The sequence below is a fragment of the Mugil cephalus genome, chromosome 1 (assembly GCF_022458985.1).
Source record: "Mugil cephalus isolate CIBA_MC_2020 chromosome 1, CIBA_Mcephalus_1.1, whole genome shotgun sequence".
NCBI lineage: Eukaryota > Metazoa > Chordata > Actinopteri > Mugiliformes > Mugilidae > Mugil > Mugil cephalus.
The window spans coordinates 30,617,914-30,689,431 of NC_061770.1; the positions used below are offsets into that span (position 1 = coordinate 30,617,914).

Consider the following 71,518-nt stretch of genomic DNA (forward strand, 5'->3'; position numbering starts at 1 on the left):
ACTTTAACTTCCTACACCATGTAATCCACAGGTTCAGTTCAAATCATTTACACATGGGTGTCCATACTACTTGTATTCAGTTGTTATGCTCATTCTTTATTCAAACTAATCATTGGATGTTAAGTGAAGCCTGGTGGTTTTTAGCTTAGCTTAGCTTAGCATGAATACTGAGGAACACAAGCTAAAAATGACATAAAGTAAACGACATTAAGCTGATATGTTTCAGCTGACTGTTTCTCTCTGTCAGATAAAGATGGAGCGTCACCCATTTATTACGCTTTGGGCCAGAGTGGTGCTCCACAGCCAGGTCAGAATTAAAATCATTCATAACATTGTTCATCCCAATATTTGTACATGATATAATGTTCTAACAAAGACACACGTGTAGTAAAGAGTAATACATTTGTCTTTAAAGCAGCACAGTCCAGCGTTCCCTCAGTGTCCCCCGTTGACAGTGACGTCCACTATTCTACAATTCTTCATGTAAGTCAGATACATTCTTTAATCTTCTTGTAGTTACACAGTTGTCCTTCTATCAGACGGTTCTTGCTGTCCACTCATAGTCGAGCTCCTTGTCTTCTGTCAGTGCAGCGCCTACACATCCTATCAAAACTTTGATTAGGATTGTCCTGTCTCCAAGCTCTGATTCTAGTGTTATGTAAACCTCTAACATGGTGTCATTTAAGTGATCAAGGGGTTCAGAATATTTCCCGTTAAAGTAGTATGGTTATAGAGATTTTAAGTCATATGCTTTGTGTGTTGCAGGTTGCTAAGTGCTGACTGAAAAGAGGCGGTTCTACATGGAAACCAGGAAGTAACTCAGTTACAGCCAGTATTGTACAAACAAAAAAAAGAAGAAGGTTGTCCGGTTTATTAAGCTTGACAGTCCGTGCACTTTGACAAACGTATCAGAGAGGTTTTGGTTTATTTTCGTCAGCCAGTTTAACTAACTCGTTCCATCAGCCTCATCTGTTCACACAGTTTCTCCCCAGAAGAACTCTGCTGCTGCTTCTAAACGTGTTGCGGTTCTCTATGTATCTGAATGGGTTGTATTGCTTTTTTAGGCTGTGGTCAGCAACGAGACAGACAGTGTCTGTCAGAGAATAAAAGTTATGTGTTGAACGTCAGAGCGTCTGTTTGAGTTTGTTCCATGGTACAAAATGTTTTCTCACGTGTGTCATGATAACTATAACGATAGCAAAAAGTTCCTCTGCTTCGTACTTACACACTGACAGTGGTCTTGAGGGTTGTGTCTTTTGAAAACTCAGTGATTTGATCTTCCCACACTCTGACAGGACATTCAGAGACGGATCCATTACTCAAATTTTTTTTCTGATTACTGATTTCTGATTACACAAGTTTTCATTCAGTTATTTTGTTTCCGCCCCTTCTCCCTTGTGACGAATGAATGTGACAACCTTAGTAGCAACTGAAATGCTCTTACCAGTGTAACACAGAATTGCTGTGCCATTCATTCACTTTCTGGAAACGATTGTCCTCTGCAGTGTCATGAGGGACCTGGAGCCTTTCCCAGCTGTCGAGCCTGGACAGGTCTCCAGTCTAGGGCTAATGCAGAGAAACAGACAAACCATTTAAACTCACACCTAAGGCCAGTTTAGAATCACCAATGAACCTGTTTTCGGACGAGCGGAGTAAGCCGGACATTTGGTGGCATGAAGTCAGGTTTCAGGGCTAGTTGGTGAAGAGAGGAACTCACTCCTGACATGGTCTCCCATATTGTATGATAAAAACGGGAACATAGCTTTCGAAGAGGACGAAAATTAACCAACATCACAACAAGGGCATATAATCGTATAAAATGATTTATCATTTGTCTAATATATATCAAATTTGGGACGTCCCTGTCAGAGTTACACCTGAGTTCATAGAGGATCTAGAATTGTCACAATTTTGGTTTGGTCTGTGTTTTTCATATTCTGAGTTTCCTATTTTATTTTGTAAAGTTTCTTGGTTTCCTGTTTTGTGTTACTTCCTGTGTTTTCCTTTGATTGAGTATTGGTTTCTCCGTGCGTGCTCCACCTTCATTAGCTTCACCTGTGTCTTATCTGCCAGGTTTTTTCATGGCCTGTTACTCCCGTGAAGCCCCTGCTCCCGACTTCCACTGGGAAAGAGAATGTTCTCTACCTGGCTTGCAAGCAATGCTGATTGGCTGCATTTGAATCTGTAAGGTGTTTCTTCCAAAGAGTTGTGTGGTGGAGAAACATTGAGGAAGGCCAAGCCATTGAAGCTGTTGGCTTTTTTCTCCAGTTTCAGGATGGTTGTCCAGGTGATGTTACACAGTTTCAGAGGCCAAATAAGGTGTTGGATGCAATCTGGTAACAACAGACCTTGAATTTCCCTGGTAGGAGAGACTGGTTGATTTTGTGCAAACCGTGTTGGAGTTGAGTTGCGACCAGTGGGGCCATGTTCTTGTCTGTGTAGAGTCTGCCTAAGCTTCTCATTGGGTCTTCTACCATGAGAGGGATTTTTTCACAATGTCTTGTCGTCCCTCAACCCCTTTTGGTTCAACAGGCTGTGAGAGTTTGTGAGTTATGATCTTCAAATGGGCCCATGCTAGAAGCTCCTCCATTTGTTTGAGGAGAAGGGTAGTCACATCATCCATATAGGCCTGTGTGTCAGGGAGACTTGGGCCTATCTACGATCTTATCCCTTGGGCCATCTGTTTTCCACCCATCAGGATTACCTTGAACAATGCTGTGAAGAGGATGGGCAAGGCAGAGCAACCCATTGCTATACCCTTCTCAAGCCATAGGAGATATACAGGTTGTTGAGGTACTTTCCCACTAAGTTTAAAAAAAGACCCATGTGGGTCACCCACCAGTAGCCAGTCTCCCTTTCAAGAGGGAATAAACCGATTTGCCACAATTTTGATACCTTTGCTTGTCCAAATAGATATATGGGCCTAGTTCTATTCATAATCTGCATTTTAAATTGATTGTTTTTACGTTTCACCTTTAGCACATCTAGTGCATTATTTTATGATGTCTTTCCTCTCAGCCTCAACTGTATGTTAGACTAGTATACTGCAATGCTAATAAATCATAAACTAACATTGAAGACATTAAGCAAACATCAGAGTTGCATTGAATATAGATTCAGTCTGCCTTCACTGTTGGCACCACCCACTGACATTTAACTAGAACAATGAGGCTATGTGCACCACGTAGGCCTTTCAACAGTCACACAGGAAGAGACCACTTCTCACTTTACACTTTCAGTCAGTCAGTTGCTGTCAAGCTGCTTTCTATGCTGCTAGTCCCAGGGTTAGACACTGTGACTGTATCAGGAAATAAGCGTCTTGCTGAGAAACTTCTGTAACATGTCTGCAAATGTGGTTTTTAAACCATTCGCTCTGGCCATAACTAGCCTGACAAATGATGTTCAAAATAACCACAACGTCTGAGCACTTCTATTAATTGATGTTGGTTTGTAGAAACATGTGAGCTCTGACAGTGTGTCGCCACCATCTGTTGTCTTCATCTGTTTACAAATTTGTAAAATATAAAGTAAAAATAAACTTAGGAATGTATTGTCAACACACTACTCTTTAATGTGTCTGTTTTTGTTTTCTTCCCAATTTTCTTTTTTACAGTATGAAAAAAAAAGTTTTTAAATTGAATGTTGCACAGCAGATGACAGAGTAAGGCAGAAGTGAGGGAAAGACAGATAGAGAGAGATAGATATGCCTTTATTGTCCCATGAGGGAAATTTGTTTTCACACTCTGTCACAAGCAACATCTAAAACAACATGTAGACATCACCCACATTGAACCACATGGATACACAGGGAAAGGCAGAAAAAAAGGGGGGATATCAGAGAAAATGAGATTCATGATTAATTTGACCCTGTTATTTCAGAAGATGCTTTCATAGATGAATTTGGATTGAAGATAGAAGTCTGACAAGTCTCCATTACTGGAGAGACACACATTAACATGTGTTATTATATTTATGCAAAGACCTTCAGTTTTTACGAATTTTGGCAACAAGCCCTTTGATTTATAAAATGCACGTATGTCAACAGTCTCCAAGATGTATTGCCAGGAGCTTGTAAGGATGGAAATTATTTGCATGAGTATAATGCGTATCTCCATTGTTCACATATGTCTCTGCAGCAATGGAGACTCGTCTACAATCTGCATTTTGGAACACTGACCAGTTGTAACAGGAAGTACACACATGAAGAGACCAGGAGTGATGTGGAAACCAGAGACTCATAATATTAATGAAGTTCAGTTAAGAAAAGGACATATTACTTTTATACTTTTAATTGTTGTAGACATCATCCATCAGTTCACAGGAGTAAATGTCTAAACTGAATTTCTCTGTTTTTCTTTGTCTCAGATGCAGCTTTTCTTCGTATTTCTCCAAACAGACTGCAGTTCTTTGAATATGAGTTGGTCACTTTTTACTATGATGGAGTCTTTTACTGTGATGTTGAGTGTAAATTGATTTGGGTGAAACCATCATGTTGCAACACTGATTACAGAACATTTAGAGGACCTAACTGCACCATTAAAAGTGTTTATCAAGATGACCCTGGAAAGTACTGGTCTCAACAGGATTTCAAGATAAGTTAAATATGATTGTGTTCTTCAGCTCATGGTGAATCTCAAGAAGAGACAAGATAAGAGAAACTGAGCTGTTTAGTGGTTGGCCCCCAGAGGAGTTGCATTAGGCACAGAAAAGTGATCCAGACATTGCACCTATCCTTACATGGATTGAGACTGGTGGAGAGCGTCCTCTATGGGAAACAGTTTCACCATACAGTCCAGCCATGAAGACATACTGGAGCCAGTGGAAGCGACTCCACCTCTGTGATGGAATATTGGTGAGATGGTTCTACTCTGGATGACACCTAGTATTACCCACAAATAGTGCTACCTTGTGCCCTCAGGCCTGAAGTCATGAGACAGATGCACGACGGGCAGGTTGGTGGACACTTTGAGGTGGAGCGCACCGTTGCTTTGTTGCACACCTGATACTTCTATGAGGTGGTATGAGGGAGGATGTTGCCCTGTGGTGTGGTACCTGTACCAGCTGTGCATCCAAAGCCCGGCCATGTAAGACCCCATAAGCCCCCATGGGTACTATTCAAGTGGGAGCCCCTATGGAACATGTTGCTTTGGACATTATCTCATCTCATCTTCCATACCGCTTAATCCTGCACTAGGGTTCCGGTTGCTGGAGTCTATCCCAGCTGGCATCGGGCGAGCGGCAGGGTACACCCTGGACAGGTCTCCAGCCTATCGCAGGGCTAACACTGAGACACACAACCATTCGCACACACACGCACACCTAGGGTCAATTTAGAATCACCAATTAGCCTAACGAGCATGTCTTTGGAGGTGGGAGGAAACCGGAGTAACCGGAGAGAACCCACGCAAACACAGGGAGAACATGCAAACTCCACCCAGAAAGGCCCGAGCCCGAACCCGGACCTTCTTGGTGAGAAGCATCAGCACTAACCACCGAGCCACTGTGTAGCCCTGCTTTGGACATTATGGGACCACTAAATGAAACGGAGTACCAAAACCAGCATGTGCTTGTGATACAGGACTATTTCACAAAATCAGTGGAAGCCTGTCCAATGATAAGACGGGGACTGTAGCTGAAGTGCTCACCTTGGAGTGGGTGTTTCGTTATGGGGCACCACAAACAACAGGTGTTTCAGGAAATGTGCAAGTTATTTGGAATTCATAAAGCACACACCAAACCTTTCCAACCTCAGTCAGATGGTCATGTTGAGCAATTTAATGCCACCTTGCAAAAGATTCTGGCCACCACAGCTGAGCGCTGCCACTGGGACTGGGATCTGATGATTCCCTAGGCATACAAAGCGACCAGGCACAGTGCAAGTGGTTTCACTCCCAACTTCATGCTGGCCGAGAAGTGACTGAAAAGAGGCGGTTCTACATGGAAACCAGGAAGTAACAGGCCTGCCCAATGACCTGCAGACATACAGGTTGTCGGGTTTATCACGTTTGACAGCGTGTGCGCTTTAACCAACGTATAAGAGAGGTTTCGATTTATTTTCGTCAGGCAGTTTAACCAACTTGTTCCATCAGCCTCATCTGTTCACACAGTTTCTCCCCAGATGAGAAATGCTGCTGCTTCTAAACATGCTGTGGTTATCAACGTATCTGAAGGGGTTGTATTGCTTTTTTAGGTTGTGGTCAGTGACAAGACGAGAGTTTATTGTGAGAGTTTCTTGTGAAATAAACATCATGTGTTAAACGTCAGAGTGTCTGTGTGAGTTTGTTCCGTGGTTAGCGTTTTGTCTCATGATAATTATAACTATAGCAGAATGTTCATCGGGTTTAAGAGTGAGACATTCAGAGATGGAGATGATCCATTAGTCAGATTTTTTTTTCTTGGGTCATCTGTAGTTTGAAGACGCTCCAGCCTCAGCCAATGAAAAGTTCAGTTTTATTTCTGCTGGTTTTACTTTACCACCAAAACACCTCACCTGTGTCAACTCTTCTTCCTTGTCTGTGGTTTGCTTGCTTCTCTGTTATTACTTTCACTTGTCTCTCATTACTCTGTGTATGTATATACAATGTATTATCCCTTGTCACCATGTCTGTCCAGTTACTGTGGAGGTAGAAGATGTGCTTTCTGGAACTGCAATGAAAATTTTTCCAATTTCACTTCCACTTCTGTGTTCGCACATCCGCATCCGCAGTGAGAGGTTGAAGTAAATTGGCTCATAACTGCTCTTTGTACTGCTTTAAAAGTGTGATACACTCACGAGAGGTGACCAGAATTTCAAACAGTTTTGATTTTCATCTGACCATACGATTGCCGATCGGGAGGTGATCGTGAGAGGTTAATCGTTACACCATGTATACTACACGATGCGGGATGCATTTCCTTTGATTGCTTAATGGTTTCTCCGGGGTGCTCCGCCTTAATTACCTTCACCTGTGCCTCCTCCACCAGGTCTTGGCCGGCTTCCTTTTGTGGCCTGTTACTCCAGAGAAGCCCCTGCAGCCGACTTCCACTCGGAAAGAGAATGTTCTCTTCCTGGCTTGCAAGCAATGCTGATTGGCTGTATTGGAAGCTGTAAGGTGTTTTTCCCATAGAGCGCTGTTGTGGAGAAGCATCAAGAAAGGCCAAGTCATTTCCATATGAAGCTGTTGGCTTTTGTCTCAGTTTCAGGTTGGTTGTCCAGGTGATGTCACACAGTTTCAGAGGCCACATAAGGTGTTGGTGTCATGTAAACTGGCAACAACACACCGTGAATTTCCCTGGTAGGAGGGACTGGTTGATCTTGTGCAGACTCTTTGAGTTGGGTTATGGCCAGTTGGGCCATGCTCTTGGCCGTGTAGAGTCTGCCTAAGCTTCTCATTGGGTCTTCTACCAGTAGAGGGATTCTTTTGCCATGTCAAGTGAAGAGGGTCTTGTCGTCCCTCAACCGCTTTCAGTTTGACCGACTGTGAGACTTTGTGGGTTTGGATCTTCATACAGGCCCATGCTAGAAGCTCCTTCCAGAAGTTTGAGGTGTCTGGATGTACAGACTGCTGTCTGGAGAAGGGTAGTCACATCATCCATATAGGCCCACATGGCAGGGAGCCTTGGGCCTTTCTATGATCTTATCCCTCGGGCCATCTGTTTTCCACCTATCAGGATTACCTTGAATGAGGCTGTGAAGAGGATGGGACAGATGGAGCAACCCATTGCAATATCTTTCTCAAGCTGGTGCCAGTCAGTAGAGACATCACAGGTTGGTAGTTTTCAACTAGGTTTAAATAAAACCCACATGGGTCACACCAGTTGCTTGAGCAAGGATCTCACTGAACCATAGGTGGAACCCATCAGGCTTACAAGTGGCCAGAGTGGCCCAACCTGCGAATGCCCACATGGTGCATAAGTATAAGTGGGGCCTAATTGATTTTCAGATGAGATGCATTAAAGTCCCAACCTGTGCGCTGAGGTATTTGTGTCCTTGGACTGAGCTTTCACAGAAACTCAGCTCCTCTTTTAGCGTTCAACCCATTTACAGTCAAGATCCACTGGTGTCAGGCACGAGCAGCCTCCTTCCTGATATATGTTGATGACAGTTTACGTTTTTCTCGCCTGACCTCCATTTAGGTATCATTATGTGTAGGTTATAGCTTAGCCCATTTTTTCACCAAACCAGGAAAAGTGTTTTTAAACTCCTCCAATGTTCTTAATGTTTTTTCAAAGATCACTCAGAAATTCTTTCTGCCTTAACTCTTTGCACCACCCACTGATATTTAACTAAAACTCAGAGGCTATTTCTATCACCTCCGCTTCTCAACAGTCACACAGGAAGCGATCACTTCTCACTTTACACTTCAGTCTGTCAGCGTCAAGACAACATGGAGGTCAGAGCTTTCTGCATCAAACTGTGTGAGTACTGACTCCTTTCCAGATTAAAGCTTACTTTATTTACAATTAAAAAGCTCATGCACATAAAGGTCTTTGGACATTATTTAGTGAGTGAAAGTAAATTTAACACTTTTAAGTAAAGTATTACCCTTCACCAGCTACAATGTTTAATTAGGAAATATGCTGAACATTGTGAGCAGCTGAAGGAGCTGACAAAACTTTTATTGATTCATCTATTTTCTTTGCCTCAACAGTGACTGTGACAATCCTCCTGTCCTGTGCACAGGATCATGATGTTGGTGAGCAGAATTCATGTTGGGCTGTTGGAGTAGAGTGGCATAATGTGTCTAAATTAAATTTCTCTGTTTTTCTTGGTCTCAGATGCAGCTTTTCTTCGTATCTCTCCAAACAGACTGCAGTTCTTTGAATATGAGATGGTCACTGTTTACTGTGATGGAGTCTTTTACTGTGATGTTGAACATAAATCGATTAGGGAGAAGCCCTCGTGTTGCACCACTACTAACAGACTATCAAGAGGACCTAACTGCACCACTAAAAACATTTATCAAGATGACTCTGGAAAGTACTGGTGTGAAAGAGGAATAGAGAGAAGTAACATCATCAACATCAATGTCACTTGTATGTTTACAGTGAGGTAGTGATATTTTGTGATTATCTCAACATGATTTGCAAGATAATTAAATATGACTGTGTTCTTCAGCTGGTTCTGTAATCCTGGATAGTCCTGCTCTTCCTGTGATAGAGGGAGAAGATGTGACTCTGAGCTGCAGAACAAAAGAATCTTCCTGCAACACCACAGTTGATTTCTATAAAGATGGAGTCCTCAAAGGGAGAAGCTCCACAGGATCAGATTGATCATCAGAAATGTCTCTGTCTGATCAAGGATTCTACAAATGTAACATCTCTGGAGTTGGAGAATCACCACAGAGCTGGCTGACTGTTAGAGGTGAGACACGTCAATTTTAAGATTTTAGGTGGAATAAAGTCCATACATGTGATGTCATTGTGTTTTTCAATCTAGTCCTCAACTACACCATCATACAGTCCATATTGTCATGAAGAAATAAATCTTACCTCCTCAAACTTAATCTGAACTACTCTAATTGTTAAATCACTGAACAAATAACCTGGGAACCATCCTATAGGATACAAGGCCCTTTGAGAGATGAAATAGATTGCTCTTTATTTCTTTTACTTATATGTAGACACAACCACTTTAATAACCACCATGTCTCATACTGTATTTACTCTCTGCAGAAACTCTCACAGAACATCGTCCCTCCCCAGATCACAGCTGTCACATTTACTCAATCCTAAGGACTGTGTTCACCATCATCATGGTGGTGCCGTTGCTGCTGCTGCTTGGATGTCTTCACTGTGTATTAGACAGACGTATAAAACATGACTCGGCTTCAACAGAATAGAGCTGTTCTGTTAAAGAAAAACATGGATTAGATAACAACCAACTAGTGAACAAAATCTATTTAATGTAGCAGAGATCATGAAGTTAATATTTCATCATATCTACTCTCACATTTCACCCAGAATTAAGGTTGTTACTGTCAAGCTACTTTCTATGCTTCTGGTCCCAGAGCTAGACACTGTGACTGTATCAGGAAATGATTGTGTTGCTGAGAAACTTGTTTAACATGTCTGCAAATGTGGTTTTTAAACCATTCGCTCTGGCCATACCGAGCCTGACGTATGATGTTCAAACTAACCACGACATCTGAGCACTTCTATTAATTGATGTTGGTTTGTAGAAACATGTGAACGCTGACAGTGTGTCACCACCATCAGGTATCTTCATCTGTTTGCAATTTTGTAAAAATAAAGAAAAAATAAACTTAGAAATGTACTGTTAGCACGCTAGTGTTTGCTGTGGTGGTTTTTATTTACAGTATTTACAAAAAAAAAGTTTTTAAAGTGAATCGTGCACAGAAGGTGACAGAGCAATGTAGAAGTGAGGGAAAGGCAGATGTAAAAAGGAGGAAAGTAAGAGAAAATGAAAATCATTATCAATTTGACTCATTTATTTCAACAGAAGATTTTATAGATAAGTCAGGACAGAAGACAGAAGTCTAACAAGTTTCCATTACTGCAGAATTTGATCATGTATAGGATAAATAAAATGATCAAAGGTTGAATCATGTGTACATGGCCTCCTGTAGTGAGGATCAGTAGGATTTTGTAGCCAGATTCCCTTTCAAGAGGCAAAACCCCAATGTGGCACACCTGTGGTACCTTTGCTTTGGCCTTTGGACTTCTATGTGTGTTTTATGGTATTTCTATAAACTCTCAGTCGAGTTCTAGTCAAGGGGTTGCTCACTGAGAAAGCAATGAAAATGTTGTCTTTTTAGGTGACTTTCACCTCCAGCACAATAGAGACTCAGTGGTTGGTGTGCATTGTTTTTAACATGTCTTTCCTCTCTCTCTCAGGTGTACATTAGACCTTGTGCTAATAAGTATTATGCAATACCAATAAACCACAAACCAACATGGAGGACATTAGCAAATGTCATTGAATGCAGATTCTCTCTGCCTTCACTATTTGCACCACCCACTAATACTAAAACACTGAGGCAACTTCCACCACCTCTGCTTCTCAACAGTCACACAGAAAGAGATCACGTCTCACTTTACACTTTTTACTTTCAGTCAGTGTCAAGACAACATGGAGGTCAGAGCTTTCTGCATCACACTGTGTGAGTACTGGCTCCTTTCCTGATTAAAACTTAATGATAAAGACTTTATTTATAATTAAAAAGCTCATGCATTTGGAAGTCTTTCGGCATTGTTTACGAAGTGAACTGAAATATTCTTATTCAACAGCTACAACATTTAATAGAAAATAAACATATTGAGCAGCTGTAGCAGACAACAAAAGTTACTGATTCTTCTATTTTCTTTCTTCAGTGACTGTGATGATCCTGCTGTGTGCACAGACACGTGAGTAGATTTTTGTGGGGTTGTAGTAGAAAAGAGGCAAACATGTCTTGAGATGCTAGTGTTTAATCATCACAGGAGTTCCTCTATTACTTTTCTACTTTCAAGTGTTGTAGACGTCATCCATCAGTTCACATGAGTAAATGTCTAAACTGAATCTCTCTGTTTTTCTTTGTCTCAGATGAAGCTTTTCTTCATATCTCTCCAAACAGACTGCAGTTCTTTGAATATGAGTCCGTCACTTTTTACTGTGATGGAGTCGTTTACTGTGATGTAGTATCGAATGAGGAGAAGCCCTCATGTTGCACCACTACTGACAGAACATCAAAAGAACCTACCTGCACAGTTAAAAATACTTACCGAGATGACTCTGGAAAGTACTGGTGTGCGGAAGGAGGAGAGAGAAAAAAATATCATCAACATCAATGTAACTTGTATGTTTGCAGTGAGGAAGTGATATTCTGTGATTATCTCAACATGATTTCAAGATAAATTAAATATGATTTGTGTTCTTCAGATGGTTCTGAGATCCGGGAGAGTCCTGCTCTTCCTGTGATGGACGGAGAAGATGTGACTCTGAGCTGCAGAACCAAAACACCTTCCTCCAACATCTCTGTTGATTTTTATAAAAGATGGAGTCCTCAAGTTAAGAAGCTCCACAGGAAATCTGAGCCTCAAAACAGTCTCCATGTCTGATCAAGGATTCTACAAATGTCACATCTCTGGAGTTGGAGAATCACTACACAGCTGGCTGTCTGTTAGAGGTGAGCCATGTCAATTTTAATTTCAAAGTTAAGTGCATACATGTGATGTAAGTTCCTGTTATTTTTTTCTTTAAGTCTAGCTTTGCTGTCCTCATCAACACCATATTTTCAAGAAGAGCTGAATCTTACCTCCTCCTGCAAGTGTAATGGTAAGGAGACTTTATCTGAAGTATGATGTAATTGTTAACTCACTAAACAAACAATCTGAGAACCATACAAAGCCTTTTGAGAGATGAAATGAATTGCTCTTTGCTTCTTTCACTCATATTTAGTCACAACCATTTCACTATCCACTGTGTCTCATAATGTCTTTTCTCTCTACAAAAACTCTCTCAGATCACGTTCCCTCCCCAGATCACAGCTGTCACATTTACTCCATCCTAAGGACTGTGTTCACCATCATCATGGTGGTGGTTGTGGTGGTACTGCTCGGATGTCTTCACTGTGCTTTTGTTAGAGATATAAAACATGACTGATCAGTCAGAATAGAGGGCTATCTGTTATATTAAAGAAAAAGATGGTCTGGATGATGACCAAAAGGTGAATAAAAGGTAGTTCAGTAGCTGAGATCATGAAGTTGATATTTCATGTAGGATTAAGCCCATTGCTATCAAGGTGTTTTCTATGCTTCTAGTCCCATGGTTAGACACTGTGACTATATCAGGAAATGAGTGCCTTTCTGAGAAACTTGTGTAACGTGTCTGCGAATGTGCTTTCGCTGTTGCCATAACTAGCCTGACATATGTTGTTCAAAATAAACACAATGTCTGAGCACTTCTATTAATTGATGCTGGTTTGTAGAAACGTGTGAACTCTGACAGTGTGTCACCACCACTTGGTGTCTTCATCTGTTTACAATTTTATAAAATATTAAGAAAAATAAACTTAGAAATGTACTGTCAAAACGCTACTTTGGTGGTTTTTATTTTCTTTCCAATTTCTTTTTTGAATATCACCAACAGTTGCATGAGATTGATGGTGGTGGAAAATCCTCAAACTCCTGCTGAGGTTGTTCAGGGCAGATATGGCTGTAGTGATGAAGCTCTTGGCAAACCATATCAGAAACTGGAGGGGAGGAGTGGTTCCCGGGTTGACCCTTTCCCAGTGATCAACCTAGGTTTTTATCAGCTCTGTTTCAATGTGAACAGGAATGCTGCGTCGTCCTGCTAATTTACACGACAACGTTACCTGCTGTGTTTGAGGTGCGAACATCACAAAAAATTAATTAATTGGGACCAAATTGATTTTCAGATAAGATGCATTAAAGTCCCAACCTGTGCGCTGAGGTATTTGTGTCCTTGGACTGAGCTTTCACAGAAACTAATTAACTAAATCATTAATGTAAGCGTGAATTATCCCTGCGCACCGTTCAGGGAATTCATGTGCAACTGTGTTTACATACAGCTTGTATAGCTATATGGCACACTTTTTATTGATCGTGACAGGGCACAATCATGGCAAGGACGAGGCTGTGAGATCTACAAGCTGTGGCAGATATTGGGCACTGCGTGGGATTTAATGGAATATCACCAGCCTTTTGAAAAAACTGGTCCATCCTTCAGGTCATCAACAAACTGAAAGCATTAAAAAAATACCTCCTGATAAACGACAGGATGAGCAAGAGGCATGGGATGCACCATGCTGTCACACACACACACACACACACACACACACACACACAAACTTTTAAACCCTCTGGTTCACACATCATGTACACAGGAAAAATACATTCAGTCATACATTACAGGTCCTAACAACCCTGTGCCCAAACAATAAACAATAACTGTAAATTTCCCTGGCCATAACATCATGTGCAAATATTGGGAGAAAACAGCATGTGGATGGAACCCACTCCCACCAGGTACAAACCAGCGGATCACTACATCCCTATAAGGTTGCATCCCAGGGATAACACAGCAGGGGTCATGCTGGAGGTCTCGTGCACTGCTGTGTTGATAGCCAACTGGAACTCAGGCAACCACTGGTTCCCCACGTACCAGGCGATCATCGTCTTACGTAAGGTTAGTCTGCATCACACCCCATGCATCACACAAATCTAACAACAGTCGGCTGGTGAACTGAGGTCTTCGGTCTGACACCAGGTAAAAAGGGACCCCCCAGTGGGTGAAAATGTCGTTCTGGAGGATCTGGCAGACCTGTGGTGTCTTGGTTTCCCATAGCGCAAATAGCTCGACTCACTTGGTCTGATAGTCCACTACCACCATCAGAACTGAATTCGACCAGCTAATAATTAAACCCACCATGCCTCGATACAACACCCCTTGCTCTTGCTGAAAATGTATGTGCCACAGACTATGCCGGCTGTCTGACTGTTCTAGCTCTTGGCATAGGACATCAGACTGCTGCGCCTTCTCAATGTCCTGAAGAGAGGGGGGGAAACTGGCCCAGTAGGTCTTCGTGACCGCCACACAAACACTGCCCTCCTCAACTGGTCGTGCCTGGGACAGGGCACCTGGAACAACGCTGCAGCAGCTCTTCTGATAATGCACTCGGAAGGTGAACACCTGTAGCCTCAGGGTTCAACTTGTAAGATGGGAAGAGGTCTCAGGAGAGTTGAAGCCCCAAGCCAAAGTGCTATGGTCAGTATAGACATCAAAGATTTCTCCCTCTAGATAACGGCGCCACTTTTCTGCAGCCCAGGCCACCTCCAGGCACTCCATCTCTGAAGTCAAGTAGCTCAGGACTATGAAGAGCCCGTGAAGCCTCACCATCCTCCGTTTGAGCCAGGACCCACGTTGCTCGAGTCACAGTGCACCTGAAATCCCAGGTGCGGTTGTGGCTGAGCTAAGACAGGTGGCGAGTGCGGCAGAACTTTGAGATGCTCATGCAGCTCATGAAACATCACCTCCAGGTCCTGCAGATGCTACTCCTGCGCCCTGGAGAAGAAGATAATGTTGTCTATATAGACTCCCCCTCCTCCATCAAACACTGGAAGGTGGCATGCTTCAGCCCAAACGGCATGACCTTAAACAGGAAGACGTCCATATGAGTAATCATAGCCACTGGTCCCCTTAGCCTCTGTCCAAACAATAGACAACTTCTGCACCACCTCTAGCAGACGTTCCAAGAGTGGGACGGGCTTTGGCATCTTGGGTGGAACCTCCATTTCGACTACGTAGAAATGGATGTAGAAATGGACTCCTGTCTGACAATCTCCTCCTCAACCATGTCTGGTCTCCATTTCAGGCAGAGCGCCCTGTGGTCATAAGCAAAGTCGCGTAGACATTGTGAGGGTGCTTGGACTCTTCTATTTCTGACTGGTAGCCTGTGGGGAGGAAAGCTTCCAGGAAGGCCCTTTTAAATGTTGTGTTTTCAGTGATTGTGATGATCCTGCTGTGTGCACGGGATCATGAAGTTGGTGAGTAGATTCTTTTTCTTTGCCAGTTGTAAGATTGTTAAAAAAAAAAAGAAAGAAAAAAACACATATATATGTTGAGATTGGTGTGTTTAATTATCACAGGAGTTCCTCTATTACTTTAAGTGTTGTAGACGTCATCCATCCATTCACAGAAGTAAATGTCTAAACTGAATTTCTCTGTTTTATTTTTTCGTCTCGGATGCCACTTTTCTTCATATCTCTCCAAACAGACTGCAGTTCTTTGAATATGAGCTGGTCATTTGGAGTCTTCTATTGTGATGTTGAATATAAATTGATTGAAGTGAAGCCCCCCACCACTGATAACAGAACATCAAGAGGACCTAACTGCACCATTAAAATATTCATCGAGATGACTCTGGAAAGTACTGGTGTGAGGAAAGAGGACAGAGAAAAAACATCATCAACATCAATGTCACTTGTATGTTTGCAGAAAGGCAGTGATATGTCTAGACTGACATATGGTGGTCAAAATAACCACATTGTCTGAGCGCTTCTATTAATTGATGTTGGTTTCTAGAAATGTGTTAGCTCTGACAGTGTGTCACCACCATTTAGTCTTTATCTGTTTGCAATTTTATAATATATAAAGGAAAATATCAGGAATATACTATCAACACGCTACTCCTAATGTGGTCATTTTCATTTTCTTCACATTTTCTTTTGTAGAGTTTTTTTTTTTTAATTTTTTTTTTTAAATGTAGTGAACATAGTAGTGACTCTGAACGCTACCCCAGTAGCCAACCCCACCACCCTTCGCTCCTCCCCCTGGCCTGTTACTATAAAAGGCCTCAAAATGGCTTCCTCAGTCTCTTGCCGGTCCTGGTTCCTGGTGGTGAGCATTTATCCTTTTCTTTAATTGCTTTTGCTGTAGTTTGTTGCCATTACTAATTCATCCCTTTTGTGTTTGAAGCACCCTGTTTTGTTTTGTTTCTTAGTTTTGCCTGGGTTTTTTGTTTATTTTCCTCTAATCTCAGTTGGGTAGTTTTTGGTTAACTTTTTGTTTTGTGTTTGTTTTGTTTCAGGAAGTTCTTTTGTTGTTCCTGTCTTTGATTTATGGTACGGCCTGGGCGTTCTCAGGTGTGAAGATCTCACTCCCGTTGCATGCGAGTAGGCAATGGGGCACCATTAGTGCATGTTTAGTAATGTTTTTGAGTTGTGTTGCACCCCAGGCCTGTGGAATAGTGACGTACATAGGAGCCTGCCTCCCACTGAGGCCCCAGCCCACTGACTGTAGTTCTTCTGTGATCATTAGAGTTTTAGTATTTTTCATAGCCGACCTTCCCTTAGGTTCATTTTTGATTATCATAATAAAAATATTTAACTTGCTGCCTCTGCTTCCTCTGTCTCTCAAACCTCGCCTTATAAAGCACCACTTGCCACAAAAAGAAGAATTTTTAAACAGAATGGTACACAGAAGATGACAGAGTAAGGCAGAAGTGAGGGAAAGGCAAATGTAAAAAAAAAAAAAAAAAAAAAAAGGAATGTAAGTGGGGAAAAAAAAACTGATGAATTTGACCCTTTTATTTCAACAGAAGATTTTATGAATAAATCAGGACAGAAGACAGAAGTCTGACAAGTCTCCATTACTGTAAAATTTGATCATGTACAGGGTAAATAAAATTACCAAAGGTTGAATCATGTGTACATGGCCTCCTGTAGTGAGGCTCAGGATTTTGTAGCCAAAGTGCCTTTCAAGAGGCAAAAGCCCAATGTGGCACAATTGGTGTGGACGAGAATCTTTTTAGAATGTCTAGACTGTGAGCTTTATGGTGTTTCTATAAACTCTCCAGTTCTAGTCAGAGTTGCTGAATGAGTTAAAAATTTTCTAAAAAGAAAAAAATATATATTACATTTTGTTTCTTGGTGAGTTTCACATCCTGCTCGATAGAGACACAGTGGTTGGTGTGCATTGTTTTTCATTAGGGCCACGCCTGAGTCACTATTGTCATACTGTGCGTTTTGTCTGTTTCCTCTTCCGTTTTTTTTTTTTTTTTTTTTTTTTTTTTGTATCCCCTTACATACTGTTCGGGTCAAATTTGACCCGTTTTGACTTTTGACAGCAGTAAAAATACCCTAAACATCCTTTTAGCCTAAAATTTGATGACTTTTGCTGAAGTGTCCCAAAATACATACAAATAAAAATATTTTGTTAATTTATGCTTTTATGTAGGTGCTACAAATTTTTGCACACTGAGGCTGTTACGGATCAGATTTGACCCGTATCTATTCAGATGGATTGTAGGTCTACCAGTGTGGGTCAAATAAGGGAAAATTGTGGTTTTATGGAATCTAATTGTGAGAATGCACATGTCATGTTTGTGTGCATTTTATATGTGAAAGAGGTGAGAATTCAAGGGAAGGGGACCTCACCACAGTCACGAGAACTGTCTGTGTTCCCGAACATTTGTCCAGGTTCCCGCAGACACAGACACCTGCTGGTCTTTGTGGGGGCAGGGGAATCCCAAAATATTGAAATACCAACAAACAACATGGGAGTGATCATATATGGGAACAGAAGAGAACAGAAGTCATCCAGAGGTCAGACGGTGCCTTCACACAGACACAAGATGTGCACCTGCACCTGCGATGTAATAAAATGATGTAGAAAGTAACAAATTAGAATCTGGGAATCTTTGGTTGGGAGGGAGGTGGTGGGGGTCACAACATTATAAAGGTAGGTATGGGCTGCCATTGTAGTGATGGACATCATGGCAGCAAGACTGAATGTCCAACAGACCCTGGATCTGCTCTTCCAAGATGAGTGTGATTCTGATTTAGAGGACGTGTCAGAGCAGGAAGACAGCGTAGAAGAAAATTCATCATCCCTCTGATGAAGATGACTCTGATGAAGAGGTGCAGACAGCAGGGCAGTCAAAAAAAACAGTGCTATCTGTTGGTTGTCACTTCCACATCCTGTTGCAGGCAGGATGGCAGCAGAAAATGTCATTCGAAAGACTCCAGGACCCTCGAGACAGACCATCTGCCATGCAGATGACATTTTGTCAACATTTCAGCTCTTGCTTTTCTCCAGACATTGGGGGAAAAAAATCACCATTGAAATGACAAACCTGGAGGGGGTTCATTATGTCCATGAATGGAAGACCATGGATGTAATTGACCTACATGCCTACATGGGGCTTCTTATGCTGGCTGGAGTGTACAGATCAGGAGGTGAGGCTGCTTCCAGTCTCTGGAATGCCAAGGCATGAAGACTGATTTTTTTGAGTGGTAAACACATGAGCAAGATCCACACATGGAAAGTGTCCCACCTCTGCTTTGAATGCAGAGACTAGTTCAGGATAAGCACTTTATCTCATGATATAGCAGTGAGGATGGTGTTCAGTGGTTATATTATGAAGTTCCAGAATGTTCATGTAATTTTCAGGGTCAATAAAATATATTCAGTATATAATATATTCATTATAGTTTTTATATTTTTTACTTCTTACATATATTACATGACATTATACTGTGTCATAGATAATTTTCACCAAAAACGAGTGGTGTAAAACTTAAAAAAATACACTTTCTCTGCTCTTTGAAACATTTATGAAGGTTTAATCATTAATTTTTTAAGTGGGATAAGCTATTTAAACATTCTGAATAGGTTTGTAGTTGAATATTTTGTAGAAATACTTGCTAGAATGGAATTATTGGTCCGGGTCAATTTTGACCCGGACCATACTATGAAGGTACAGAATATGAACAGTATATAAGGCTTAACTTGTCCTACTGTTTGGCGAGTTATATATCAAAATATGCGGTTTGGTTGTGATCGGTGTGCTATCACTTTTCTTTACGAAATAGGAATTTCTTGCGACTTACATTGCAAAACACTGCAACAAATTTTCTATTGAAATTAATGGGACGGGCGAAACAAATGGCAAAAAAGAGTTTTTCAACGGTCTTCTGCTCAGGCATACTTTCACCTAGAGACTTTATTTCAACTTTAAAATGTAGGCACGAGTGTTGTATATAGGTCTATGAATCCATGTTTTGATAAGTCTTCGATGTGAGTTTCTGATCAATCACTGTTCAATGACCATGATGATTTTTGTACAAATTCTCACTTTATAATGGATGTTTATGCACAGAATATTCGTGCCACAGTGGGTGATCAGTAAGAGTGGAGGAGCGTGTCTGAAATTGCCTGAAACTTGTCTCTTTCCACGTTCTTCCTGTCCACAATTTACAAACTAGACACATGATTTTTTTTTCCACAGTTGTAGACGAACTTATTCTGTCTCTCACAGAGTGTTCGTCAAAAGCAGTGAGACGTACAGAATTTAAACTCCAAGCCTCTGTTCGCGGTCACATCCCTCTGTGTTCACCATTGACTGTAATGCAAAGATTTTGGGACAGAAGCAGAAGGGACCCTTGTTTTAAACTTGCTCATCTCCAAAATATTTACTGTAGAAAGACAAAAAATCATATCAAAGTCTTCAGGAAGGTTTTAAGACGCCCACGGTCTGCATGTTTTTTTTTTTTTTGGATAGGACCGTTGTATCACATTAAGCCCAAATGTGAGACCAGCAAAGAGGAAGAAAATCAGCTTATTTCTCCATGTCTCTCGGTGTCCGGCTCCGCGTGGTTCTGTCGTCATTCAAGACCACCTTTGGTTGCCATGGCAACCCCTGAGCCACAGTAGAGACCAATTCATTAATCAGGGACTCGTCTGTTGTTTCAGCTGTTAATAGTGCTGATCCCTCTCTCCCATACATTTATGTTACAACAACACACACCAGCACACACTCCTCCCCCACAGACAGGTAACTTTATATTATTACAGTTAAAGATACACACATGAAGAGTTGTAGAATGCACATACATGCATGTGTATGTGCGCATTACTCTCTCACACACACGCTAACTGTGCTAACCATATGCTAACTCTGCTAAATGTAGGCTAATCATGCTAAATGTAGCTGTAACTGTAAGTGAAATGTAACTGTGCTAAATGTGGGTTAACTGTGCTAACTGTATGCTACTCTGCTAAAAGTAGGCCAACTGTCCTAAACGTGCTAAATATGGGTTAACTGTGCTAAATGTAGGCTTAGTGTGCTAACGTCCATGTTGACAGAGACGATATCCCTGGCAGTAGGCCTTTCAAACTTTCCCAAAGGGAATCTTCTAGTATATCTTTCCTCTCTCGGGTGCGCGTTAGACCTAATAAGTTCACTGCAGTAAAAAATAAACCACAAACCAGCAGGAGGACATTTGAAAATGTCATCGAATGCACTGAATGCAGATTCACTCTGCCTTCACTGTTTTCACCACCCACTGATACTTAACTAAAACACTGAGGCAATTTCCACCACCTCTGCTTGTCAACAGGCTCACAGGAAGAGACCGCTTCTCACTTTCCGCTTTATACTTTCAGTCAGTCAGCGTCAAGACAACATGGAGGTCAGAGCTTTTTGCATCACACTGTGTGAGTACCGACTCCTTTCCTGATTAAAATGTAATTAAAACAACATTTAGGAGAAAATAAACATAATAAGCAGCTGTAGCAGTCAACAAAAGATACTGATTTGTGTATTTTCTTTAATTCTTTAGTGACTGTGATGATCTTGCTGTGTGTACAAGATCAGGAAGTTGGTGAGTTCATTTTTGTTGGGTTGTAATAGAAAAGAGGCAAAAAATGTCTTGAGATTCTAGTGTTTAAACATCACAGGAGTTCCTCTATGACTTTTCTACTTTCAAATATGGTAGACATGGTCTACCATATGTAGATAATTCACATGAGTAGATGTCCAAACTGAATTTCTCTTTTTCTTTGTCTCAGATGCAGCTTTTCTTCGTATCTCTCCAAACAAACTGCAGTTCTTTGAATATGAGTCGGTCACTTTGTACTGTGATGGAGTCTTTTACTGTGATGTTGAACATAAATTGATTTGGGAGAAGCCCTCTTGTTGCACCATTAATAACAGAACATCACCTAACTGCACCATTAAAAATGTTTATCGGGATGACTCTGGAAAGTACTGGTGTGAGGAAGGAGGAGAGAAAAGTAACATCATCAACATCAATGTTACTTGTATGTTTGCAGTGAGACAGTGATATTTGGTAATTGTCTCAACATGATTTCAAGTAAAAATATGATCATGTTCTTCAGCTGGTTCTGTGATCCTGGAGAGTCCTGCTCTTTCTGTGATGGAGGGACAAGATGTGACTCTGAGCTGCAGAGCCAAAATATCTTCCTCCAACATCCAAGCTGATTTCTATAAAGATGGAGTCCTCAAGTTGAGAAGCTCCACAGGAAATCTGAACCTCAAAACAGTCTACATGTTTGATCAAGGATTCTACAAATGTCACATCACTGGAGTTGGAGAATCACCACAGAGCTGGCTGTTTGTTAGAGGTGAGACGCATTGTCTTTCAAAAATAAGAATAATGAAGTGCTGATCTCGTATCTATTTACACTCTCCATTGATACAGAACCTCACAATGACTCTAATCCTGCCACCACAAGTACACCGTGGATCATCATTGCTGTCTTGTTGATGCTTCTCTTGTTGGTCGTGGGACTATGTCGCTTTGGCAGATTTGCCTGTAGCAGAGGTGAAGAACATTACATAAACTTTGGTCAGTGCCCTCACTGGTTTTTCTTTGCTGCATCGTGATTGTTTCATGTACACACAAGTCATACTGGAGTTCTTCAAGGTTCTGTACTTGGGCCGAAGCTTTTCACATTCTAAATGCTTCTGTTGAGTAATAATTTTGGGAAACACTGCACAATTTTCCAAATTCAATGAACGTTGTCGAGTTACTTTAGTGCCATCATCATATTCGGCATACTTTTTTCTTCTTTTTTTTCCCCCAGTGTCTGTACAGACCATTGCACCTGCAGCAAGCCAACCAGTGTATGTTAATGTAACAAGGAACAAGAAGAACGGTATTTCCTCTAACCTCATAAACTTCAATTAGCAGTTAGCTACTCAGCATTATCATTGTTTGATATGATGGTGCTGGTAATAAAAATCTTGATGCTGGTATCAACTTTAGCTTCCTGCACGATGTAATCCACAAGTTCAGCTCGAACATGTTACACATGGGTGTCCGTACAACTTGAGACTTGTATTCAGTTTAAGTTTCTGTGTCAGTTTATTTATTTATTTTTATTAGTATTTGAAACTTGCGTTATTTTATCTCAAGCACAGGCTATTGACCCAAATCAACAACTGATCCGATTACAAAATGTGGAACAAGCCAAAGTTCCAAAGACACTTGGTGATACTTGTTCAAACCAATAAGTGGATGTTAACTGAAGCCTGGTGGTGGTTAGCTTAGTATAAATACTGAGGGACGTAAGCTTAAAATGACAAGTAAAATGCATTAAGTTGATATTTTTCAGCTGACTGTTTCTATAATCTAGAAGTTGCAATGAAATTTGTGTTCTCTATGCTGTGTTGCAGGTTGCTAAACACTGACTGAAAGGAGGAGCTTCGTGATCTACGTAAAAACCAGGAAGCAACACAGTTAAAGTCACAATTGTTGTTAATGTACAAGCTAAAGGGGGAAAAAAATTTGACCCCACATCTGTTTGCTGTGAATAGTTTCTGCGCAAAAACCAATGCGTGGAGCTTGACAGTGTGTGCACTTTAACCAACGTATCAGAGAGGTTTCGGTTTATTTTCGTCAGGCAGTTTAACCAACTTGTTCCATCAGCCTCATCTGTTCACACAGTTTCTCCCCAGATGAACTCTGTTGCTGCTTCTAAATGTGCTGCGGTTCTCTATGTATCTGAAGGGGTTGTATTGCATTTTAAGGCTGTGGTCAGCAACAAGACAAAGGTTTCATGTGAGAGAATAAAAGTCTTGTGCTAAACTTCAGAGCTTCTGTTTGAGTTTGTTCCGTGGTACAAAATGTTGTCTCATGTGTGTCATGATAATTATATCTATAGCAGAATGTTTCTCTGCTTCGTACAGTCACTTTCACATTGACAAAATTACCATTTTTAATTAAAAATTTTAGACAAAATTGTTTTTAATCAGGTAAACTATTTCTTGATTAGAAACAATATTCTAGAGAAATTTCAATCTGGTCTTAGGATGAACCACAGTACCGAGACAGCCCTTTTAAAGATTTTAAATGATATCGGGTGTAACATGGACTCACAAATGTTCACAGTCCTGGTCTTACTGGATCTTAGTGCCACATTTGATTCAGTAGACTATCACATTTTATTAAACAGACTCAGAAACCTGGTCGGCATCTCTTGTACTGTTTTTAACTGGTTCAACTCCTATCTCACAGATGAACATTTCTTTGTAAGTATGGATACCTGTTCCTCAAGAACACAAAATTAAGTGTGGGGTGCCCCAAGGTTCAATTTTAGGGCCAACTGTTTAATCTGTACATGCTTCCTCTTGGGGACTTCATTAGGAGGCACGGCATCAACTTTCATAGTTACATTGATGATGCGCAGCTGTATATCGCTGTCTCCTGATGACACAGGGCCTAGACTCTGATCTAACTTTTATTCTGCACATCAAAAATGTAACAAAGATAGGTTTTTACCATCTTAAGAATATAGCCAGAGTCCGCCTGTTTCTCTCTCAGGCTAACACGGAGGTGCTGATACACGCTTTTATCTCTTGTCGTCTGGATTATTGTAATGCTCTGCTCTCTGGTCTTCCTAAAAAGAGCGTTCACAATTTACAATTATTACAGAATTCAGCTGCTCGTGTGCTGACAAGGACCAGAGGGCTAGAGCACATTACACCAGTTTTAAAATCGCTGCATTGGCTCCCCGTGAGTTTCAGGATCGATTTTAAGGTTCTTTTAGTAGTTTTAAAATGTCTTAACGGTCTTGGGCCTTCTTATCTGTCTGACTTGTTTTTACCGTATCAACCCTCACGAACCTTCATGACCCCTGAGGTCCACCGGCACCGGCCTTTTAACAATACCACAAGTTAGATCTAGGACACCCGGGGAGGCGGCATTCAGTTATTATGGCCCCTGACTGTGGAACAGTTGGAGAACCTCAGGGCCACAGAGACTGTTGATACTTTTAAAAAGAGGCTCAAAACTCATCTCTTTAATCAGGCTTTTACATGATTTAATTTAATTTATTTATTTACTAGTGTTTTTCATGCATTTTAATACTTTTTACTCCACTTCTTAGTACTTACTTGTTTACTTTTATAATATATTGGTATTACTTACTTGTTTATTTCATTCCATTTACTTATTTTATTTATTTACTAATTCTTTCCCTACTGCATCTTAGTGTGTTAGTCTTTTAATTCTCCAGCATTTCCTCGTGGGGGCCTGCCACACTTGGGGTGCCATCTTGTGGGTCCCTTCGGCCCTTTCGGCCTGGGTGGTTGGATACCCCACACTTAGGTGTGGGGCCCACCTCTCTGCCTGGGTTTGGGTGAACTTTGCAGCGGCACCCCCTTGGTTGCATGGATGGGCCCCCCTAAAGGTAGTGTCCTCCTTGTCTTAAGCCTCAGTGCCCTGCCATGTCTCAACAGCTCTTACATTGTATATGGGTGTGAGTGTGTGTGTCTGTGTCATGTGTGTGTGTTTTTATTTTATGTTCATTTTATGTTTTTATTTGTGAAGCACTTTGTGTTGCATTTTCTGTATTGCATGAAAGGTACTATATAAATAAAGTTTGATTTGATTTCAATGGTCTTCAGGGTTGTGTCTTGTGAAAGTTCAGTGATTTGATCTTCCCACGTTCTGACAGGACATTCAGAGACACATCTATAACTCACATTTTTTTTTTTTTTTTTTTTTTTGTTCTGATTACTGATTTCTGATGACAACAATTTTCATTCAGTTATTTTGTTTATGCCCCTTCTCCCTTGTGACCAATGATGAATGTGACAACCTTACTAGCAACTGAAATATTCTTACCAGTGAGCTCCCCCTCATGGTGAGGAATGGTGTAACACAGACTGGCTGGGCCATTCTTTCACTTTCTGGAACTGATTGTCCTCTGGAGTGTCGTGAGGGACCTGGAGCCTATCCTAACCTTTCCAGCCTGGACAGGTCTCCAGTCTATCTCAGGACTAACGCAGAGAAACAGACAACCATTCAAACTCACACTTAAGGCCATTTAGAATCACCAATGAACCTGTCTTTGGACGGGGGGAGGAAGCCGGACATTTGGTGGCATGAAGTCAGGTTTCAGGGCTAGTTGGTGAAGAGAGGAACTCACTCCTGACATGGTCTTCCATATTGTATGATAAAAACTGTAACATAACTTTCGAAGAGGATGAAAATGAACCAACAAAACAAAGACATATAATCTTATCACATTAATTATGATTAGTCTAATACATTTCAAATTTGAATCCCTGTCAGTGTTACACCTGAGTTCACAGAGGAACTGGAGTTGTCACAACTTTGATTTTGTCTGTTCTTCCACACTCATGTTAAGTTTCTTGGTTTCCTGTTTTGTGTTAGTCCCTGTGTTTCTCTTTAAATTAAGTATTGGTTTCTCTGTGTGTGCCTCGTCCACATTTGCTTCACCTGTGCCTAATATGCCAGGCCTTGCTGCTTCATTTTGTGGCCTGTTACTCCAGTGAAGCCCCTGTACCCGACTTCCACCGGGAGAGTCAATGCTCTCCATCCGGCTTGCAAACACCAGTCGACAGTTTTTTCCACCTCTTCTTTCTCTCTTTTGTGCAGCCTGTACCTCTTCTTCTCATGTAACATGAGGTTCTACCATGATGACTGTTCTGACAGGAACAGACCAGAGGACAGTGTCTGGGGGGAGGGATGCCATTGTGATCTGTGAAGGGAATTTCAGTAGGTGGACGAGGTTGGCCACTAACATCTTGTGAATCTCTCAGTTTGGTGGTATGGTGTTTCTCCCAAAGAGTTTTGTGGTGGAGAAACATTGAGGAAGGCCAAGCCATTTCCATATGGAGCTGTTGGCTTTTGTCTCCAGTTTTAGGATGGTTGTCCAGGTGATGTCACACTGTTTCAGAGGTCACATAATGTGTTGGTGTAATGTAAACTGGTAACAACAGACCTTGATTTTCCCTGGTAGGAGCGACTGGTTGATCTTCTGCAGACCGCCTTGAAGTTGGGTTTATGACCAGTTGGGCCATGCTCTTGTCTAACAGGTCGACCGTGTAGAGTCTGCCTAAGCTTCTCATTGGGTCTTCTGCCAGTAGGGGGATTCTTTCTCCATCTCATCTCTCAACCCCTTTCTTCTCAACCGGCTGCAAGACTTTGTGGGTTTTGGTCTTCATACCGGCCCATGCTAGAAGCTCCTTTATTTGTTTGAGGTGTCTGGATGTACAGGCTGCTGTCTGGAGAAGGGTAGTCACATCATCCATATAGGCCCGTCTTGGGCCTGTCTATGATCTCTCTTCCAACCATCAGGATTACCTTGAATGAAGCTGTGGAGAGGATGGGATAGATGGAACAACCCATTGCTATGCCTTTGTCAAGCAGGTGCCAGTCAGTATAGATATCGCAAATTGTGTAGTAGACATACAGGTTGTTGAAGTACTTTACCATTAGGTTTGAAATAAGACCCACATGGGTCACACCAGTAGCGTGAGCAAGGATCTCACTGGACATTAGCTTGAAATGACTGGTTTACATGTGGCCAGAGTGGCTCAACCTGTGAATGCCCATATGGTGCATAAGTGGGATGTAAATGGTTGTCAGGTGAGGCTTATCCATTATTTATTTATTTATTTAGTTTTTCCCATATCAGGCCATGAAAGTGCCTGAAGTATTTGGGTCCTTTCACATGTAACCCCTTTACCAACAACTTGTGTATTAAGAAACTCACCTTATGCGTTAAAATGAAGCCTTAACCCTCATTAAATATCTTATGGTTAAACAGACAAATATTGACAAAACTGTCAAGGGTAATATATGATTCTCACTTTCACTACTAACTGTGTTGAGGCTATGGAGAATAGAGCTTGACCTGTAAATGCTCATCTAGGGTAGAATGTTATCTTTCAATGATAAAACACAACTCAGTAATACAAACACAGAATATCAGTTTTAGGAACTGTATTAAAGATGTGCAGGAGAAACCGCAGTCACCTTTCTGTATGGAAAAATAACAACTAGTAACCCTGGGTAGTGATAGTTTTCTTCCCTCAAACTGTCTAATTTTGAGCGCAGTGTTTTAGTTGGAGCTCATGATGGAAACCTTTTATAACAGTACCTCCTGTGTCAGTAAAGTCAGTAGAACCACACCGTAGGTGAGAAGCTGCTTCATCGTAGCGACAGCAACCACCTCCGAAGGCGGCAGCTTGCTGCAACGAGCCTCCGTCTCCCCCAGCAACAGTAAAACGTCCTCCATTCTGTCGAGTGGAGTACACCCTCAATGAAGACCATGGCACTAGCCTAGCTCCTGCTGGCTAACAATGTTAGCGCTGCTGGCCTGGCTCCTGCTAGCTAACTTAATCAACTTGCTTTGTGTCCACACAAACCACTTAATTGTGGTGAAGAGTCTGACTCAAACTCTCAACTGATGGAAGGAGAGATAGCGAGATGCTGTGATCTCACGAGATGGGTGAGGTTTTGAATCGTTACATGGCGGTATAATGCTGCACAATTAAACCGATTAAATCAAGACTTTGTAGGATAACATCAACACAATCAAAAAGGCTAAATTAAAACATTGAAATACCGCCAGAGTGGAGGCCCAAGAAAACTTTATCGATGAGTACTACCTGCGGTGCGTCATGGAGCATTCTTACAATCCGGCCAAGAGAAAGAAAGCTGACTCCTCTACGGACACAAGTGATCTAATAACAGCTGAGGTATCAGTATTTGAGTCTATTAATAAAAAAGTAGATCTGCTAAGCCTTATGCACCAGGAGATCAAGGATCTCAAGTCAAGCTTAGAGTTTTCTTACGATCAGATCGCTAATCTTCAAAGAGATAACGCCGAGCTGCGAGCAGATATCACTTCCATTTCAGTGGAAGTAAACTAGGTCAAAAAAGAAAATAAACAACTGAAAGAGACTGTCCTGGACATACAATCAAGGAGAATGTGGGACAACCTAATTTTCTCAGGGATCTCAGAGAGCTCCCTGGACAATCCAGAGGCCCAGATTAAAAAATTCATGACCACCGCTCTCAAACTGCCAACGGAGACGGTGAATAACGTCTCCTTTCACTGCGTCCACCGGCTCGGAGCCCGAGGAGGAAACCGTCCGCGTCCCATCATTGCAAAATTTGAACATTTTCAACAAGAGCAAAGGACGCGACTCAACAGCACCTCTTTCGAAATTAATGACCAAAAGAAATCAACGAGAGGCATAAAGTGCTGTACCTGATCCTCAAGGATCATCGGCAGAGAGGAAAGAGGGCCGCACTTACAGTGGACAAACTTTACATCGACAGTCAGCTGTTCCGGGATGCAAACATCACCCCTTGGCTCTACTGATGGATAAGTATTAAGAAAAATAAGCCATGTATATTTGTTATTTGTATGTATATCATAAAGGTGTACATTTGTATATATAAATATAAATATTTAGAATAGAAAAATAATGAAAAGAAAAACCTCACAAAACGTTAATGTATGTCACTCCTCTTAACTTCTCACTCACCTCATACATCCCCCCGTGCTATTCTTCTTTTTTCCTTCTCCTTCTGTCCATGTCTACCTGCCCTCCACACTTACCTCCACTCACCCCTTCACCCCCCAAAATATCTCCGACACAATAATTTCCTTTCTCGTGGTGCTAATGTTATTACGTTAACAATCCATTTTCCAGGAACTGATGCTATTGTTGATATGTCTGTATGACATTGTTTGTACCAGGTATAATCAAGTATTCCAACACTCACCTCCTGATTTTTCTCCATTGTCTGTAAATCCTTTCATGCTGCAGCAGACGACCCCGTAAAGACATACAAAATCCTCTACCAACACAACATACAAAGAAGGACTGAATGCTTTCAATCTCAATGTCGCAGTTAAGTGTCATCTCTTGGAATGTGCATGGCATAAGCTCGCAGGTAAAAAAAAAAAATATGGATTATATCTCCAAATTACAAGCCAATATCTTACTCATTCAAGAAACTAAGCTACAAGATTCAGAAATTCTTTCTTTCACAAAGTCTTTTGGCAATTATCTGACATAGCCGTCACACCCATTAAAATCATTGGAGGGGACTTTAACACAGTCCTGAATCCCTCTCTGGATCGGTCCCATAACTCGACGCACATAAAAAAAATCACAATCAGACAAAGTCCTTCGGAGAATCAAAAACCTGACAAGAGGGAATACACTTTCGATAACACTTTCTATGAAGGTTGTATTTATAATGCCCTATGAATGCACTCATAATATTTTACAAGGTGTCTATCAAGCATCATAATGTTCATTATTACCATCTATACATATCACAAGTCATCATAACCAACTTCATGATGCATTAAGACAACTGGTTATGAATGATTATAATTTTAATCTGAACAGTGCATTTTAAATATGTCAATATCTGCCTAGTCACTTGTTCATTTTATGATGCATCATAACTACTTTGCTTTGCTAAATGTGCATAGTGATGCATAATGAGTTTTGACTTCGCCTATAGTGCTTTATATCTGTAGTTATAAGTATATGTAATAAAGTTATAATAATGTATACATCTCCCTACAGCACACTGTTATAAACAGCTATGCACTATCATAAGTGCTATTTGTCAGCTCTAAGTAAAGTGACAAGAATATTACACTATTATTAACAGATATAAGTTACTATGAGTAATTAAAAGGTGCGATGAACTAAGTCCTGAGTCTGGCATCTTTACCCCATATGCACAATGTTAATATCATAGGTGTTATTTGTCAGCTTTAGGTAAATTAGTGCAAATGAGGTGTTGTGGATATAAAACTATTATAAACAAATATGAGGCACAATGAAATGAGAGCCTGGATAGTAAAGACAAAAGGAATGCATTTAGATCACTTTATTTTAATTTAAACCAACAAACATAATCAGAATGATTATCAATGTTCTGAGCACATTACACAAACACATGAAACACGTGAAACGTGTGGTCCTAGAGATGTGGCTCTTAAAAGTGCCTTTGGGTTGGTGAGGTGATTCAGGGTCAGAGGTCAGGAGATGGTTTGACAGCAACTACAAGAAGAACAGAGGCAAATCTTTAGTGCTCTAGCTGGGTTTGTTTTTATGCAGAAAGGTTTGATTGAAAACACATAAGCAGATCACGTGTTTATGTTTAAAGCAGCCTAATGAGACATTGTGTTACCGCATATCATGCAGGCACCGCAGATTACTCGTAGGTGGCTTAAGCTAGCTACACGAAAGTTACCAGACACGGCTAGTTTTAACTCACAAGTTAGATCGTTTTCATATTCTTGCGTTTAATGATTGAAACCATTCGAAATCATTGCTTTAATATGTAAACGATGTGCTTCATGTAAGCAAAGTAAGGCATTAGCTCACAAAACACTAGCAGGACAGAGAGACAACCTACCTGTCCTGGAGAGGACTCAGCGAGAAAAGGAAAGAAAAGCCGCTTTACGACTAGTACATACAGTCAATGCTTTACAACAGTGGGAGGAGCTGGGGACTGAGGTGGGTGGGTGGGGTCAGAGGTCAGGGGTCATGGACTAAAGAATGACATTTCTACAACAATAATAATATAAATAAAAACGATATTTAAATAATATCTGATGGCATTCAATAAATGCAGACATTTCTAGCGATCTTGTATAAAGAAGCGGTTAAATGCCAACCCGGTCTCACAGTGGATGTGAAACTGTCATGAAAATTAATCTATTGTTTGGTGCCTGCCAATTTTTCTCAAATATTCATGCCGCTGGAAACGAATTTCAAAATGATGTATTTCAATTGGAAGTTATTTCGTGCTATGAGGACCACTGTCAATGTGACACTGCGCAATGAAGAGGTTTGATTTTATTTCATTTAGACTAGATTTGTAATGATCTTATTTCGGTTTTTAATGTAACTATTTTTGAGACTTTTCTATGTTGTAGACATCATCCATCAGGAGTAACTGTCTAAACTGAATTTCTCTGTTTTTCTTCGTCTCAGATGCAGCTTTTCTTCATATCTCTCCAAATAGACTGCAATTGTTTGAATGTGAGTTGGTCACTTTGTACTGTGATGCAGTCTTTTACTGTGATGTTGAACATAAGTCGATTGGGGAGACACCTTCGTGTTGCACCACTGATAACAGAACAGCAAGAGGACCGACCTGCACCATTAAACGTGTTTATCAAGTTGACTCTGGAAAGTACTGGTGTGAGGAAGGAGGAGAGAAAAGAAACATCCTCAGCATCAATGTCACTTGTATGTTTGCAATGAGGCAGTGATATTTTCTGATTATCTCAACATGATTTCAAGATAAATTAAATATGATTGTGTTCTTCAGCTGGTTCTGTGATCCTGGAGAGTCCTGCTCTTCCTGTGATGGATGGAGAAGATGTGACTCTAAGCTGCAGAACAAAAGAATCTTCCTCCAACACCACAGTTGATTTCTATAAAGATGGAGTCCTCAAAGGGAGAAGGCTGATCATCAAAACAGTTTCTATGTCTGATCAAGGATTCTACAAATGTCACATCTCTGGAGTTGGAGAATCACCTCAGAGCTAGCTGACTGTTAGAGGTGAGACACGTCAATTTGAAGTTGAAATAAGTCTGTACATGTGATGTCATTGTGTTTTTCAATCTAGTCCTCACCTACAAAATCACACATGACATATTTTCATGAAGAGATGAATCTTACCTCCTCAAACTTAATCTGAACTACTCTAATTGTTAAATCACTAAACAAATAACCTGGGAACCATCCTGTTGGATACAAGGCCCTTTGAGAGATGAAATAGATTGCTTCTTTCCTCTTTCACTACTATTTAGACACAACCATTTTATTAACCACTGTGTCTCATAATGTCTTTTCTCTCTGCAGAAACTCTCACAGAACATGGTCCCTCCCCAGATCACAGCTGTCATATTTACTCCATCCTAAGGACTGTGTTCACCATCATCATGGTGGTGCTGTTGCTGCTGCTACTCGGATGTCTTTACTGTGTATTAGACAGACGTATAAAAGATGACTCATCATCAACAGAACAGAACTTTATGTTAAAGAAAAACGTGGTCTGGTTGACAAACCACTAGTGAACAAAATCTAGTTAAGTAGCTGAGATCATGAAGTTAATATTTCATCATGTTTACTCACATTTCACCCAGACTTAAGGTTGTTACTGTCAAGCTGCTTTCTATGTTTCTAGTCCCAGAGTTAGACACTGTGACTGTATCAGGAAATTAGCATCTTGCTGAGAAACTTGTGTGACCCATCTGCAAATGTGGTTTTTAAACCTTTCGTTCCTGCCATACCGAGCCTGACATATGATGTACTAAATAACCACAACATCTGAGAGCAGCTATTAATTGATGTTGGTTTGTAGGAACGTGTGAGCTCTGTCACTTCCTGTGTTGGCAGTATTATAAAATATGAAGAAAAATAAACTTAGGAATGTATTGTCAACATGCTCCTCTTTGATGTGGTTATTTTTATTTTCTTCACAATTAGTTTTTTAGAGTATTTACAAATTTTTTTTTTAAGTGAATGGTGAATAGAAGGTGCCAGACTAATGTAGAAGTGAGGGAAAGACAGATGTAAAAAGAAGGAATGTAAAAGAAAATGAAAATAATGATCAATTTGACTTTATTGCAACAGATTTTATAAATAAATCAGGACAGAAGACAGAAGTCAAGGGGTTGCTCACTGAGAAAGCAATGAAAATGTTGTCTTTTTAGGTGATTTTCACATCCAACATGATAGAGACTCAGTGGTTGGTGTGCATTGTTTTTAATGTTTTTCCTTTCTCTCTCAGGTGTACATTAGACCTTGTGCTAATAAGTGTACTGTAATACCAATAAACCACAAACCAACATGGAGGACATTAGCAAATGTCATTGAATGCAGATCCTCTCTGCCTTCACTATTTGCCCCACCCACTGATACTAAAACATTGAGGCTATTTCCACAACCTCTGCTTCTCAACAGTCACACAGGAAGAGATCACGTCTCACTTTACACTTTATACTTTCAGTCAGTGTCAAGACAACATGGAGGTCAGAGCTTTCTGCATCGCACTGTGTGAGTACTGACTCCTTTCCTGATTAAAACTTAATGATGAAGACTTTATTTATAATTAAAAAGCTCATGCATATGACGGTCTTTCAGCGTTATTAACAGAGTGACCTGAAATATTATTATTCAACAGCTACAACATTTAATAGAAAATAAACATAGTGAGCAGCAGTAGCAGACAATAAACATTACTGATTTGTCTATTTTCTTTCTTTAGTGACTGTGATGATCCTGCTGTGTGCACAGGATCAGGAAGTTCGTGAGTAGATTTTTGTTGGGTTGTAGTAGAAAAGAGGCAAAAATGTCTTGAGATGCTAGTGTTTAATCATCACAGGAGTTCCTCGATTACTTTTCTACTTTCAAGTGTTGTAGACGTCATCCATCAGTTCACGAGTAAATGTCTAAACTGAATTTCTCTGTTTTTCTTTGTCTCAGATGCAGCTTTTCTTCGTATCTCTCCAAACAGACTGCAGTTCTTTGAATATGAGTCGGTCACTTTGTACTGTGAAGGAGTCTTTTACTGTAAGGTTGAACATAAATCGATTGGGGCGAGGCCCTCATGTTGCACCACTGATGACAGAACATTTAGAGGACCTAACTGCACCATTAAAAGTGTTTATCAAGATGACTTTGGAAAGTACTGGTGTGAGGAAGGAGGAGAAGAAGTAACATCATCAACATCAATGTCACTTGTATGTTTGCAGTGAGGTAGTGATATTTTGTGATTATCTCAACATGATTTCAAAATTAATTAAATATGATCATGTTCTTCAGATGGTTCTGTGATCCTGGAGAGTGCTGCTCTTCCTGTGATGGATGGAGAAGATGTGACTCTGAGCTGCAGAACCAAAAATTCTTCCTCCAACATCCAAGCTGATTTCTATAAAGATGGAGTCCACAAGTGGACAAGCTCCACAGGAAATCTGAGCCTCAAAACAGTCTTAATGTCTGATCAAGGATACTACAAATGTCACATCTCTGGAGTTGGAGAATCACCACAGAGTTGGCTGCATGTTGAAGGTGAGACATGTTCATTTTCAAAATAAGATTAATAAAGTATTATTCACATACCTGTTTATACTCTCAAACAATTCCCATCTCTTTAAGTTTCAGGATTTCCTACCATTGATCCAGAAGTTCATAAAGACTCAAATCCTGCCCCCTCTCTCCCCCCAATTACACCATGGATCATCATCGCCGTTTTGTTGATGCTTCTCTTGATGGTTGTGGGACGACATCACTTTGGCAGATTTGCCTTTAGCAGAGGTGAAGAACATTACATGAAGTTTGCTCAATGCCCAAATTGTTTTTTCTTTGCTGCATCGTGATTGTTTCATGTACACACAAGTCATACTGGAGTTCCTCAAGGTTCTGTACTAGGGCCTTTTTGCATTCTGAATGATTCTGTTGGGTAATCATTTTGGAAAACACTGCACAATTTTCCAAATTCAATTAACTTTGTTGGGTTACTTTAGTCCCATCACCATATTCAAAACACTTTACTCGGTGCCCTCACTGGTTTTTCTTTGCTGCATGACATTTCTTCCATGTACACAAAAGTCGTACTGGAGTTCCTCAAGGTTCTGTACTAGGGCCGAAGCTTTACACATTCTACATGCTTCTGTAGGGTGATAATTTTAGGAATCACTGCACAATTTTCCAAATTCATTGAACGTTGTCGGGTTACTTTAGTCCCATCACCATATTCAATTTTTTTTTAAATTTTTTACAGATACACAGACAGTGCCTGATTCAAGGCCATCAGAGCATCAGACAGGTAGGTTTAAGGTTAGGAAACTAACATATTTAGCAGAAAGGATATTAATTAATGCTACTGTAACAAAGACCAGGAAGAAGAACGGTATTTCCTCTAACCTCATACACCACAATTAGCAGTTAGCTACTCAGCATTTACATTGTTTGATAAGACGATGCTGGTAATAAAAGTCTTTAACTCCTGCACCATGTAATCCACAGGTTCAGTTCAAACCATTTACACATGGGTGTCCATACGACTTGTATTCAGTTGTTATGCTAATTATTTTTTCAAACTAATCATTGGATGTTAACTGAAGCCTGGCGGTGGTTAGCTTAGATTAGCTTAGCATAAATACTGAGGAACACAAGCTAAAAATGACATCAAGTAAAAGACATTAAGCTGATATGTTTCAGCTGACTGTTTCTCTCTGTCAGATAAAGATGGAGTGTCAGCCATTTATTACGCTTTGGGCCTAAATGGTGCTCCACAGCCAGGTCAGAATTAAAATAATTCATAACATTGTTCATCCCAATATTTGTACATGATGTATTGTTCTAACAAAGATACACATGTAGTAAAGAATATTTCATTTGTCTTTAAAGCAGTAGAGTCCAGCATTCCCTCAGCGTCCCCCATTGACAGTGACGTTCACTATTCTACAATTCAGGATGTAAGTCAGATAGATTCTTTTATCTTCTTGTTGTTACACAGTGCAGCATCTTCACATCCTTCAAAACTCTGCCTCCAAGCTCTGATTCTAGTATTATGTAAACCTCTGACATGGTGTCATTTAAGTGATTGAGGAGTTCAGAATATTTCCCGTTAAAAAAATATGGTTATAGTCATATGCTTTGTGTGTTGCAGGTTGCTAAGTGCTGACTGAAAGAGGCAGTTCTACATGGAAACCAGGAAGTAACACAGTTAGAGCCAGTATTGTACAAACAAAAAAAGAAAAAGAAAAAAAAAAGAAGCAGACATACAGGTTGTCGAGTTTATCACGTTTTGATAGCGTGTGCACTTTAACCAAGGTATCAGAGAGGTTTCGGTTTATTTTCGTCAGCCAGTTTAACCAACTTGTTCCATCAGCCTCATCTGTTCACACAGTTTCTCCCCAGATGAACTCTGCAGCTGCTTCTAAACGTGCTGAGGTTTTCTATGTATCTGAAGGGGTTGTATTCCTTTTTTAGGCTGTGGTCAGCAACGAGACAAAGGTTTCATGTCAGAGAATAAAAGTTATGTGTTGAACGTCAGAGCGTCTGTTTGAGTTTGTTCCATGGTACAAAATGTTTTCTCACGTGTGTCATGATAATTATAACCATAGCAGAATGTTCCTCTGCTTCATACAGTCACTTTCACACTGACAGTGATCTTGAGGGTTGTGTCTTCTAAAAACTCAGTGATTTGATCTTCCCACACTCTGACAGGACATTCAGAGACAGATCCATTACTCTAATTTTTTTTTCTGATTACTGATTTCTGATTACACAAGTTTTCATTCAGTTATTTTGTTTCCGCCCATTCTCCCTTGTGACGAATGATTGTGACAACTTAGTAGCAACTGAAATGCTCTTTCCAGTGAGCTCCCCCTCATGGTGAGGAACAGTGTAACACAGACTGGCTGGGCCATTATTTCACTTTCTGGAACTGATTGTCCTCTGGAGTGTCGTGAGGGACCTGGAGCCTATCCCAGCTGTCCAGCCTGGACAGGTCTCCAGTCTATCTCAGGGCTAACACAGAGAGACAGACAACCATTCAAGCTCACACCTAAGGCCAATTTAGAATCACCAATGAACCTGTCTTTGGATGAGGGGAAACCAGACGTTTGGTGGCATGAAGTCAGGTTTCAGGGCTAGTTACTTCATGCTAGAATCTCCTCCAGTTGTTTGAGGTGTCTGGATGTATAGGCTGCTATCTGGAGAAGGGTAGTTACATCATCCATATAGGCCCATATGCCAGGGAGTCTTGGGCCTGTCTACGATTTTCAGGTCAAGGTTGGTGGACTCAAAAGCAGGGAAGGAGGCAGAATCAGAGGTTTTGGAAAAAAGGCGTTTATTGTACTGAGCCGCTAATGGCCGGGTATACTCTCGCTGGTAGGTGACGACAGGCAGGCGGGTGAGGAAAGATCACAGGCAGGAGTAGTGGAAGCTACGGACCAAAAGAAACTCCAGGTTAGTATTCTGACGCTTGGAATCACTACTATGACCTAGACGGAGAGCGGCAAAGAGCTGGCGACGTGACTAACTGGTAGCAGTGTCGATAATCCACCGCTGTCCGACTGTGGCTCTGGAACTTAAATGCCCAGAGTTAATTAACAGCAGCTGAGGGATCTGCAATCCAGCGCAGCAGTCTCCCATCTGTAATCTGTAATCATCTGCATCGCACTGTGTGAGTACTCTCCGGATTAAAATTAATAAAGATTTTTATTTACAATTAAAAAGCTCATGAAGAGATACACATGAAGATGAAAATCTATGAACATTATTAAGTGAATGAATTTAATTTTAATGATTTTGACTGGAGTCTTCACCAGCTACAACATTTGATAGAAAATATGCTGAACATCGTGAGCAGCTGAAAGAAACGTCAAAACCTTTTTTTGATTTATCTGTTTTCTTTGCCTCTTCAGTGACTATGACAATCCTCCTGTCCTGTGCACAGGATCATGACGTCGGTGAGGATATTTCATGTTGGGCTGTTGGAGAAGAGACGCAACATGTGTCTAAAATAAACTTCTCTGTTTTTCTGCAGCTTTTCTTCGTATCTCTCCAAACAGACTGCAGTTCTTTGAATATGAGTCGGTCACTTTGTACTGTGATGGAGTCTTTTACTGTGATGTTGAAAGTACATCATTTGGGGAGACACCTTCGTGTTGCACCACTATTGACAGAATATATAGAGGACCTATCTGCACCATTGAAAATGTTCTTCGTGTTGACTCTGGAAAGTACTGGTGTGAGGAAGGAGGAGAGAGAAGAAACATCATCAACATCAATGTTACTTGTATGTTTGCAGTGAGGCAGTGATATTTTCTGATCATCTCAACGCGATTTCAAGATAAGTTAAATATGATCATGTTCTTCAGATGGTTCTGTGATCCTGGAGAGTCCTGCTCTTCCTGTGATGGAGGGAGAAGATGTGACTCTGAGCTGTAGACCCAAAAATTCTTCCTCCAACATCACAGCTGATTTCTATAAAGATGGAGTCCTCAAGTGGAGAAGCTCCACAGGAAATATGATCATCAAAACTGTCTCCATGTCTGATCAAGGATTTTACAAATGTCACGTCTCTGGAGATGGAGAATCACCACAGAGCTGGCTGACTGTTACAGGTGAGAGACTGCAATTTTACTGCATACCTGTGATGTAAGTTCCTGTTATTTATTTATTTATTTTGTTTTAATCTAACTTTACTGTCTTGATCTACAGCATGTTTTGATGAAGATATGAATCTTACCTCCTCCTGCAAGTGTAATGGTAAGAAGACTTAATCTGAACGAAGCTGTTTAATTGTAAAATCACTGAACAAATAACCTGGGAACCATCCTGTTGGATACAAGGCCCTTTGAGAGATGAAATAGATTGCTTCTTTTTTCTTTAACTATTTAATCAGAGCCATTTTATTAACCACTGTGTCTCCTTATGTCTTTTTCTTTCTCTGAACAAACCCTCCAGAACATGGTCCCTCCCCAAATCCCAGCTGTCACATTTACTCCATCCTAAGGACTGTGTTCACCATCATCATGGTGGTGCTGTTGCTGCTGCTGCTTCGATGTCCTCACTGTGTATTAGTCAAACGTATAAAACAGGACTCGGCTTGAACAGAATAGAGCTTTCTGTTAAAGAAAAAGATGGTGTGGATGACAACCAACAGGTGAATAAAAGCCAGTTTAGCAGCTGAGATCGTGAAGTTAATATTTCATCATACTGTCACATTTCATCTAGAATTAAGCTTGTTGTAGCCAAGCAACAAGTCACACAGTCATACAGTCACAGTTTGACTGTATTAGGAAATGAGCATCTTGCTGAGAATCTTATGTGACATGTCTGCAAATGTGTGTGTAAAACCTTTTTTTTTAGAATAACACGTTCACCAAATATGACATATCTGTCAGGGAGTAAGGAGGTGAGGACCCAGGTGCAGGACAATAAAGGTGATGAGGCCAGGGTGCAACAAAAGGTTTTTAAAAACTAAAGCACTGCTGTTACGCCCGTGCGAGTTGGCCGTATTTCTCTCCCCTCTCGATGTGTGTGTTTGTGTACTTGTGTGTTGGTGTGTCTGTAACTTGTGCTAGGTGGATTGTTTAGTCTCCAGTGAAGAGTCACGAGTACAGCAAGGTTGATGGAAACGTGAAACTTATGGCATGGACAAAAACATGACAGGGTAACGAGACAAGGCATGGACACAACAAGCAACAATGCAACTGATGACAAAGGGAAGGCAAGGTTATTTTTACGCAAGAGGGCTCAGGAATGACAAAACACAAGTGAAACACATCAGGGCAATCAGACTGGGAGAACCATTAAGTAATCTACACACAACAGGCACAAAAGGTGACAGGGGGGCAGAGATGTGGAGGTGAGGACCCAAATGCAGGACAAATGATGAGGCAGGCAGGGAATCTGGGGGAAAGGGCTATAACAAACAAAAATCAAACAGAAAATGCTGAAGACACACAGAAAATACAAAATACAAAAAATCGAAAGAATCATGGATGTGACATGGAGCAAAAAACGTGGATACAAGGACATAGGATCATGAACATGGGGAATAACATCAGATGGGTAACATAAGGGAAAGCTCAACAATGACGGGACGAGGAACAAAGGGAAGGCAGGGCTATATAAACACAAGAGGTCACAGAGATGATAAGACATAGGTGAGACAGATCAGGGCAATAACACCAGGAGAAACCAATTAACAATCAAAGGACACACAGGGAACACAGACAGGAATTCCAGAAGTTAACAAAATTAAACAGGAAACACAACATGACACAGACAGACAAAACTACAAGAAGACAAGACGGACAGGAAGCTAAGAAACTTGACGGAGGAGGCATGGAAGGAGGGATCGAAAGTCCAGGGGGGGCCGGGAAGACGTTGAGCGGCTCCTTAGGAACACAGACGTGGAACGGAACGGGAGGCGCTGCAAGGGTTCGGGGTGCAGGCAGGGCCACTTTGGGAACAGAAGCAGAGTTGATGACGACCCTCGAGGCGGGAAGAGGGGTCTATCCAACACCAAACACAACATCACATATGACATTAACCACATATAACATAACACTGAGCACAAATCACAATATCACAAACAGTTGCATGAGAGGTTGATGAGGTTGTTCAGACATGGTTGTGGGGATGAAGCTCTAAGCTAACCATGTCCTCTTGCACGTTATTTGTCTGTATCAGATACCGGAGGGGAGGAGTGTGAAACATGCCTTGAGAAGTTGGCAGGGGTCATGTGTTATTGTCGGTGCTTTGTGGCTTGTGGCAGTGTTGACTAAAGCTGGTAGTAGGAGTGGGGAGGCCACTTATTTTGTAGCATGTGTGGGTGATTTTAAGTAGTCTGTTTTTATTGGTAACAGGATACATGGTGAAATAACTGGTGGCACAGTACATCGTGACTGTTTGATTTGTTGTAGTATGGAAGGAGCAGAAGGTGGAGCTTGACAGGGGGACCTGTGTGGAGTCTTTCCTGGCAGCATTTGAATTGCTGAAAATGCAGAACTGTGAAAACTACCACCCCTGGTGTCCACCACAGGAGAACATTATCCAGTCTAGTGCTAGTTAAGTGGCCTAAGACAAAGATGGCAGCCTCCGGGTGCTTCTCAAGCATCATGTTCATACTCTGGGCTATCATCTCAGCTGATCGGTTGGTGTTAGTGTAACCCAGGTGTAACTAAGCTGTAAATGTAACCTGAGTAGGAAACAGTTGGTTTAATAGTAGTTTCATGTGTTACAACATCTTTCATGTTTTTCTTAGTTGCACTTGTGAGCAACACGTTCCACCTGTACTTGAAGGCAGCATTCAAGTTAACTGCATCTAACCAATCAGAAGGCAGCTAGCCTTTTAGCAACCAATGAGCTACACGTTCTGCCTATGGTGTAGGAGTAAGTTTGTACGCAGTACTGTCTGCTTCCTTTTGACTCCGGCCACGACAGCGAGAAGGCGGGAAATTGCTACACAAAAACGGCTAAGCTATTGACTGTAGTAAAACTACCGCAAATCATTTAAGTTGAGGTTAGCTTCTAGTAGTTTCTTGGTTTACAGTTTAGCTCTGTGCTCAAGTGGTTGTACAGGTGAACCGTCTGTTATTTTGTGAGAGCTGAGAGTCCCCGATGGAGCTCAGCATCAGAACAACATCGGTGAGAGTGATATGTTTTGTGTTTCTGATAGCTGTTAGCTGCTGCTAATCATATGCTAAAGGGATTAGCTGTATGGAGATGTACTGTGGTGAACTGCTGCATTAAGCTTGTTGCTCTGTCAACACTTGGCACCTTAGCCCGTGTACTTAACACTAAGCTAAGCTGCACATTTATTAGCTGATTAGCATCGTGTTTATGTTGGTACATATTGATCAGCCATTTGTGTTAATGTGTGTGATTAAAGGGAATGTGAGATTGAGATTTGAGATTTTCCAATACTGAATTGAAGAGGGGAATGAGATGATTGCAACACTAATTGTAACGTGAAGGAATTTTCTTCTTTCAGTTGTGAGTTAGGGGTTAATTTCATGGCCCTTATTATAGAAACTCATATTATAATGAATGAATGAATATATTTTGCTCATGATTTAAATGGCAATTTCAGATGTGTTATTGTTTTGAATTTTTACCCGGTGGTTCATGAAAGGGCACTTGATTTCTGGATTTGAAGTTATTATGCTTTTGTGTAATTCAGGCCAGAATTTTCAAAATTACATTGTCATTATACTTTAGTGTTATTGTTGTACAGCAATTAGATTGTTGACTTAAAGGTCCAGTTATCAAATTAAACAGGTCAGGTCTTTTGGAGACCTCTAGTCTCCATAGGAACATCCAGTCTGTTGGAGAGGATCTAGAGCCTATGATTGAGTGGTTCAGAATAATTCAGTGATTCATCGATGGCGAGCTTCCCAGAGATAATTGAAGCAGTTTGATTGACTCTTTGTCACTAACTACAACTGGTGGGCAGTGAGTTTGGGGCTTTGGGCTAACCAGATGGACGGTTGATGGTACTTTCATTTAACTTTGTCTGTCATTTGCATTGACCTCATCTTCTGATTGTTAATAGACACTAGAGTCTATTAGGCATAACAGCTACACAGCAGATAAACCCACGCTGGAAAAAAAAAATGGTTTTAGCTTAAAAATCTTTCTCCAGAAAGTCCTTCCCCTAAGCGTTCATATTAATTCACCCCATTTTTGTCCTTTGCAACCCATATGTGGTCAAAATCTATTGGTGTCAGACTCAAGCAGCTGCCTACCTAACCAAATGTTTGTGCATGTCTGTATTAATCAAGCCTTAACTTACTTTGGACGCCATTATGTTTATGGCATTGAGACACTTTTTTAACAACATGCCCACAGTTTTTTAAAATTCCTTCAAGCCTTCTTAATCACACTTCTGTTCAGCTCTTACTCTAAACACCTTTGATTTCCTTAAGTTTAGGTATTATTTGGTCACATCTTTGTTCAGTGCAAGTTGTCAAAAGGTCAAAATGTCATAATGATTGACTTATACATAACAGTGTCATTTGAAACTAGAGAAGCTACTCTTTCCTTTGACACAAAACATCACATAACTGGAGCTAAACCTAGGCTAGCTAACCTGGGAGCTAACAAGTATACTGCAATGCTAATAAATAACAAGACAACATGGCGGATATTAAGCAAACGTCAACGTTGCACTGAAAGTATATTCAGTCTGCCTTCACTCTCCACCCACTGATATTTAACTACAACACTGAGGCTATTTCCACCACCACTGCCTCTCAGAAATCAGCCAAACAGGAGGAGGCCACTTCTCACTTTACACGTCAGTCTGATGTTCAGTCAGTCAGCATCAAGACAACATGGATATCAGAGGTTTCTGCATTGCACTGTGTGAGTACTGACTCCTTTCCAGTTTAAAACTGAATGATAAAGATTTAATTTACAATTAAAAAGCTCATGCATTTGGAAGTCTTTCGCCATCGTTTACGGAGTGAACTGAAATATTATTCTTCACCAGCTATGACATTTAATAGAAAATAAACGTCCTGAGCAGCTGTAGCAGAGGACAAAACTTTTACTAATTCTTCTACTTTCTTTTCATCTTCAGTAACTGTGATGATCCTGTTGTGTGCACAGGATCAGGACGTTGGTGAGTAGATTTTTTGGGGGTTGAATTACAAAAGAGGCAAAAATGCCTTGAGATTTGAGCGTTTAATGAAGTTTCTCTATGACTTTTCTACTTTGTAGACGTTTCTGTGTTGTAGATGTCGTGCATCACTTCATGAGAGTAAATGTTGAAAATGAATTTCTCTGTCTTTTTTTCTTTATCTCAGATGCAGCTTTTCTTCGTATCTCTCCAAACAGACTGCAGTTCTTTGAATATGAGTCGGTCACTTTCTACTGTGATCGAGTCTTTTACTGTGATGTTGAACATAAATCAATATTGGAGACACCTTCGTGTTGCACCACTAATAACAGAACATTTAGAGGACCTAACTGCACCATTAAATGTGTTTATCAAGTTGACTCTGGAAAGTACTGGTGTGAGGACGGAGGAGAGAAAAGTAACATCATCAACATCAATGTCACTTGTATGTTTGCAGTGAGGCAGTGGTATTTTGTGATTATCTCAACATGATTTCAAGATAAATGAAATATGATTGTGTTCTTCAGATGGTTCTTTGATCCTGGAGAGTCCTGCTCTTCCTGTGATGGATGGAGAAGATGTGACTATCAGCTGCAGCACAAAAAAAGTCTTCCTCCAAAATCCAAGCTGATTTCTATAAGGATGGAGTCGTCAAGTGGAGAAGCTCCACAGGAAAGCTGACCATCAGAAATGTCTCTATGTCTGATCAAGGATTCTACAAATGTAACATCTCTGGAGTTGGAGAATCACCACAGAGCTGGCTGACTGTTGAAGGTGAGACATGTTCATTTTTCGAAATAAGATTAATAAAGTATTGACCTCATATGTGTTTACACTTTCAAACAATTCCCATCTCTTTAAGTTCCAGGTTTTTCTATAGTTGATACAGAAGTTCACGAAGACTCTAATCCTGCCTCCTCTTCCTCCTCAAGTACACCATGGATCATCATTGCTGCCTTGTTGATGCTTCTCTTGTTGGTCGCGGGACAACTTTGCTTTGGCAGATTTGCCTGTAGCAGAGGTGAAGAACATTACATGAATTTTGCTCAGTGCCCTCACTGGTTTTTCTTTGCTGCATCGCTGCATCAGACTGGAGTTCCTCAAGGTTCTGTATTGGGGCCGAAGCTTTACACATTCTAAATGCTTCTGTTGGGTAATCGTTTCGGGTGTTTTACTTTGGTGCCATCATCACATTCAAAATACTTTTTTTTTTTTCTTTTTAAAGGTGATAGTTCTCGGTCACAGACAGTACCTGATTCAAGGTCATCAGACTGGTAGGTTTAATGTTTTAAACTAACACATTTAGCAGAAAGGATATTAATATATAGGTTTATTGTTCTGTTTCTTTTTTATAGTCTCCGTACAGGCCAGTGCACCTGCAGCAAGCCAAACTATCTATGCTACTGTAACAAACAACAGGAAGAAGAACGGTATTTCCTCTAACCTCATACACTTCAATTAGCAGTTAGCTACTCAGCATTTACATTGTTTGGCATGATGATGCTGCTAATAACAGTCTTGATGCTGGTGTTAACTTTAACTTCCTACACCATGTAATCCACAGGTTCAGTTCAAACCATTTACACATGGGTGTCCATATGACTTGTATTCAGTTGTTATGCTCATTCTTTATTCAAACTAATCATTGGATGTTAAGTGAAGCCTGGTGGTTTTTAGCTTAGCTTAGCTTAGCATGAATACTGAGGAACACAAGCTAAAAATGACATAAAGTAAACGACATTAAGCTGATATGTTTCAGCTGACTGTTTCTCTCTGCCAGATAAAGATGGCGCGTCACCCATTTATTACGCTATGGGCCAGAGTGGTGCTCCACAGCCAGGTCAGAATTAAAATCATTCATAACATTGTTCATCCCAATATTTGTACATGATATAATGTTCTAACAAAGACACACGTGTAGTCAAGAATATTTCATTTGCCTTTAAAGCAGCACAGTCCAGCTTTCCCTCAGTGTCCCCCGTTGACAGTGACGTCCACTATTCTACAATTCTTCATGTAAGTCAGACAAATTCTCTTATCTTCTTGTTGTTACACAGTTGTCCTTCTATCAGACGGTTCTTGCTGTCCACTCATAGTCGAGCTCCTCGTCTTCTGTCAGTGCAGCGCCTACACATCCTATCAAAACTTTGATTAGGATTGTCCTGTCTCCAAGCTCTGATTCTGGTGTTATGTAAACCTCTAACATGGTGTCATTTAAGTGATCAAGGGGTTCAGAATATTTCCCGTTAAAGTAGAATGGTTATAGAGATTTTAAGTCATATGCTTTGTGTGTTGCAGGTTGCTAAGTGCTGACTGAAAAGAGGCGGTTCTACATGGAAACCAGGAAGTAACACAGTTACAGCCAGTATTGTACAAACAAAAAAAAGAAGAAGGTTGTCCGGTTTATTAAGCTTGACAGTCCGTGCACTTTGACAAACGTATCAGAGAGGTTTTGGTTTATTTTCGTCAGCCAGTTTAACTAACTCGTTCCATCAGCCTCATCTGTTCACACAGTTTCTCCCCAGAAGAACTCTGCTGCTGCTTCTAAACGTGTTGCGGTTCTCTATGTATCTGAATGGGTTGTATTGCTTTTTTAGGCTGTGGTCAGCAACGAGACAGACAGTGTCTGTCAGAGAATAAAAGTTATGTGTTGAACGTCAGAGCGTCTGTTTGAGTTTGTTCCATGGTACAAAATGTTTTCTCACGTGTGTCATGATAACTATAACTATAGCAGAAAGTTCCTCTGCTTCGTACAGTCACTTACACACTGACAGTGGTCTTGAGGGTTGTGTCTTTTGAAAACTCAGTGATTTGATCTTCCCACACTCTGACAGGACATTCAGAGACGGATCCATTACTCAAATTTTTTTTCTGATTACTGATTTCTGATTACACAAGTTTTCATTCAGTTATTTTGTTTCCGCCCCTTCTCCCTTGTGACGAATGAATGTGACAACCTTAGTAGCAACTGAAATGCTCTTACCAGTGTAACACAGAATTGCTGTGCCATTCATTCACTTTCTGGAAACGATTGTCCTCTGCAGTGTCATGAGGGACCTGGAGCCTTTCCCAGCTGTCGAGCCTGGACAGGTCTCCAGTCTAGGGCTAATGCAGAGAAACAGACAAACCATTTAAACTCACACCTAAGGCCAGTTTAGAATCACCAATGAACCTGTTTTCGGACGAGCGGAGTAAGCCGGACATTTGGTGGCATGAAGTCAGGTTTCAGGGCTAGTTGGTGAAGAGAGGAACTCACTCCTGACATGGTCTCCCATATTGTATGATAAAAACGGTAACATAGCTTTCGAAGAGGACGAAAATTAACCAACATCACAACAAGGGCATATAATCGTATAAAATGATTTATCATTTGTCTAATATATATCAAATTTGGGACGTCCCTGTCAGAGTTACACCTGAGTTCATAGAGGATCTAGAATTGTCACAATTTTGGTTTGGTCTGTGTTTTTCATATTCTGAGTTTCCTATTTTATTTTGTAAAGTTTCTTGGTTTCCTGTTTTGTGTTACTTCCTGTGTTTTCCTTTGATTGAGTATTGGTTTCTCCGTGTGTGCTCCACCTTCATTAGCTTCACCTGTGTCTTATCTGCCAGGTTTTTTCATGGCCTGTTACTCCCGTGAAGCCCCTGCTCCCGACTTCCACTGAGAAAGAGAATGTTCTCTACCTGGCTTGCAAGCAATGCTGATTGGCAGCATTTGAATCTGTAAGGTGTTTCTTCCAAAGAGTTCTGTGGTGGAGAAACATCGAGGAAGGCCAAGCCATTGAAGCTGTTGGCTTTTGTCTCCAGTTTCAGGATGGTTGGTAGGTAGGAGGGACTGGTTGATTTTGTGCAGACCGTGTTGGAGTTGGGTTGCGACCAGTGGGGCCATGTTCTTGTCTGTGTAGAGTCTGCCTAAGCTTCTCACTGGGTCTTCTACCATGAGAGGGATTTTTTCACAATGTCTTGTCGTCCCTCAACCCCTTTCGGTTCGACAGGCTGTGAGAGTTTGTGAGTTATGATCTTCATATGGGCCCATGCCAGAAGATCCTCCATTTGTTTGAGGAGAAGGGTAGTCACATCATCCATATAGGCCTGTGTGTCAGGGAGACTTGGGCCTATCTACGATCTTATCCCTTGGGCCATCTGTTTTCCACCCATCAGGATTACCTTGAACAATGCTGTGAAGAGGATGTGCAAGGCAGAGCAACCCATTGCTATACCCTTCTCAAGCCATAGGAGATATACAGGTTGTTGAGGTACTTTCCCACTAAGTTTAAAAAAGACCCATGTGGGTCACCCATCAGTAGCCAGTCTCCCTTTCAAGAGGGAATAAACCGATTTGCCACAATTTTGATACCTTTGCTTGTCCAAATAGATATATGGGCCTAGTTCTATTCATAATCTGTGTTACGACCCGACCCTGGTTGGATGTCTTACGAAGATTTCGAAATCGCTGTCTGTACGCCTCAGGTACCAGCTCATATGCCCACAGAATAGCACCTTTAACTTTGTCATATTTGAGACCATCCTCCACGGACAAGGAGGAGCAGGCCTCCTGAGCTCTACCTGTCAACCTGCATTGTAGCAAAATAGCCCACACATCCTCTGGCCAGCGTAACGCAGCGGCAATACGCTCGAAGGCGCCGAAATAAGTTTCTACCTCTGCCTCACGAAATACAGGGACCAAGGAAATGTGTTTAGTCACATCGAAAGTGATGGATGGAAGTGACACAGGTGGAGCCTCGCCAGCAGGAGTAGTACGAGCCTGAAGCTCAACTTGGCGCAGCCTAACAGCTGTGTCTGCCTCTAACTTTTTTAATTCCAACTCCCTGCGAAACTGAAACTCACGCTCCTCTTTTTCTAACTGAAAACAAGCTAAACGGACTTTCAGTCTGGCTTCCACTTTTGAGCCAGGAGTGGACTCAACAGAGAATGGGACAAACTGAGGTATTGTGACCGGCCTCACCGCCGTCCCCACCTCTTTTACAGCAGGAGTACCCTGATCGGCCACTTCCACCGGGCCGCCCTCACCAGGAGAGGCTGCTGCCACAGCCGGAGCGTCCCCAGGCAAACTAAGAACTCCTCTACTGACCAACTCATCTAAAAGCACCGCCTTTAGTTCAGCTTTGACAAGGGACATAGAAACCGGAACACCATAATACTCGGCAATCACACGTAGATCACTTTTTGTACATTTATCAAACACAATTAATGAGGGATCCGACACAAATGCGCCAGCGTCAAACGCTGCCATTACAAAACACTCTGCGAGTAAATAACAGCAGACCACAAACAAATCAACTGGGAACCGCCAGGAACATACGCGCCACGTATGATGTCCACACACAAACAGCCACCACGAAAGACAAACTTCCCCAGATCCTACTTAACATGAACTTCACCTACCTATCTTCTGGGGCGTGCCGGGCTCGAGGCGTCTTATTGGCAACACATCAGCGGCCAAACCCTGAAACGCCAGCCCCCACCGGAGACCAAAGCCTCCACCCGGAGTTAACCCCGAAAATAAAAAAGGCAAAATAACAAAAGAGCAGCGGATGGAAAGGATGAGTTCAACTCAACCCAACTGGGCACTCACCTGTATAATCTGGAGAAGCTGCCACTGACGTCGCCACCGGCTGCAGGCACACAGACACCAATACTCAGGACAAACTGAGAATGAACAACAAAAGAAACTCTCCGGTACAGCTGCGAGAACAATCCCGGACGAGCCCCCAAAATTGTTACAACCCGACAGGGCAGAAAATGTCTAGGGGAACACAAGGAGGTAACAATTGAGGTAAAAGGAGAAAACAAACCAAAGAAGCCAACCAAGGACCGTCTGCAATCGCAGGGATTTATTTACAATCTACAATAAACCAAGAAGAAGCCTTTTCAGACACCACAATGCCGGCCAGAAACAAACACGCTGCACACGCTGGCTGCAGGATCACTCTCCCCATGACGCACCCAGGTAGGAGCTTTATAGAATACAGCTGGCAATCAGCTAATCAGCTGATTGAGGTGGAGGGGGGGAAGGCGGTACCTGAAATGAAAGAACAAAAAGACAAGGCCACACACACACACACTGGCCCGTAACAATCTGCATTTTAAATTTATTGTTTTTAGGTTTCACCTTTAGCACATCTAGTGCATTATTTTATGATGTCTTTCCTCTCAGCTTCAACTGTATGTTAGACTAGTATACTGCAATGCTAATAAATCATAAACTAACATTGAAGACATTAAGCAAACATCAGGGTTGCATTGATTATAGATTCAGTCGGCCTACACTGTTGGCACCACCCACTGACATTTAACTAGAACAATAAGGCTATGTGCACCACGTAGGCCTCTCAACAGTCACACAGGAAGAGACCACTTCTCACTTTACACTTTCAGTCAGTCAGTTGCTGTCAAGCTACTTTCTATGCTTCTAGTCCCAGGGTTGGACACTGTGACTGTATCAGGAAATAAGCGTCTTGCTGAGAAACTTCTGTAACATGTCTGCAAATGTGGTTTTTAAACCATTCGCTCTGGCCATACCTAGCCTGACAAATGATGTTCAAAATAACCACAACGTCTGAGCACTTCTATTAATTGATGTTGGTTTGTAGAAACATGTGAGCTCTGACAGTGTGTCGCCACCATCTGTTGTCTTCATCTGTTTACAAATTTGTAAAATATAAAGTAAAAATAAACTTAGGAATGTATTGTCAACACACTACTCTTTAATGTGTCTGTTTTTGTTTTCTTCCCAAATTTCTTTTTTACAGTATGAAAAAAAAAAAAAGTTTTTAAATTGAATGTTGCACAGCAGATGACAGAGTAAGGCAGAAGTGAGGGAAAGAGAGATAGAGAGATATGCCTTTATTGTCCCATGAGGGAAATTCATTTTCACACTCTGTCACAAGCAACATCTAAAACAACATGTAGACATCATCCACATTGAACCACATGGATACATAGGGAAAGGCAGAAAAAAAGGGGGGATATCAGAGAAAATGAGATTCATGATTAATTTGACCCTGTTATTTCAGAAGAAGCTTTCATACATGAATCTGTATTGAAGATAGAAGTCTGACAAGTCTCCATTACTGGAGAGACACACATTAACATGTGTTATTACATTTATGCAAAGACCTTCAGTTTTTACGAATTTTGGCAAGAAGCCCTTTGATTTATAAAATGCACGTATGTCAACAGTCTCCAAGATGTATTGCCAAGAGCTTGTAAGGATGGAAATTATTTGCATGAGTATAATGCGTATCTCCATTGTTCACATATGTCTCTGCAGCAATGGAGACTCATCTACAATCTGCATTTTGGAAAACTGACCAGTTGTTACAGGAAGTACAGACATGAAGGGACCAGGAGTGATGTGGAAACCAGAGACTCATAATATTAATGAAGTTCAGTTAAGAAAAGGACATATTACTTTTATACTTTTAATTGTTGCAGTTCACAGGAGTAAATGTCTAAACTGAATTTCTCTGTTTTTCTTTGTCTCAGATGCAGCTTTTCTTCGTATCTCTCCAAACAGACTGCAGTTCTTTGAATATGAGTTGGTCACTTTTTACTGTGATGGAGTCTTTTACTGTGATGTTGAGTGTAAATTGATTTGGGTGAAGCCATCATGTTGCAACACTGATTACAGAACATTTAGAGGACCTAACTGCACCATTAAAAGTGTTTATCAAGATGACTCTGGAAAGTACTGGTCTCAACAGGATTTCAAGATAAGTTAAATATGATTGTGTTCTTCAGCTCATGGTGAAGCTCAAGAAGAGACAAGATAAGAGAAACTGAGCTGTTTAGTGGTTGGCCCCCAGAGGAGTTGCATTAGGCACGAAAAGTGATCCAGACATTGCACCTATCCTTCCATGGATTGAAACTGGTGGAGAGCGTCCTCTATGGGAAACAGTTTCACCATACAGTCCAGCCATGAAGACATACTGGAGCCAGTGGAAGCGACTCCACCTCTGTGATGGAATATTGGTGAGACGGTTCTACTCTGGATGACACCTAGTATTACCCACAAATAGTGTTACCTTGTGCCCTCAGGCCTGAAGTCATGAGACAGATGCAGGTTGGTGGACACTTTGAGGTGGAGCGCACCGTCGCTCGGTTGCAGACCTGATACTTCTGGTACCGTATGAGGGAGGATGTTGCCCTGTGGTGTGGTACCTGTACTGGCTGTGCATCCAAAGCCCGGCCATGTAAGACACCATCAGCCCCCATGGGTACTATTCAAGTGGGAGCCCCAATGGAACATGTTGCTTTGGACATTATCTCATCTCATCTCATCTTCCGGTTGCTGGAGCCTATCCCAACTGGCATCGGTCGAGTGGCAGGGTACACCCTGGGCAGGTCTCCAGCCTATCGCAGGGCTAACACTGAGACACAGAACCATTCGCACACACATGCACACCTAGGGTCAATTTAGAGTCACCAATCAGCCTAACGAGCACTTCTTTGGAGGTGGGAGGAGGCCGGAGTACCCAGAGTGAACCCACGCGAACACAGGGAGAACATGCAAACTCCACCCAGAGGCGAGCTCGAACCCGGACCTTCTCTGTGGGAGGCATCAGCGCTAACCACCGAGCCACTGTGCCGCCCTGCTTTGGACATTATGGGACCACTAAATGAAATGGAATACCAAAACCAGCATGTGCTTGTATTACAGGACTATTTCACAAAATTGGTGGAAGCCTGTCCAATGTCCAATGATAAGACAGGGACTGTAGCTGAAGTGCTCACCTTGGAGTGGGTGTGTCGTTATGGGGCACCACAAACACTGAACAGTGACTAAGGTTGAAACTTGTCCGAGGTGTTTCAGGAAATGTGGAAGTTGTTTGGAATTGATAAAGCACACACCAAACCTTTCCGACCTCAGTCAGATGGTCAAGTTCAGCAATTTAATGCCACCTTGCAAAAGATTCTGGCCACCACAGCTGAGCGCTGCCACTGGGACTGGGATCTTATGATTCCCTAGGCATACAGAGCGACCAGGCACAGTGCAAGTGGTTTCACTCCCAACTTCCCGCTGGCCGAGAAGTGACTGAAAAGAGGCGGTTCTACATGGAAACCAGGAAGTAACAGAGTTAGAGCTAATATTGTGTTGGCATTGTACGAGAAAAAAAAAAAAAAGAAGCAGACATACAGGTTGTCGGGTTTATCACGTTTGAAAGAGTGTGCGCTTTAACCAACGTATCAGAGAGCTGCTGCTTATAAACGTGCTGCAGTTATCTACATATCTGAAGGGGTTGTATTGCTGTTTTTAGGCTGTGGTCAGTAACAAGACAAGAGTTTATTGTGAGAGTTTCACAGATGAGAATAAAATCATGTGCTAAACATCAGAGCGTCTGTTTGAGTTTGTTCTGTGGTACAAAATGTTTTCTCACACGTGTCATGATAATTATAACTATAGCAGAATGTTCCTCGACTTGAAGAGTGAAATTATTGAACGTCCTCATGAAATTACCTGTGGTACAGTCACTTTCATACTGACAACTGTCTTAAGGGTTATGTCTTTTGAACGCTCACTGAGACATTCAGAGACGGATCCATTACTCAGATTTTTTTTTTATTTTCCTTTGAATTTCTTGAGTCATCTGTAGTTTAAAAACACTCCTGCCTCAGTCAATGAAAAGGCCATTCATTGAGCTCACTTCCTGTTTTATTTCTGCTGGTTTTACTTCACCGCCAAAACCCCTCACTTGTGTCAACTCTTCTTCCTTGTCTGTGCTGTCACTTGCTTCTCTGCTATTATCTCATTACTCTGTGTATGTATATTTAGTCCTATATATTCCCTTGTCACTGTGTCTGTCCAGTAACTGTGGAAGTACCTGTTGTGCTGTCCTGCTATTCCCTGGGTTCCTTTGTGTCTTCTGTTCCTACTTTTTTTCTGTTGCAGTCAAGTTTAGCTATTGGACTTTCTGCCATGTTGCTGCAGTGCCTGTTGTTACTCCATTAGGCACATTTTAATTTAGTGATTGTTTTCCTCCTCTTCTCCCTTGTGACAAATGAATATGACAACCTTAGTAGCAACTGAAATGCTCTTTCCAGTGAGCTCCCCCTCATGGTGAGGAACAGTGGCTGGACCATTCTTTCACTTTCTGGAACTGATTGTCCTCTGGAGTGTCATGATGGACCTGGAGCCTATCCCAGCTGTCCAGCCTGGACAGGTCTCCAGTCTATCTCAGGGCTAACGCAGAGAGACAGGCCAATTTAGAATCACCAATGAACCTGTCTTTGGATGAGGGGAGGAAGCCGGACATTTGGTGGCATGAAGTCAGGTTTCAGGGCTAGTTGGTGAAGAGAGGAACTCACTCCTGCGTGGTCTCCCATATTGTATGGTAAAAACTGTAACATAGTTTTTGAAAAGGATGAAAATGAACCAACAGCACAACAAAGGCATATCATCATATCACATTATGTATGATTAATTTAATACATTTCAAATTTGGGATGTCCCTGTCAGTGTTACACCTAAGTTCAAGGAGGCCCTGCTTCTGAGTTTGTCTGTGTTTTTTCATGGTCATGTTTTGAGTTTCCTGTTTTATTTTGTTAAGTTTCTTGGTTTCCTGTTTTGTGTTACTTCCTGTGTTTTCCTTTGATTGCTTATCGGTTTCTCCATGTGTGCTCTGCCTCCATTAGCTTAACCTCTGCCTCCACTGCCAGGCCTTGCATGGCCTGTTACTCCAATGAAGCCCCTGCACCCAGGACAGGAACAGACCAGAGGACAGTGTCTGGGGCCAGTGATGCCATTGTGATCTGTAAGGGAATTTCAATAGGTGGACGAGGTTCGCCGCTCACTGCCACGTGGCCATTGTGTACTACTTGGGTTGCATCCTGTTGAAACCTGGGATTTGGATAGTCCGGTCAGGTGAGTCTTCAGAACTTTCTCACAAAAACTTCTGTGATGGAGAAGCATTGAGGAAGGCATGTCCTTTCTGTATGAAGCTTTTTCAGAGGTCACATAAGGTGCTGGCATAATGTAAACTTGGAGTTGGGTTGTGACCAGTGCAGCCAGTTCAACTGGCTGTGAGACTTTGTGGGTTATGATCTTCATACAGGCCCATGCTAGAAGCTCCTCCAGTTGTTTGAGGTGTCTGGATGTAGAGGCGGCTGTCTGGAGAAGGGTAGTCACATCATCCATATAGGCCCATATGGCAGGAAGTCTTGGGCCTGTCCATGATCTTATCCCTCAGGCCATCTATCTTCCACCCATGATGGAGCAACCCATTGCAATACCCTTCTCAAGCCGGTGCCAGTCAGTAGAGATATCACAGGTTGGTAGTTTCCCACTAGGTTTAAAAGACCCACATGGGTTCACATACAGATCTCACTGGACCATAGGTGGAACCTAACTGGGTTACAAATGGCCAGAGTGATCCAACCTGTGAATTCCGATATGGTGGATAAGTAGGATCTAATTGATTTTCAGATGAGACGTATGCAGGCATTTTTCATATCAGACCCTTAAACTACCCACCTATGCATAGAAGTATTTGGGTCCTTTCACATGAACTCAGCCTCCTCTTTTGTCTTTCAACCCATTTACAGTCAAAATCCACTAGTGTCAGGCACTAGCAGCTGACTTGTAGCACCCTCTGATGTAATAATGCCTGAAAATGTAATAAAATTTGCACTTGGCTCAATCAAATGAAATGTAATAAAATATCCTGTAATTGATAATTGATATTTCAGCAGTTTTTTTTTTTTTTTTTTTTTTTAAAACTGACAATGTAATATTTGTCAGTTAATGTAAAATATATGTTCATTTTCAGTCCGGAGTTCCACATTTTGTGTTTTGAGAATCTAAGAATGTTATATACACTGGATTTGAAATGACAGAAGGACTACTGAGTTAAATTGCAGACCTTGAGTACCATACACCCATATGCATATGTGCAAATACTCATACATGCAACCTGCATCCTGGTCCTACTGAGTGGGTAATGGACTAGACCAGAATTCCAGCTCAGATAGGCTTCTGAGCAGCACTGTAAACCCTAGGTAACTCTTCCCTAAACTATCCTCTTCACTCCATAGATTTCCAACAAATCACTACCTCGTGAAAACAACCACAAACCAACGAAACAACTTTCAGTAACACTTCATTTAAAGAGAGTGTACATAAGCATTCATAACACCTGCATACACATTACATGACACCTGACGTAAACATAGGCCCACATATCCACTCATAAATGGTTCTTATATAACTTTCAAGGTCAAATTGACATCTTAATTTATATCAAGTGACATTAATATTACATTATTGGGTTGTATTTCGATTGAGTTAAGTGCAAATTTTATCACATTTTCAGGCATTATTAGATTTTCAGGAAATTATTACATTATAGGTTGCTATACGCCAAATCTTCTTCATGTGTAGTCTTTCAAAGATCACTCGCAGATTCACTCTGCCTTTACTCTTTGCACCACCCACTGATATTCAACTAAAACGCGCAAGCTATTTGTACCACCTCCGCTTCTCAACAGTTACACAGGAAGAGATCACTTCTCACTTTACACTTCAGTCAGTCAGCGTCAAGACAACATGAAGGTCGGAGGTTTCTGCACCACACTGTGTGAGTACTGGCTCCTCTCCTGCTTAAAATTGATAAAAATTGTACTCACAATTTTACTTTAAAAAAAAAAAAAACTAATTAAGAAATACACATAAACATGAAAATCTAATTTTTTTGAAAATTTTGACTAAAGTAATATTCTTCACCAGATACTACATTTAATACATACTGAATATCCTGATCACCTGTAAGAGATGACAACTGTTTTTGATTCATCTATTTTTTTGCATCTTCAGTGACTGTGACGATCCTGCTGTGTGCACAGGATCAGGAAGTTGGTGAGTATATATATTTTTCTTTTTTGTTGGGCAGTTGTAGGAACGAGGTAAAATATTTTGAGATTGGTGTGTTTAATCATCCCAAGACTTCCTCTATCACTTTTATACTTTCATGTTGTATACATCATCCATCAGTTCACAGGAGTAAATGTCTAAACTGAATTTCTCCGTTTTTCTTTTTCTCAGATGGTGCTTTTGTTCGTATCTCTCCAAACAGACTGCAGTTCTTTGAATACGAGTCGGTCACTTTGTACTGTAAGGGAGTCTTTGACTGTGATGTTGAAAGTACATCCAAAGGGAGAAAGCCCTCGTGTTGCACAACTGATGACATAACATTTAGAGGACCTAACTGCACCATTGAAAATATTTACCGAGAGGACTCTGGAAAGTACTGGTGTCTAGAAGGACGACAGAGAAGAAACATCATCAACATCAATGTCACTTGTACGTTTACAGTGAGACATTGGTAATTTGTGATTATCTCAACATGATAAATTAAATATGATTGTGTTCTTCAGCTGGTTTTGTGATCCTGGAGAGTCCTGCTCTTCCTGTGATGGAGGGAGAAGATGTGACTCTGAGTTGTAGAACAAAAAATTCTTCCTCCAACATCCAAGCTGATTTTTATAAGGATGGAGTCCTCAAGTGGACAAGCTCCACAGGAAGTATGATCATCAAAACAGTCTCCATGTCTGATCAAGGGTTCTACAAATGTCACATCTCTGGAGTTGGAGAATCACTACACAGCTGGCTGTCTCTTAGAGGTGAGCCATGTCAATTTTAATTTCAAAGTTAAGTGCATACATGTGATGTAAGTTCCTATTTTTTTCTTTAAATCTAGCTTTGCTGTCCTCATCAACACCATATTTTCAAGAAGAGCTGAACCTTACCTCGCCCTGCAAGTGTAATGGTAAGGAGACTTCATCGGAAGTATGCTGTAATTGTTAAATCACTAAACAAATAATCTGGGAACCATACAAAGCCTTTTGAGAGATGAAATGAATTGCTCTTTGCTTCTTTCACTCATATTTAGTCACAACCATTTCACTATCCACTGTGTCTCATAATGTCTTTTCTCTCTACAAAAAAACTCTCACAGAACATGGTCCCTCCCCAGATCACAGCTGTCACATTTACCCCATCCTAAGGACTGTGTTCACCATCATCATGGTTGTGGTTGTGGTGGTACTGCTCGGATGTCTTCACTGTGTTTTTGTTAGAGATATAAAACATGACTGATCAGTCAGAATAGAGGGCTATCTGTTATATTAAAGAAAAAGATGATCTGGATGATGACCAAAAGGCAAGTAAAAGCTAATTTAGTAGCTGAGATCATGAAGTTAATATTTCATGTAGGATTAAGCCCATTGCTATCAAGCTGTTTTCTATGCTTCTAGTCCCAGAGGTAGACACTGTGACTATATCAGGAAATGAGTGCCTTTCTGAGAAACTTGTGTAATGTGTCTGCAAATGTGGTTCTTAAAGCTTTCACTCTTGCCATAACTAGCCTGACATATGTTGTTCAAAATAACCACAATGTCTGAGCGCTTCTATTAATTGATGTTGGTTTGTAGAAACGTCTGAACTTTGACAGTGTGTCACCACCACTTGGTGTCTTCATCTGTTTACAATTTTATGAAATCTGAAGAAAAATAAACTTAGAAATGTACTGTCAATATGCTGCTGTGGTGGTTTTTATTTTCGTTCCAATTTCTTTTTTGAATATCACTAACAGTTGCACGAGAGTGATGGTGGTGGAAAATCGTCAAACTCCTGCTGAGGTTGTTCAGGGCAGATATGGCTGTAGTGATGAAGCTCTTGGCAAACCGTATCAGAAACTGGAGGGGAGGAGTGGGTCCCGGGTTGACCCTTTCCCAGTGATCGACCTAGGTTTTTATCGGCTCTGCTTCAATGTGAACAGGAATGCTGCGTCGTCCTGCTAATTTACACAACAACGTTACCTGCTGTGTTTGAGGTGCGAACAACACAAAAACAAAGCATGTATGTCCATTATTTTTTCAGTCAAACAAATCAAATGTGTTGTTACACAATCATTAATGTAAGTGTGAATTATCCCTGCGCACCGATCAGGGAATACATGTGCAACTGTGTTGGTCCATCCTTCAGGTCATCAACAAACTGAAAGCATTAAAAAAATACCTCCTGATAAACGACAGGATGAGCAAGAGGCATGGGATGCACCATGCTGTCACACACACACACAAACTTTTAAACCCTCTGGTTCACACATCATATACACAGAAAAAAATTTCAGTCATACATTACAGGTCCTAACAACCCTGTGCCCAAACAATAAACAATAACTGTTAATTTCCCTGGCCATAACATCATGTGCAAATATTGGGAGAAAACAGCAAAATGGAACCCACTCCCACCAGGTACAAACCAGCGGATCACTACATCCCTATAAGATTGCATCCCAGGGCTAACACAGCAGGAGTCATGCTGGAGGTCTCGTGCACTGCTGTGTTGATAGCCAACTGGAACTCAGGCAACCACTGGTTCCCCACGTACCAGGCGATCATCGTCTTACGTAAGGTTAGTCTGCATCACACCCCATGCATCGCACAAATGTAACAACAGTCGGCTGGTGAACTGAGGTCTTCGGTCTGACACCAGGTAAAAAGGGACCCCCCAGTGGGTGAAAATGTCATTCTGAAGGATCTGGCACACCTGTGGTGTCTTGGTTTCCCATAGCGCAAATAGCTCGACTCACTTGGTCTGATAGTCCACTACCAGCATCAGAACTGAATTCGACCAGCTAATAATTAAACCCACCATGCCTCGATACAACACCCCCTGCACTTGCTGAAAATGTATGCGCCACAGACTATGCCAGCTGTCTGACTGTTCTAGCTCTTGGCATAGGACGTCAGACTGCGGTGCCTTCTCAATGTCCCGAAGAGAGGGGGGGAAATTGGCCCAGTAGGTCTTCGTGACCGCCACACAAACACTGCCCTCCTCAACTGGTCGTGCCTGGGACAGGGCACCTGGAACAACGCTGCAGCAGCTCTTCTGATAATGCACTTGGAAGGTGAACACCTGTAGCCTCAGGGTTCAACTTGTAAGATGGGAAGAGGTTTCAGGAGAGTTAAAGGCCCAAGCCAAAGTGCTATGGTCAGTATAGACATCAAAGGTTTCTCCATCCAGATAATTGCGCCACTTTTCTACAGCCCAGACCACCTCCAAGCACTCTTTCTCTGAAGTCAAGTAGCTCAGCACTATGAAGAGCCCGTGAAGCCTCACCATCCTCCGTTTGAGCCAAGACCCACGTCGCTTGAGTCACAGTGCACCTGAAATCCCAGGTGCGGTCGTGGCTGAGCTAAGACAGGTGGCGAGCCTGGGTATAAACTTGTGATACCACCATCCCCAAAAATGGCTGGAGGCTCTTTAGATCTGTGGGGACAGGGTAGGCCGCTGTGGCCATGGTCTTTTCTGGGTCCACCTCCACACCTTTCCTAGAGCCTACATGCCCAAGGAAGGTAAGCTTTATCTGGAGCAAGTGGCACTTCTTAACATTCAGAGACAGGTTGACCTGGTGCAGCTTCTGAAACATCACCTCAGGTCCTGCAGATGCTGTTGCTGGGCGCTGGAGAAGACGATAGTGTCGTCTAGATAGACGAAGCAGATCTTGCCCTTTAACTCCCCCTCCTCCATGAAACCCTGGAAGGTGTCCCCAGCATGCTTCAGCCAAACTGCATGACCTTAAACAGGAAGAGACCCATATGAGTAATCATAGCCTTCGTTTGCTTCCATTATCCATCGCCACCTGCCAGTACCGCTTTCAAGATCCAGCGAGCTGAAGCACAGGGCACCTTGCAGGAACTCTAGGATCTCATGCACCAGGGGGATGGGATAGGCATCGTGGTGTGTTTTGGCGTTGATCCCCCAGTAATCTACACAGATATAGGGAGTTTGGTCCTTCCTCAGGACCATCACCACCGGAGACTCCCTGGCCGATGTAGATGGCTCCATCACGCCATTGCTGAGCATCTTCTGGACCTGCACTTCAAAACTGCTTGCTTTTGTGGTGATACTCTGTATGCTCTCCTACTTACTGGCAGTTCGTTGGTCATGTGTTTCTTATGAGTTATGATGATAGTGGTCCCCTTAGCCTCAGTCCAAACCGTAGACCACTTCTGCACCACCTCTAGCTGACATTCGAAGAGTGGGGCGGGCGTTGGCATCTTGGTTGGAACCTCAACCTTGGCTACGTAGAAATGGACACAGAAATGGACTCCCGCCTGACAATCTCCTCCTCAGCCATGTCTGGTCTCCATTTCAGGCAGAGCACCCTGTGGTCATAAGCAAAGTCGCATAGACATTGTGAGGGTGCTTGGACTCTTCTATTTCTGACTGGTAGCCTATGGGGAGGAAAGCTTCCAGGAAGGCCGTTTTAAATGTTCATGATCCTGCTGTGTGCACAGGATCATGAAGTTGGTGAGTAGATTCTTTTTCTTTGCCAGTTGTAGAAAAGTGGCGAAAATATCTTAAGGTTGTTCAAAAAATAAATAAATATATATATATATGTGTGTGTGTGTGTGTGTGTGTGTGTAGATATATATATATATCTTGAGATATATCTTGAGTTTGGTGCGTTTAATCATCACAGGAGTTCCTCTATTACTTTAATTGTTTAAGTGTTAGTGTTAGTGTTTAAGTAGAAAAAATCGTCCTCCAACATTCAAGCTGATTTCTATAAAGATGGAGTCCCCAAGTGGAGAAGCTCCACAGGAAATCTGAACATTAAAAAAGTCTCTTTCTGATCAAGGAATCTACAAATGTCTCATCTCTGGAGTTGGAGAATCACCACAGAGCTGGCTGACTGTTAGAGGTGAGCCATGTTAATTTTAAGATTTTAAGTTGAATAAAGTCCATACATGTGATGAAAGCTCCTGTTATTTTATTTTATTTATTTATTTTTTTAAATCTAGCTTTCCTGTCCTCATCAAAACCATATTTTCATGAAAAGATGCAAGTGTAATGGTAAGAGGACTTTATCTGAACTGTGTTCAATTGTAACCAAATAACCTGGGTTCCATCATGTTTGATACAAGGCCCTTTGAGAGATGAAATGGATTGCTCTCTGTTTCACTTCTATTTAGTCACAACCATTTTATTAACTATTGTGTCTCATAATGTCTTTTCTCTCTACAAAAACTCCCCCACACCATCGTCCATCCCCAGAGCACAGCTGTCCCGTTTACCCCACCCCAAGGACTGTGTTCACCATCATCATGGTGGTGCTGTTGCTGCTGCTGCTCAGATGTCTTCACTGTGTATTAGACAGACATATAAAGCAGCACTCATCTACAACAGAATAGAGCTTTCGGTTATATTAAAGAAAAAAACATGACTGATGGATGACAACCAACAGATGAACAAAAGCTAGTTAAGTAGCTGAGATCATGAAGTTAATATTTCATCATGTCTACTCTCACATTTCATCCAGAATTAAGGTTGTTATTGTCAAGCTACTTTCAATGTTTCTGGTCCCAGACTTAGACACTTTGACTGTATCAGGAAATGATTGTGTTGCTGAGAAACTTGTTTGACGCATCTGAAAATGTGGTTTTTAAACCATTCACTCTGGCCATCTAGCCTGACATATGATGTTCAAAATAACCATGACGTCTGAGCGCTTCTATGAATTGATGTTGGTTTGTAGAAACGTGTGAGCTCTGACAGTGTTTCACCACCATTTAGTGTCTTTATCTGCTTGTGATTTTGTAAAATATGAAGGAAAATATCAGGAATATACTGTCAACACATTACAACTTTAATGTGGTCATTTTCATTTTCTTCACGTTTTCTTTTGTAGAGTATTTAAAAAAGAAAAAAAAAAATGCAATGAACATAGTAGTGACTCTGAACGCTACCCCAGTAGCCAAGCCCACCCCCCTTAGCTCCTCCCCCTGGACTGTTAGTATAAAAGGCCTCAAAATGGCTTTCTCACCCTCATGCTGGTCCTGGTCCCTGGTGGTAAGCATTTACCCTTTTCTTTAAAAGGTTTTGATTTAGTTTGGTGGCACAGTGGCTCGGTGGTTAGCACTGTTGCCTCCCAGCAAGAAGGTCTGGGTTTGAGTCCAGCTCAGGCCTGTGTTCATGTGGGTTCTGTCCGGGTACTCCAGCTTCCTCCTACATCCAGAGACATGCTCGTTAGGCTGATTGGTGACTCTAAATTGACCCTAGGTCCTAGGTCATGCGCCTAGGTCAACCCTAGGTGCATGTGAGTGTAAATGGTGTAATGGTGAATTCTTAGTGTTAGCCCTGCGATAGGCTGGAGACCTGTCCGGGGAGTACTCCGCCTCTCACCCAATCCCAGCTGGGATAGGCTCCAGCGATCCCCGCGACCCTAGTGAGGTACGGAAGATGGGATGAGATAACTGAGTTTGTCGCAATCATTAAGTCGTCCCTTTCGTGCTTTAAGCTCCCTGCTGCTGTTTTGTTTTGTTATGTTTGCCTGTGTTTTTGTTTATTTGCCTCTTATCTCAGTTGGGTAGCTTTTGTGTTTGGTTAACTTTGTTTTGTTTTTTTTGTTTCAGGAAGTTCTTTTGTTGCTCCTTTTTTCCTTGCCGCACCATTTACACTGCGGCCTGGGCGTCCTCAGGTGGGAGACGAGGCACCATGGTGAAGATCTCACTCCCGTTGCATGCAAGTAGGAACTGGGGCACCTTTAGTGCATGTTTAGTAATGTTTTTGAGTTGTGTTGCACCCCAGGCCTGTGGAATACTGACGTACAAAGTAGCCTGCCTCCCACTGAGGCCCCAGCCCACTGACTGTAGTTCTTCTGTGATCATTAGTTTTAGTATTTGTCATAGCCGACCTTCCCTTACGTTCGTTTTTCATTATCGTAATAAAAATATATTTAACTTACTGTCTCTGCCTCCTCAGTCTCTCAGACCTGTGTCCATGCCTTTTTGTCTTACTTCAGTTTAGTTTCCTGCTCATTATGTCCTGGGGTGCAAGTCCCCAGGTGGTGTTGTTGGTCCTTCCCTGCTTATCTTTAAGTCCCCGCCCCTGCCCCCCCCCCCCCCACCAACCACTTTAATTATAAATCTAGCACCACTTGCCACAAAAAATATTTTTTAAACTGAATGGTACACAGATGACGGAGTAAGGCAGAAGTAAAGGAAAGGCAGATGTAAAAAGAAGGAATGTAAGAGAAAATGACAATCATGATCAATTTGACTCATTTATTTCAACAGATTTTATAGATGAATCAGGACTGAAGACAGAAGTCTAACAAGTCTCCATTACTCCAGAATTTGATCATGTGCCAGGTAAATAAAATGACCAAAGGTTGAATCATGTGTGCATGGCCTCCTGTAGTGAGGATCAGTAGGATTTTGCAGCTAGATTCCCTTTCAAGAGGCAAAAGCCTGATGTGACACAATTGCGGTACCTTTGGTTTGGCCTTTAGACTTCTATGTATGTTTTGTGGTGTTTCTATAAACTCTCAGTCCAGTTCTAGTCAAGGAGTTGCTGAATGAGTTGAGCTTGATATAATCTAGAAAACATTTTACATTTTGTCTTTTTAGGTGAGTTTCACATCAAGCTCGATAGAGACTCAGTGGTTGGTGTACATTGTTTTTAATTAGGGCCACGCCTGAGTCACTATTGTTATACTGCGTGTTTCTTCTTTTTCCTCTTCCTGTTTTTTTTTTCATCCCTTAACTCGTCCTACTGTGGGGTGAGTTATGTATCAAAACGTGCAGTTTGATTGCGGTTGGTGTGCTATTACTACTTTACAAAATACAACTTTTCGCGACTTATGTTACGAAAAACTTTATATTCCCCTAGAGACTTTATTGAAACTTTAAAATGTAGACATGAGTCTTGTATATTGGTGTATTAACCCATGTTTTGATAGGTGTTATAGTTTTTGATCAATCACTGTTTAATTACCATGATAATATTTGTACAAATTCTGACTTTATAATGGATGTGTATTGCACAGAATATTCGTGCTAGAGTGCGTGACCTCACCAGTTGGAGTGGAGGAGCATGTCTGAAATTGCCTGAAACTTATCTCTTTCCACGCTCGTCCCATCCACAATTTACAAACTAGACACACGATTTTTCCCACGATTGTAGACAAACTTACTCTGTCTCTCACAGAGTGTTCGGCAAAGCAGTGAGACGTGCAGAATTTAAACTGTGAGCCTCTGTTCATGGTCACATCCCTCTGTGTTCTCCATTGACTGTAATGCAAAGATTTTGGGACAGAAGTAGAAGGGACCCCTGTTCAAATATCAAAGTCTTCAGGAAGGTCTTATGACGCCCACAGTCTGCGTGTTTTTCGGATAGGACCTAACGTTTTGTCACAGTAAGCCCAAAGTGAGATCAGCGAAGAGGAAGGAAATCAGCCTATTTCTCCATGTCTCTCTCTCCGTGTCCCGGCTCCGCGTGCTTCTGTGGTCATTGAAGAACACCTTGGGTTGCCAAGGCAACCCCTGACCCAGAGCTGATCCCTGTGTCCCACACATTTATGTTACAACAACACACACCAGCACACAAATGTGGGTTAACTGTGCTAACTGTATGCTAACTCTGCTAAATGTAGGCTAAATATAGGCCAAGTGTACTAAATGTAGGCCAACTATGCTAAATGTAGATTAAGTGTGCTAACTGTGCTAAATGAGGCTTAATTGTGCTAACTGTGCTGAATATAGGCTAACTGCGCTAAATGTGTGTTAACTGTGCTAAATGAAGTGTGCTAACTCCCATGTTGACAGAGACGGTATCCCTGGCAGGACCCCCCCATCACCCCTCCCCCAGGTGTATATTAGACCTTGTGCTAATAAGAAAACTGCAGAACAAATGAACCACAACCCAACATGGAGGACATTAGCAAATGTCATTGAATGCAGCCTTCACTGTTTGCACCACCCACTGATACTTAACTAAAAAACTGAGGCAATCTCCACCACCTCTGCTTCTCAACAGTCAAACAGGAAGAGACCTGTTTGTACTTTCAGTCAGTGTCAAGACAACATGAAGGTCAGAGCTTTCTGCATCGCACTGTGTGAGTACTGGCTCCTTTCCTGATTAAAATAACATTTAATAGAAAATAAACATAGTGAGCATCGGTAGCAGACAACAAAAGTTACTGATTTGTCTATTTTCTTTCTTTAGTGACTGTGACAATCCTGCTGTGTGCACAGGATCAGGAACTTGGTGAGAACATTTTTGTCGGGTTGTAAAAAAAAAAAAAAAAAAAAAAAAAGAGGCAAAAATGTCTTGAGATTCGAGTGTTTAATCATCATAGGAGTTCCTCTATCATTTTTCTACTTTCAAATATTCTAAACGTCGTCCATCAGTTCACAGGAATAAATGTCTGAACTGAATTTCTCTGTTTGTCTTTGTCTCAGATGCAGCTTTTCTTCATATCTCTCCAAACAGACTGCAGTTCTTTGAATATGAGTCGGTCACTTTGTACTGTGATGGAGTCTTTTACTGTGATGTTGAACGTAAATTGATTTGGGAGAAGCCCTCTTGTTGCACCACTAACAGAACATCAAGAGGACCGAACTGCACCATTAAAAGTGTTTATCAAGATGACTCTGGAAAGTACTGGTGTGAGGAAGGAGGAGAAAGAAGTAACATCATCAACATCAATGTCACTTGTACGTTTGCATGAAGACAGTGATATTTTGTGATTATCTCAATATGATTTCAAGATAAGTATGATCGTGTTCTTCAGCTGGTTTTGTGATCCTGGAGAGTCCTGCTCTTCCTGTGATGGAGGGAGAAGATGTGACTCTGAGCTGCAGAACCAAAACATCTTCCTCCAACATCACCGTTGATTTCTATAAAGATGGAGTCCACAAGTGGAGAAGCACAACATCAAATATGATCATCAAAACAGTCTCCATGCCTGATCAAGGATTCTACAAATGTAACGTCTCTGGAGTTGGAGAATCACCACAGAGCTGGCTGACTGTTGGAGGTGAGACACATTGTCTTTTAAAAATAAGAATTATGTGCTGATCTCGTATGTATTTACACTCTCAAACAATCCACATCTACCGTTGATACAGAAGCTCACAATGACTCTAATCCTGCCACCACAAGTACACCATGGATCATCATTGCTGTCTTGTTGATGCTTCTCTTGTTGGTCGTGGGACTATGTCGCTTTGGCAGATTTGCCTGTAGCAGAGGTGAAGAACATTACATGAACTTTGCTCAATGCCCTCACTGGTTTTTCTTTGCTGCATCGTGATTCTTCCATGTACACACGTCAACAGGAGTTCTTCAAGGTTCTGTACTTGGGCTGAAGCTTTTCACATTCTAAATGCTTCTGTTGGGTAACAATCTGGGGAAATACTGCACAATTTTCCAAATTCAATGAACTTTCTCAAGTTACTTTAGTGCCATCACCATAGTTGAAATACTGTTTTTTTACAGATTTTCTTGCCCCCCCCCCCTCCCCCAGTCTCTGTACAGGCCAGTGCACCTGCAGAAAGCCAACCAGTATATGCTAATGTAACAACGGACAAGAAGAAGAACGGTATTTCCTCTAACTTCATACACTTCAGTTAGCAGATAGCTACTCAGCATTTACATTGTTTGATATGATGGTGCTGGTAATAAAAATCTTGATGCAGGTATAACTTTAGCTTCCTGCACGATATAATCCACAGGTTCAGCTCGAACATATAACACATGGGTGTCCATACAACCTGAGACTTGTATTCAATTGATTAAGATTCTGTATCTATTCATTTTTTTTTATTAGTATTTGAAACGTGCGTTATTTTATCTCAAGCACAGGCTATTGACCCAAATCAACAAGTGATCAGATTACAAAATGTGGAACAAGCCAAAGTTCCAAAGAGACTTGGTGACACCAAATTCAAATTCAAACCATTTATTCAAACCAATAAGTGGATGTTAACTGAAGCCTGGTGGTTGTTAGCGTAGCATAAATACTGAGGAACGTAAGCTAAATATGTAAAATAACATTTTTATTCATTCATAACATTGTTAAACCCAATATTTATATATATCCGATACACTCCTTCATCTCCTTGTTGCTACACAGTTGTCTTTCTGTGAGCAAGTTCTTGCTGTCCAGTCATGAATGAAAACTGAAAAAGCTGCTCAGAAACCTTGAGCCAGCGAGCTCCTCGTCTTCTGTCAGTGCAGCATCTACACATCCTGGCAGAACATCCAAAACTCTGATTAGAATCAACCTGTCTCCAAGCACTCGTTCTATCATATGTAGACCTCTGAGATGATGTCATTTAAGTTGTTGAGAGGTTCAGAATATTTCCCAGTAGAAGGGTATTGGTAGAAATTTTCAGTCAAACTTTGCTTAATCAACTAACTTTCTTCAGTGGTTTCTTTTCTTTCTATAATCTACAACTTTCATGATATTTGTCTTCTCCATGCTGTGTTGCAGGTTGCTAAACACTGACTGAAAGTAGGAGCTCCGTGATCTACGTAAAAACCAGGAAGTAGGAGTTAAAGTCACAATTGTTGTACAAGCTACAGGGGGGAAAAAATATTTTGACCTCACGTCTGTTTGCTGTGTTACAAATTTAAAATAGTTTCTGCGCAAAAAGCAATGCGTGGAGCTTAACAGTGTGTGCACTTTAACCAACGTATCAGAGAGGTTTCGGTTTATTTTCGTAAGGCAGTTTAACCAACTTGTTCCATCAGCCTCATCTGTTCACACAGTTTCTCCCCAGATGAACTCTGTTGCTGCTTCTAAATGTGCTGCGGTTCTCTATGTATCTGAAGGGGTTGTATTGCATTTTAAGGCTGTGGTCAGCAACAAGACAAAGGTTTCATGTGAGAGAATAAAAGTCTTGTGCTAAACTTTAGAGCGTCTGTTTGAGTTTGTTCCATGGTACAAAATGTTTTCTCGCGTGTGTCATGATAATTATAACTATAGCAGAATGTTCCTCTGCTTCGTACAGTCACTTTCACACTGACAGTGATCTTGAGTGTTATGTCTTTTGAAAGTTTAGTGATTTGATCTTCCCCACTCTGACAGGACATTCAGAGACACATCTATTTTTTTTTCTGATTACACCAATTTTCATTCAGTTATTTTGTTTCTGCCCCTTCTCCCTTGTGATGAATGATGAATGTGGCAACCTTAGTAGCAACTGAAATGCTCTTACCAGTGAGCTCCACCTTATGGTGAGGAACAGTGTAACACAGACTGGCTGGACCATTCTTTCACTTTCTGGAACTGATTGTCCCTCATGACACTCACTCCTTGTGAGTGTCATGAGGGACCTAGGGCCTATCCCAGCTGTCCAGCCTGGACAGGTCTCCACTCTATCTCAGGGCTAACACAGAGAGACAGACAACCATTCAAACTCACACTTAAGGCCAATTTAGAATCACCAATGAACCTAACAAACTTTTGATGACATACATGAAGTCAGGTTTCAGGGCTAGTTGGTGAAGAGAGGAATTCACTCCTGACGCGATCTCCCAAACTGTCTGATAAAAACTGTAACATAGCTTTCGAAAAGGATGAAAATTAACCAACAACACAACAACGGCATATAATCTTATCAAACTATTTATCATTTATTTATCATTTGTCTCATACTTTTCAAATTCGGCACATCCCTGTGAGTTCACAGAGCAACTAGATTTGTCACAATTTTGATTTGTCTGTTTTTCCATGGTCTTGGTAAGTTTCTTGGTTTCCTGTTTTGTGTTACTCCTTGTGTTTCCCCTTAAATTGAGTATTGGTTTCTCCATGTGTGTTCCGCCCACATTTGCTGCACCTGTACCTTATCTGCCAGGCCTTACCGCTTCGTTTTGTGGCCTGTCACTCCAGTGAAGCCCCTGCACCTGACTTCTGTGGTGGGGAAACATTGAGGAAGGCCAAGACATTTCCGTATGACGCTGTTGGCTTTTGTCTCCAGTTTCAGGATGGTTCTCCAGGTGATGTCACACAGTTTCAGAGGTCACATAAGACCGTCTTGAAGTTGGGGTTATGACCAGTTGGGCCCTGCTCTTGTCCGACAGATCGGCCGTGTAGAGTCTGCCCAAGCTTCTCATCGGGTCTTCTGCCAGTAGAGGGATTCTTTCGCCATCTCTAGTGAAGAGGATCTTATCGTCCCTCAACCCCTTTCAGTTCAACTGGCTGTTACAGGCCCATGCTAGAAGCTCACCCAGATGTTTGAGGTGTCTGGATGTGCACGTTGCTGTCTGGAGAAGGGTAGTCACATCATCCATATAGGCCCGTCTTGGGCCTGTCTATGATCTCTCTTCCAACCATCAGGATTACCTTGAATGAGGCTGTGGAGAGGATGGGATAGATGGAACAACCCATTGCTATGCCTATGTCAAGCAGGTTCCAGTCAGTATAGATATCACAGGCTGTGTAGTAGACATACAGGTTGCTGGAGTAGTTTACCATTAGGTTTGAAAAAACATGACATGGGTCACACCAGTAGCTTGAGCAAGGATCTCACTGGACCATTGGCTTAACATAGCTGGTTTACATGTGGCCAGAGTGGCTTAACCTGTGAATGCCCATATGGTGCATAAGTGGGATGTAAATTATTTTCAGAGATTAGAGTCTTTATTGTCATTGCACGGTAGTATATAGCAATATACATTGCAAAACGAAATTGAGGTACAGCTCTCCCGTCAATGCAAAAGATAAATATTCAATAAATAACTAAACTTGACAAGGCATGTACAACAAACGAACTAAAAAAGACACTATATTTAAATTAGAATGTAAACACGACTGTATAATATTGCACTTCTGTTTGGGGAAAAGGAAAACTTGTTGCACAGTCATTATTTTCATGAAAGTGAAAGATTGTGGCTCAATTGACACGATTGTGTCAGCTGTTTTTGTTCAGCAGGGCTATGGCCTTGTTGTAGAAACTGTCCCTCGGTCTGTTTGTCCTTGTTTTCAGCATCCTGAAACATCTGCCAGAGGGCAGGAGCTGGAACACCCGGTGTCCTGGGTGTGAAATGTCTTTCAGGATGCTGCGTGCCTTCCTCAGGCAGCACGTGCTATAGAGGTCCTGTAGGGAGGGGAGAGGGTGGCCGATGATTTTCTGGGCCATGTTAATGACCCTCTGTAATGCCTTTCTAAGTGCCATGGTGCAGCTGGAAAACCACATACATCAACAGTATGTCAGCACACTCTCCATGGGCTTTCTTCACAACCAAGGTGTTGTAGCTCCATCTGAGGTCTGCGTCCATGTGCACACCCAGGAACTTAAAGCTGTGCACCCTCTCCACTGACTCCCCGTTAATGCAGATGGGCTGCAGGTCAGTCTTCCTCCTCCTGTAGTCCACAATCATCTCCTTTGTTTTCGAGGTGTTGAGGACCAAGTTGTTGTCGTCACACCACTACACCAGCCTCTGGACTCCCTCCCTGTAGACAGTCTCATCACCACCAGAGATTAGTCCAACTAAGGTGGTGTCATCTGCAAATTTAACAATGATGTTGTCTGGGTGGGTGCTGACACAGTCATGGGTGTACAGAGTGTACAGCAGAGGACTGAGAACACAGCCGTGTGGGGAGCCGATGTTGAGGCTGAGGGCTGTTGAGAGATGGGGCCCGACTCTGACTCTCTGTACATGGTTGGAGAGGAAGTCTGTAATCCAGCAGCAGGTGGAGGCTGGGAGTCCAATGTCCAGCAGTTTTTCTGTCAGTCTGTCTAGGAGTATGGTGTTAAAGGCAGAGCTAAGTCAACAAAAAGCAGTCTGGCATAGCGTCCCTGTTGTTCCAGATGGGAGATGGTGGTGTGGAGCACTGTGCAGATGGCATCCTCTGTTGATCTGTTCGCTCTGTATGCAAATTGAAGTGGGTCAAATGTGGGTGGGAGGCAGGAAGTGACGTGGCGTTTCTCTAAGCACTTCATGACCACAGGTGTCAGAGCAACTGGTCTGTAGTCGTTGAGATTGTTGATGGTGGTCTTTTT

At 41.6% G+C, this 71,518-nt stretch overlaps 3 protein-coding genes and 2 long non-coding RNA genes across 7 annotated transcripts in view; all 5 read left to right on the plus strand.

The window, feature by feature from the left end:
* Positions 1-1,112, plus strand: part of LOC125019403 (Fc receptor-like protein 1) — a 15,555-nt gene extending 14,443 nt beyond the window's left edge. For all 3 annotated transcript variants that reach the window (XM_047604165.1, XM_047604181.1, XM_047604197.1), the window contains exon 10: positions 766-1,112. In XM_047604165.1, coding sequence (XP_047460121.1) covers positions 766-780 — 15 coding nt within the window. In that variant the 3' untranslated portion in view covers positions 781-1,112. The remainder of the gene's footprint in view (positions 1-765) is intronic.
* A 7,247-nt stretch (positions 1,113-8,359) lies between these two features.
* On the plus strand, positions 8,360-10,237 carry LOC125022080. Its single transcript, XR_007114412.1, has 4 exons — positions 8,360-8,395; positions 8,631-8,675; positions 8,758-9,343; positions 9,655-10,237. It is a non-coding gene; the product is annotated as an uncharacterized LOC125022080 (long non-coding RNA).
* Positions 10,238-33,573: 23,336 nt separating this feature from the next.
* Positions 33,574-34,202, plus strand: LOC125003965. The gene is made up of 3 exons (XR_007112296.1): positions 33,574-33,609; positions 33,821-33,862; positions 34,039-34,202. It is a non-coding gene; the product is annotated as an uncharacterized LOC125003965 (long non-coding RNA).
* Positions 34,203-34,227: 25 nt separating this feature from the next.
* On the plus strand, positions 34,228-36,601 carry LOC124995855. The gene is made up of 7 exons (XM_047568576.1): positions 34,228-34,240; positions 34,378-34,623; positions 34,711-34,869; positions 35,336-35,380; positions 35,797-35,856; positions 35,965-36,032; positions 36,227-36,601. Exons 1-7 carry the CDS (start codon positions 34,228-34,230, stop codon positions 36,239-36,241), a joined length of 606 nt encoding a protein of 201 aa, XP_047424532.1. The 3' UTR covers positions 36,242-36,601.
* A 19,626-nt stretch (positions 36,602-56,227) lies between these two features.
* On the plus strand, positions 56,228-58,249 carry LOC125003947 (low affinity immunoglobulin gamma Fc region receptor II-like). The gene is made up of 6 exons (XM_047578216.1): positions 56,228-56,295; positions 56,532-56,573; positions 56,760-57,017; positions 57,092-57,337; positions 57,415-57,483; positions 57,673-58,249. The coding sequence occupies exons 1-6, from the start codon at positions 56,265-56,267 to the stop codon at positions 57,810-57,812; spliced, it is 786 nt and encodes a 261-aa protein (XP_047434172.1). The 5' UTR covers positions 56,228-56,264; the 3' UTR covers positions 57,813-58,249.
* The last annotated feature ends 13,269 nt before the right edge of the window (positions 58,250-71,518 follow it).

Excerpts from the sequence above, each read along its gene's own strand:
- LOC124995855 (XM_047568576.1), top strand. Across the intron at positions 35,381-35,796 it reads GCCATCAGAGCATCAGACAG|ATAAAGATGGAGTGTCAGCC; the intron begins GTAGGTTTAAGG and ends TCTCTCTGTCAG. Across the intron at positions 35,857-35,964 it reads AAATGGTGCTCCACAGCCAG|CAGTAGAGTCCAGCATTCCC; the intron begins GTCAGAATTAAA and ends TTGTCTTTAAAG.
- LOC125003947 (XM_047578216.1), top strand. The coding sequence starts at position 56,265 with ATGAAGGTCGGAGGTTTCTGCACCACACTGT. Across the intron at positions 56,296-56,531 it reads AGGTTTCTGCACCACACTGT|TGACTGTGACGATCCTGCTG; the intron begins GTGAGTACTGGC and ends TTGCATCTTCAG. Across the intron at positions 57,484-57,672 it reads CTCGCCCTGCAAGTGTAATG|AACATGGTCCCTCCCCAGAT; the intron begins GTAAGGAGACTT and ends AAACTCTCACAG.